This window comes from Stylophora pistillata, chromosome 14 (genome assembly GCF_964205215.1).
Source record: "Stylophora pistillata chromosome 14, jaStyPist1.2, whole genome shotgun sequence".
Classification (NCBI taxonomy): domain Eukaryota; kingdom Metazoa; phylum Cnidaria; class Anthozoa; order Scleractinia; family Pocilloporidae; genus Stylophora; species Stylophora pistillata.
In genome coordinates this window covers 631,683-697,500 of record NC_142532.1, presented here as the reverse complement: position 1 = coordinate 697,500, position 65,818 = coordinate 631,683, and the positions used below count along the sequence as shown (strand labels likewise).

At 42.4% G+C, this 65,818-nt stretch overlaps 5 protein-coding genes and 1 pseudogene across 5 annotated transcripts; 1 reads left to right on the top strand and 5 right to left on the bottom strand.

Annotated features, from left to right (window-relative positions):
* Positions 1 to 3,388: 3,388 nt before the first annotated feature.
* Positions 3,389 to 4,256, bottom strand: LOC148716049 (uncharacterized; annotated as a pseudogene).
* Positions 4,257 to 5,575: 1,319 nt separating this feature from the next.
* On the bottom strand, positions 5,576 to 6,571 carry LOC148716048 (uncharacterized). Its single transcript, XM_088744996.1, has 2 exons — positions 6,224 to 6,571; positions 5,576 to 5,949 (listed from the first exon to the last, which is right to left on the bottom strand). Exons 1-2 carry the CDS (start codon positions 6,444 to 6,446, stop codon positions 5,576 to 5,578), a joined length of 597 nt encoding a protein of 198 aa, XP_088601122.1. The 5' UTR covers positions 6,447 to 6,571.
* An 8,677-nt stretch (positions 6,572 to 15,248) lies between these two features.
* LOC148716047 (uncharacterized) lies at positions 15,249 to 15,800 on the top strand. The gene has a single exon (XM_088745670.1). The coding sequence runs from the start codon at positions 15,249 to 15,251 to the stop codon at positions 15,798 to 15,800; it is 552 nt and encodes a 183-aa protein (XP_088601796.1).
* Positions 15,801 to 17,104: 1,304 nt separating this feature from the next.
* Positions 17,105 to 21,178, bottom strand: LOC111338382 (uncharacterized). Its single transcript, XM_088744718.1, is given in 2 exon segments — positions 17,105 to 19,558; positions 20,433 to 21,178. Coding segments are annotated over 2 exon segments (1,917 nt in total). The 5' UTR covers positions 21,112 to 21,178; the 3' UTR covers positions 17,105 to 18,320.
* A 6,592-nt stretch (positions 21,179 to 27,770) lies between these two features.
* Positions 27,771 to 31,275, bottom strand: LOC111338358 (heat shock 70 kDa protein 12A). Its single transcript, XM_088745669.1, is given in 5 exon segments — positions 27,771 to 29,035; positions 29,038 to 29,106; positions 30,016 to 30,151; positions 30,557 to 30,781; positions 31,255 to 31,275. Coding segments are annotated over 5 exon segments (1,044 nt in total). The 3' UTR covers positions 27,771 to 28,442.
* A 22,314-nt stretch (positions 31,276 to 53,589) lies between these two features.
* LOC148716046 (uncharacterized) lies at positions 53,590 to 56,339 on the bottom strand. Its single transcript, XM_088744717.1, has 2 exons — positions 55,602 to 56,339; positions 53,590 to 55,046 (listed from the first exon to the last, which is right to left on the bottom strand). The coding sequence occupies exons 1-2, from the start codon at positions 56,200 to 56,202 to the stop codon at positions 53,590 to 53,592; spliced, it is 2,058 nt and encodes a 685-aa protein (XP_088600843.1). The 5' UTR covers positions 56,203 to 56,339.
* Positions 56,340 to 65,818: the final 9,479 nt, after the last annotated feature.

Sequence of the window (65,818 nt, the reverse complement as noted above, 5' to 3'; positions counted from 1 at the left end):
ATTTTAAATCTCAGCTTAAATTGTACTTAAATATTAAATTGTAACTAGGCATTTTATTTTCATTTAGACTTATTTTTTAGGAAGTTTTCACACAGGGGTAACCTCTTAACTTCCTTTTCTAGAAGCATCTTTTCCCTTTCCTCTTAGTGCATGTATAGTCTGCTTCTGGAATAAATAAAGTGTGTAAGTATGTAAGTATGACTAATCAGATTGACTAGAAGTAGGTTGTGCTGATTGCTACACGTAGTAGCTGACCGAAATAAAGAAAGGCTTGAATCTTTTAGGTATATTGATAGAAAGTTCTATATGAGGCCTTCAAAACATAGGGCTACTGAATTCAAAGTGAGGTGAGTCTTAAAGTTAAAACCTTGTTTCTTTGTGGATTGGCTTGGCAGTGGGTGGTGGGTGGTGATAATGCTTGGCTTGGCGCTAAAAGCGCTTCACACCTGGTTTAGTAATTTGAGGCAACACAGACATTCTCCATCATGAACACAAGAAAGAAATTGGTCCAGTTTTAATAACCAAGTGGTCAAAGCTGTGGGGGCTTATTTGAGTTTCTTTAGTGGCAAGGAGTATTGCCTCCTCTCTCTTAATCCATTGCAGCTAAATCCCAGATGGTTTCCAGATGGTAATTTGAGCTACCTATTACAGAACGAAGCCAGGAACTTTGAAAGTAAAATGTCCCCTCAAGATCACAACTCAATGATCCATAGCATCCGATGAGTTAGGGGCAAAAAGTGAGTATTTCCAACTTGAATTTACCTTTACCATAATTTTGAAATTTTTAAGAGAACACTGTCAATTTGGTGCCGTAATAAGTATTGGTGTGAGAGGAGTGTCAACTTTCTCTTAAAAGGTGGAGACAATTTAAGGATAAGATGGCTAAAAAGATGATTGACCAGGTTGGTATCACGCAATTTCCTCTTCTGTTTCGGCCAGAGTTGGGAGGACTGATCATTTTGACAGACCTTAAAAAAATTGTCTTAATGGGAGGTTCTACGGTTGGTATTTCTTTGACTATATAACAAGGGTGTGCACTGCAATAGAATAGAACAGAAAAGCCAAACCCTTGGTGTCATACATGCATTTTAACTCAGGAAATGAAAAGACAGGGAAACAGATAACCAACATGGATACCAGTTGGGCAAAGTTTCTCATGGATATGGCCTTGTTTCAAATCACCTTGGCTACGGTTTTCTTTTACCATGGTCACAAAATGACTCCATTCTGTCATACTGAAGATGGAAGGAGAGAGATATTTGATCCAGTGCTCTCCATGATTGTACCTGATGAAGTTAAGGAGAAACTGGGTCCAGAAAAGGATTGGGGCCTTGGTAACACACCAAAAGCACATCTTTATGTTTTACGATGTTCACAAAACAGTCATGAGTTTGCACGATTCTCAGAAAAAGGACTCCAAGGATTATTCAGTAACAGGAATATTTTCAGAGATTCAGGCAACTTAAACTTGTGCAGACTTGTACGTGCTTCCCTTGACCGTCCCTTGTAAATGTGAAGGATTTGATGATGCAACTCCAGCAAAGGAACAATGTGGATAATCACATGCAGCTGGCAGAATTTCCTGTTGGATTAATTAACAATGCTCTTCAAAAGCATTGCAAGTTAGTAAGTTGTCGTATGTTTACTATCTTCCATTGTTTCATTTCTATATTTCATGGGCAATGAAGCTAACTTTTTAATTCCCCTTACAGAACAAATTTTCACATAGCCTCTAAATATGTCTTCATCGCATGAAAGTAGGTGAAGTATGATAGCAGGAGAAAGCGTGCTATGTTGGGTTCAAGTGAGATCCTGAGTTCAGGTGAGATGAAATGATGTACAACAAATTAAGTGTGCCAGTTAATATTCTGAATTGAACTTAGATTTGCAACTTAAACAGTACAATCAGGAATGGATTCCATTTTGAAATGAACATTTAAGAAAAACTGAAACAGCTATGCAAATTTCTGCCAACAAATTGATTTTAACTTAAATCAATACAATTGACAACGAACTTGTACTTGCAACATAAAGTACATTTGTTACTTGGTTTCTTTCTTTCAATCTCTCAAGATCAATTTTTTTATATTTTGTAGAGTAAATTAGGCTGTGTTCATACTTGGTGCTCGATCACGGTGCCTGAGGACAATTCTTGATGGGCACTTATGTGAACACAGCTTTTTTTTCAAGCACCCACGTAAGGATTCGGGCAGCATACCTGTGCTCGATGGCCTTTAAAGAGTAGACCATTCCCTGCGCTGATCTCTTCTCTGTAGCTCCAGTAGTCTACAAGAAGTGGGTGGCAATCTTTCTTTAATCCAGGCCATCCATTTGCTACCACGTACATCAGAAAGCCGGAAATAGTGTCTTCTGCAGTTGTGCGTCTGAAATCTCCAACTCTCGTAGAATCAGCGGGGATATCCTCTGTGAGCATGTGAACTGGGATGATATCTTCCTCGTCTTCTCCTTCTTTAGGTGTTGGCTGAGGAGACACTCTGGACAATGCGCCAGCTTGGACATTATCTTTCCCTTTCAGGTATTCGATGTATTCAGGTATTCTATTGCTGAGACTGGGACAGTCTCAGCAATAGCCTCTGAAGGCGTGGTGAGTTACACACTATGGATTTCTTCCACACGCTGACCAATGGCTTGTGATCTGTTTGCACCGTCGCTGTGTATCCATACACATAATAAAAAACGGGTTGAACGGGTTTGTAGCCTTCCTTTAACTGGATACGATAAGGTCCACCTGGCAAAGTTCTTAGGCCTTGAAACAGATTGGAGTATTCCTGCAGTAAGTAATCCTTAGTTGTGGGCGATGAATATGTCTTTCCATTAATAGTTATCTTCTCTTTAGTACTCCTTTGGATCACTGTTACCACTGGATCAGTGCATTTCTGAACTCTCGGAATTACTGGGCCATTAGTTTGAGAGACCTTTCTGTTCTAGCTTGGACACCAGGTTTCTGGATTTCAGGGAAATTGACGTATTCCATGATTAACGCTTGCTTTCTGCCTGGGATCATATGACCTTTGCTATCTGTGACTTTGCACAAAACTCTGAATATCTTGTTACTATGGTAAAGGAAAACGATGCAGGAACCAAGGTTTTCCACTGGACTGTCATTGTAGCCTTTAAGATTAACGGTTGCATGGTTTGCCCAACCTTAAGTCGTTTCCGAAGAGTGGTTTAGCCTTGCACAACGGCAGAATGTTATAACTTGCTCCGGTATCAACTTCGCGGTCAATCTGGAAGATTTGTGATGAAAATGCCTGGCTGAGCCATAGCGGGCGGATGTGAGGTTCTGATTTTAGATGATTGAGACTTTCTACTGTTACTGTCTTGAGGTGATGAATAGGCGCGTTGAAGTAAACTGGCTCGTATTCATTCAGTATGCAGTCCACGCACTCAGAAGCTGTTGTAGACTGGACTTGTTACTCATTGACACGTGCGTCTTTACTCTTTGATTTGCAGACGAAACCCGGTAATGCCCTACCTTCCCACACTTGAAGCACTTTGCCTTCTTTGCGAGACACTCACTTTTGAGATGTGACGGTTTCGCTCCACAGTAGAGGCAAGTTTCCCAGTCACCTTCCTTGTTTCTGATCATTGGAAGCTGGTTTTTATGGCTGCTGTCTGTTCCGGTTGGCTCTTGATTACCTTTTTCCTTGGAGTTTATGAACTTCCATTTGTAGTGGTTCGCCTTTGAATTCCGGTCGCATGTAACCAACTTGGTGTGCTGTGACGTCCTAATTCTGAGCGATTTCTATTGCCTCTTCTAGAGTCAATTCTGAACCTTTTTCAATGCATTTGTAATAGGCTTCTTTGGAGCGTAGTCCAATAACTATTGCATCCCGAAGTAGTCGATCGCGGCCTTCCGGAGGATATTCACACTGGTCGCACAGAATAGTGGCTTTGTCGATGTACTCTGCAAGGCTAAGATCACCTTGCTCCAAGTGGCAGAAGTTTGATGCAGCTGCAAGAGAATTGCTGATTATGGGCCGGGTCGCACTAGAGCCAATTCTGTTTATTTCCAATTTTTGGCGAGGAAAAAATTGGCAGAAATTTCGCAAGGGCCAAATTCTGGCGGTGGTCGCATTGGACCAACATGTTTGAGCCAAACCTTTTCTGACTGACACGTCTCGTACTTTACTTTCTTTTTTTCCTCTGCTTTCATTAGTGTTGTTGTTTCCACCGCTGTTACTGCTTTCCACACTTGGAATCGAAGCGAGCGAAGGAGACTGACTTGCTTCCATGTTTGCAAGGGACGGAGATTGTCTTGCCGCAGTCTCTTCGCTACTGAATTGGTGCCGGTAGCCGGATCCAGGCTAGGGGTCATAGGCATTTCCCAAACATTGGCGCTCGTATTCTGCGTTTCCATTGCAAAAACCAGAGAAAGAATGGTTAGATGGACCGGGAAAAAATAATTTTGTCCCGAAATCGTACGAGCTAACCTGCACTAGCCGAACAACGTAATTTTTCCCGCCGTAACTTGATCCAAGTGTTTTGAAGAAAAATGACAGCTCAATCGTTAAACAAACAAAATTGATTGCTTTGCCAAAGTTTAGAAGCCTCCGAGGCAGCACTTCGGCTTCTTTGAATATTGGCGAAAATTTGGCAATCCGCAAAAAATTGGCGAGTTTTTAAACAGGGGGTCGCACTGATTTTACGCCTCTTGGCCATGGTGACGGATTTATTACTTATGCAAACAAAATCGGCTGAAATTCGCTCTAGTGCGACCTGGCCCGATGAATCGAAATGAATTGAAATGAATTGAAATGAAATGAAATGAATTGAAATGAATTAAAATGAATTGCTGAAGATGCACCAAAGGAATCCACCGAAGAAGGCGGACTACTCGTAGTCTAAGGGGTTACCACTGGTTTTCTTTCCCGTTTTTTTTTCTTTTTTCGTGTATTAGGAAGGAAGGGCGGTTTTTGTTGACCACAGAGCGAAGTAGTGCAAATATACGGAAATAGGCTTTTCATGTCAAGTGACCGGTGATTCGTCGTGACACGTACATACACAGGTATTTATCCAGGCTTATTCGAGCGAGGAAGGCGCTAACTCAGTAACTCCTCTTCTGGTAATGTAACAGTGCTCGAGTTTTATACAGGGTTAAAAAAAGCCTTTATTCGGTTCTTTCTGAGTTCCCTGAAACTTCTGGCAGAATGTTCTCGAGAAAGCAAAGATGGATGGTAGGTTTTTTCGGAAATTTAGTTATGAGTTTAATTTTAAAACAAACAAACCTTCGCCATGCACGGTCTTCATTGAACTTAGTGTTCAGCAAAGGTTCTTTTAAACCTCTTTTAGGTATCATATACTGGTTTGAAAGTGTAAAGTGATCCGAGAAATGATATTGTTCCTCCAGTTGATATATCCAAACTTGGGCGTTCGCTAAAATCGCCATAGGCTCAGCACCTTGAAATGAACTCAAGCAATTTGCTTGTGCCTACTTTAAGTCGCTGGATGTTGCGATCATAACACATTATATGAGCTTAAGTCAGGCGTTATCCTGTTCATGGGAGATAACTTGTTGATAAAACTGCAAGTATATGAAATGAACAAATGTTTTTCATATTTTAATTTGGATATAACAACAAAGTTGAAAGTACTTGTGTGCGATGAAATTCATAACTCGTTGTGAGTTGGGTACAACATCGCTTCCAACACCTGCTTCTTCGACATTTTCTGACCTTCCTGCCCGTTGTAGACCAGCGGATATAACAGGCTCCACCGCCTTACGCTTTACTCCACTAACTACCCGTTCGTGGCTTCCTGCCTGGGTATCCTGTGTGTCTAGATCCGTTCTTTCTAAAGTTCCAGTAACTCCCAGCTCCTCAACACAAGCCTGGGTACCTTGAGAGGCTATAGTTACCGTCCTTGATGTCTCTCGTTTAGGATGAGGGTCTGGGATGGTCTCACAATTCATCCACATTCGAAGTTTAACTGTAAGGAGAAAATGTGACATTAATTGAAGCGACTAGCCATTTACAACAAAGCCAAAAGAGACTATTAATATGAGTGGTCGTCCGGCTGTAATCAGGTAACTATGACAAATTGACATCGTTTTCCGCTTAAAAAATATACGAGGCCGTTTCTGTCAAAATTAATGAACAATGCGTGCTGTAAGGGTAACCCTGATACGATGCGTAAGTGGCTATGTTAGAGGAAAAAAATACTCTTTAAATAAAAGATAATGGGAAAAAATCAACAAACTGACCTCCACCTACGGACTTGGGTCGGCCACCCAATTGTAATTGATCTTTGATGTCTTGGGCTTGATCTCGAAACTCGTGCCTCAAGCGCTGTACTTCTTGGGCTGTAGATTCTACTTTCCCTCCAAGCTGATCTTTGATATCTTGGGCTTCATCTCGTACTTGTTGACCTAAGCGTCGTACCTCTTGGGTCGTGGTTTTTACTTCTCCTCCGAGCTGATCTTTCATACTTTGAGCTTCTTCTCGAACTTCTTGTCCTAACCGCTGTCACTCTTGGGCTATAGATTCTACTTTCTCTCCAAGCTGATCTTTGATTCCCTGGGCTTCATCTCGAGCTTCTTGTCTTAAATACAGAACTTCTTGGGTTGAAGCTTTTAATTCTCGTTCAGTTCCTTCGACTTCTTTCTCCAAATGTTTCATTGAAGATTCGACCTTTTTCATGATTTCTTTTACTTCTGTATCATTCTGATACCAGCGCTGCAATTCCTCCACATGTCTCATGTCGTCTTCAGTGAGAGGATCTTTTAAAAATGTAGCAAAAGCATTCTGCCATTTTTTTGCCTTTGCAGGGCTGATCTGACCCGCTATTCTCACCAGAGCCTCGCTTATTTCTCTCCAAAGATCTGAAAACTTGTCATCTATGATTTCCATGTTCTTGTTCACATGATCATATATCGAATTGCGGTAGTATTTAATTCTCGCTAGATCGGCTCCAAAGCTGTGGTCTGTACTTGCAGGTAAACAATCCCAGCCCGTGGTAGGAGGGGTGAGGCCGCATATCGTCCTCAGCAACCGGAAAAGGAGAGTTATATCAAAGTCTGTTGACTTTCCATACACCCCCGGGAAAGGGTACAGGCAGTCCCACTGTGGTTTAGTGAGCTTTGCTACCTTTAGCAACTTCTTTGTGGCTGAATTCTGAAGTATTGTGGGAAGATCACTCGGTGGACATCTGATGTCAAAAACCTCACTCAAGAGCACAGTACCTCCACTTATTAAAAGCCGGGCCATCCGTTGAAAATTATCTGTTCCTTTCGAAGAACGAAGCACCGCATCTGGATCCAGGGTGGCTGCCATTTTTAAAGAGGACAAACTGTGTAAGAGATAAACGGAGTTAACGGTAAATCTCACTTCCCTGCTTAAATTGGATGGGTGGATGATTAATTAGAGAGAATAAAAACGGATTCTTCTCAATGATACTTGGAAATTTTCTATCCACGTTATGTGGGTATGGTTTTATTGGCAAGGAACTGCTGTTCAACAACTCTGATGTGTTTTTTTTAAGCCTGTAAGAATATGAATTCTTACAAGAGTACCTGAAGTACTCTGACCTTAGTCCCTTTAGCAACAGCGAAATATATATATATAGAGTCGAACGAGTGACTTGAAATCTCATGTCCCACATCCTTAATCATTTAAATCAAAATAAAAGTTTGTTCACGCAAAAAGTTTAAAATTCTTTTACTTTTTGAGCTGTTCAGTTTTTGACAGCGCTTTGGACAACTTTTATACGCCTTAGCAAAACTGACAGGGAAGTGTTATATCCATCTCGACAAAATATGTAAATAATAAACGTTTGGGAAGTAAAGCACTAATACAGCTATATCTCCGTTTCACTTCGTAATAAAAATTCTACATTAAAGGACGTGAGTTTATTACTCAGTTACAGGAGAATTGAATATGCTTGCTCAACCTAAGGGAAACTAGGCGCGCTAGAATGTGTAGTACCTTGCGTGACACAAGAAAGAAAGCACTTAGTAGTCACGACACGGTTGATAACCACCCACTTAGTTTACTCACTATCATTTACACGAGTAGGTACACAATTTTCATATCATCATTCTCTCCGGAGGTAAAAGTGTATGATGTATCACTTATCAAAAGCAAAGGTTTTGTTTATTCGCGTGAGCGGGATAATGATAATGAGTAAATATCACGATGCACCGGCCGCTCTGATCATTCTATGTGGAGAAATAAATCGAAATTTTCATCGAACAGGAACCGAACGAGGCTCCAAATATTAGTAATATACTGAATGAGCTGGTCAATCATCTGTATCACTAAATAGTAAAGTATCTTTTGTAATCTCTGAATATATCTTTAAAATATACATCTATATATTACTGTAAACTCTTAAGTACATTATCATATTATCATATTAAGTACATTATCATAACAATAAAATAGTTATATTTTTGTCTGTGGTTTGCAAATTCTAAGAAAATATCACATTACAGGCCACCTTAAAGCTATTTTATTGCTTCTTTAGCCTCAAGCGTGGTTTTACCTTGAAGAACACAGTCCAAAACTAAGTTTTGAAAGTGTTGAGAACAAAAGCTACACTTCTCTACATCACCATCTTTAGGTAGACCACAGTAGCAAAAGTCACGGGTAAAACGCCTCTTAGGTATATATACATTTGAAGTGTGTTTGTTCACAGTTTCGTCACACCCATTTTCTCGTAACCAGAATAATGAAATGTACTCATGCTTAAAAACCTGATTCCATCTGTTGTTAAACTGGGTATTGCTAGTAAATTTGGCAAGAGTAACATGCTTTGCCTCCCTTCCCTCCATTGTATTAAGTCCCAAACCCAAACCTAGTGTTTCCTGGAGTTGCTGGGCATGCACAGGCACTATGTGGCCAATTGTCCAGGAAGTAGGGGTACTTTTAAGAAAGAGTGCAGTAGCTCTGAAATAGTCGGAACAAACCTGATTGAGACTTTGAACTTGCTCACTTGACAGTGAGACCCTACTAAAAAGAGAGACTGAATCTCTTAGATTCAAACCTGTGTAGGCAAAAACATGTAACTTGAAAGTGTGAACATTCTGATCTTCATCAGTTTTCAGACTTTCAACAATATACATGAAATTGTGACAAAAAAGACGCGACTCTTTACCTGTAAATCGATATTCCAAGGGTCTATTCTTTGTTCTGTCATCTGCAAACCACTTCCTGATCTTTTTTGCTAAACGTGTTGCTTTCACATTGAATCTAATGGCATGATAATACTTACCAAAACAGCTGTTTGGAGAAACATCTAAAATAGACTCGCATTCACCAAGATGACTCCGTGACAAAGAATACATCAAGACAGATGAGTTCCATTGTTGCCAAGCATTATTCTTCAAATGAAGGGGTTCTGCTTTGGCCCTATCAATAAATTTACCAACCAAAGGAGGAAACTCTTGCCTAGATTTTTTCTGTGAGATGAAGGATGTTATTTTCTCACGCTTTGTAGCTGGTTTCAGAGTTGTTTTACTTACCCCTTCCTTCTTCTTTTCCACAGCAGCTGCCACTCTAATTCTTTGATTATAGCTCCATGGACCCCATTTGTCTTGTTTTTTTAAACCAAAATTTCCTTGAGTGTCGGTAATGTCACTTTTGTTGATGTCTGCAAATGGAGAAAAATAAGAGGCTGATATACTTAGTTCTCCTCCTAGAAAAGCCAAATATTTCATGTCATTAGGTAGCAGTTCAAATTGAAAGGACACAAACTTCTCCTTACCATCAATTTCTGCTGAAAACATTCCCCTCAATTTCAGTCATTTGCCTTTCAAGCAGTGCCACATATCTGCAAACAGGCTCACAGTCTTCAGAGCAATTGGCCCCAAGTAAGAGAAAGTTCTCTGCAGAGCTGCACACGCTGACCACAGTTTAGGAAACTAACTAACCAAGCCAATGCTTGGTCCTCCTTTCCAACGGGTGCACCATCCCCCCCTATGGCAACTTTAAAAGTTCCCTCTTGCTTCCCAAACCAGTTAGGCTTATCCTTCCTGCAATTGTTGGCACTGAGATAAAATTGTGCCATTTTCAACAATAGCTTTAAAAGGTCCATGTATTTCCCATTAACTATATCTTCTTCCTTGAGCCCTTGGCAAAGTGTTTCCCTTACATCATGTAAATCACCTGTGTCTATTTGATTAATTTTTTTAAGCGCCTCTTTATAAGAAAGAAGTCTTGGTACTGGAATGTTGCTCATGAATTCAATATGCTTTCTTTTAACCCCAGCATCATCTAAGCACATTGTTAACGATGTCCTTATTGAATTATCCTTCTGCTTGCTTGCAATGCCACCCCTGTACAAAATATTTACACTTCTAATAAAATTTGTTTGACTTTTCTCAAAAATATTAATCTTCTGTTTTACAATTTTAGGAATAACTTTCTATGTGAACTTAGCACATTTTATCATTGCATCACTCAATACTGACAATGGAGCACTTTCATTCAAAACTACCATGATGAGACCTGCATATGCTGGTGTCATATTCTCAGCAGTGGCTCCATGCAACATTTTTGCAGCATTTAATGTCTGCAGCCTCCTTCGTCTTGCACTACGGCCAGGGCCAGAGATCTTCCCATCATCTCCCAAAATTGTTGTAGAGCGGGTCCTCCTGTCCACAAGGTTGTCTGTAACAGAGATCTGAAGAAAACAGAAAATTTTTATCATGCAAATCTTCAATTTCACTTCAGTGCATAACTCCACAGCCAGAGTAAATCATATATCACTCTATTGATAAATTGTTCGCATGGAATAAACAAGCTTTCTCCAAGAATATAATTTTCAAAAGAGTATATACCGGTAATATATGAGTTGAAGGTACTGACCTTTTCTTTCACATTTTTGTTATCCTCATTGACCAATTTTGCCTAAAACACAATAACAACATGGGCCGAGTTTGGCTTAAGTCAAAGAAAAGCGGAGAATTTCATGAAAATTTTCAAAAGAATTGCTCGTTTCGGCGTATTTAGAGGTAAAAGGCACTTTAACTGCTTTCCGATTTATATTGTATTTCTCTTAACTACATCTGAAGATGTATGCGTGCAGGGATAGGAGAATCAAGTATTTGATATTCAATCTTGTTTACCTTTAATTCGAGTCGCTTTAATTTCCTTGCCTTTTTCGCAAACTCTTTATCACGGGCAAGGGCAGACAGACACCTCGGAAATACGTTTTTTAGGGCACGATACATTATTTTACTGGTCAGCGGACGCCTCAACGAAACCATGAAATGCCGATAACTTTTACAATGTTTTTCGCCCTGAGTCAGATCGACAGCGTAAAAAGTCAAAACTCAGAAAGAATACGGTAAACTTAGCTTTGAAACTCGGCTCACCTTTTGGATAGTTCTTATGCTCAATTATATAATTTGCCAAAGCCGAACTGAAGTTGCACACGATATGAAACTGTTGTTTACAAAAGCGGGCTCTTCGTCTAACGTACTTTTCCGATTATACATCTCACAGTGCTCCTCTTTTTAGTCGTTCGGGAATTCTACCGATAAAAATGCTTTACTTCAAATTGGTTGCCTCTCTGTTACATGACATCAAAAATCGCTGTGCTCCTCCCAATATTTCTGAACTATTTACTCACTCTGAACAGGTTCATTCCTACTCTACTCGTTTCTCAGTAGCTGGAAGCTTTTATATAAAACAGGCGAGAACAAATCATCAGTTGTTTTCCTTTTCTAGAGTTGGTGCGAAAATATGGAATGGCATCCCCCCTAAAATTCGTAAGCTAAAGAAAGCACCTTTTAAACGTGAGCTAACTCACTTGCGTGTGTGCGTGTGTGTGTGTGTGTGTGTATGTGTGAGAGCCTATACAGTGTCTGTTTAGGTAGCCCGCCTAGAATAGCTTTGCTAACTGCGGGCTACAAAAGCCTTTATTTCTTTCTTTCATTTAAAAAAAAAATAAAGTTTGTCCCTGGCGGCTCCGTGGCAACTAAGTTTTGTTTATAAAAGAGCTTATGCACCAAGGCTAAAAATGAGACGATTTTTGAATGGTTGAAGCGGTAATCCGAGGACGCTGCACTTTCAGTTTTGTAAAGCAGTGGCTTGAACCGTATAAGTCGGCATGTCAACGGCATTTCGGTCAGATTCGCCGAAAAGAAGACAAAACATGCCCGTGTACCACGGCCAACCTATCCCCACTAGTTACTGTATGTATCATAGTTGGCCTAAAAACCTACGACTGTGACATGCATAGGACTGAAGCCCCCAAAAGTACAAAGACTGGCTCAACTAGAGGAAGAATAAACCGAGGTATGCTTTAAGTACAAAATGTCCATGATAATGATAATAAAGAAGTTTTCCCTTTCCACCTTGGTTTGTAATTTTTTTTTTCTGAGAAGCTGTAATTTTATTTCTGAGCAATAGTTTTACTTTCCCAACAAGTATTTCTCATTACAATTATGAATAATTTGTAGTGTCTTTTTTTAAGCTGTTTTTCCCTCACTAATCATTTTATTTTATTTATATTTGCTTTTTCTTTTCTTTCTTTACTAACTTAATGCCATCTGCAACATAAAATGTACTGAGCTAACAGAATACTTCTGCTTTATTTAGCTCCCTGATTCACAAAGTAACATTACCATCTTGGTACTACTAGAAAACAAATTTTTAAGAAACAAAACTACTTAGGGTAAAATAATTATTATAATATAATTTAATCGATGTGAATAAAGCACTGCATTGTCTTTTCTCATATTGCAACAGCCTTGAATGAATCAACTATCTTCTAAACTTGATTTCTTATATTAGAAGCTGCCTGAATTATAAACAAAGAACTCTTATTGGGTGTTTATGGAGGTGTAAGAACATAATGATTATGATGATTAATCTTCCAAATTAGAAATGTCAGAGGGAAATTATCAGAAGTATTTTCTGAAGTGGAACAAATGAAGTTAAAAAATGTTCAGGAGAAAATTGATTACATTAAGTCAGCTGTCAATTCCCAGTTAACAGTAAGTCGTGAGGAGTAACCAAAAGCTTGTAATTAGCCTGTGTACTGCTGTGCCCATCTAGTCAAATAAAAATCAGGGATGGGATATTCCCAAACATGAACAATGATAGCACCATGCAGATGTCCTTTTCCCAACTTATTACAGGGAAGGGGAGCACTGGTATGGCTACGCTAGTTGTAGTCAATAAGAAATTCTCAACTAGTAATATCCATATATTTTGCCACCTTGAAAAAAAGTGGTTACAAGTCAATTAGGAATGTTTCATAATGATGTCCTCAGTGTGGGGATATGATGTAATATTACTGATGGGATCATAATTATCCTTACAGTGCTTCAGAGCATGTGATGTATATGATTCCTTAAGCACATGGAAACTATGTAAAGGTATGCAAAGCTAATCTAAAAAAAATGAATAGAGGAAAAAGAGTAGTTGATTATTTGCATAAATTAATGCAATGCACATGCAAGATAGTGGAATATACTTCAGGTAAACATACATGTGCCTGTAAAAGTTTCAAATGACTGAGTTATAAAAATATAATAATAATAATAATAATAATAATAATCATAATAAAAAAGTGGGTTTCATTGAAAATGCTTCGTGTAAAACAAATAGAGCTGTTTGGGAAATTAAAGTAGCAGTTGTAGTAACAGGTACAAGTAATGGAGATCTACAATCGATTAATATCAATAAAGACTTAATTCAAGATAAATTGTAAATGAACCAATCATGTTGGACGGTCTCAAATACAACCAAATCACAATCTCTTCGATTTCCACTCCCTTTGTAAACATCACCATTATATGAGCTTAAGTCAGGCGTTATCCTGTTCATGAGAGATAACTTGTTGATAAAACTGCAAGTATATGAAATGAACAAATGTTTTTCATATTTTAATTTGGATATAACAACAAAGTTGAAATGGTAAATTGGCAACCGTAACGATTACAAAAGCTGACGGTATGGACACCCGTTCTTAAAGGCACAGACAATCAGAAAGGTGGAATGAAGAAAAATCAGTCTAGAAAAGTAAAATTCTCAACCAAGCGAATGATTTCCAAAATGAAAAGGCACCGCACGTCGGCGCAAAGTGAGTGTGAATATTTTCACAACTCAATAATTACGTGTATCGCTTCATGCTAATAACACTTAAAAATCCAACCAGTCTTCAGACTCGCTGGAAAATTATCTTACAGAACTAATCTCTTGCTTTGTCTGGATAACTATCGCTGTTTTTGACAATTCTGAAGGCGAGGGCGACTGACGAACCACGATCGCACTAGGTAACGACGGCCAGCTAAAGTCAGCAAACAGCACAAAACTCCAAACAAAATGACTCCCCTGTACCGCTATTTGTTAAGACGTGGCTTTAGTATTAAAAATCCATTCAAAGGATCAACCATAATAAACAAGGAGAAGTATCAAGGATATTTTCCGACTTAACACCATGCAAAAGGCGGACGTTTTCATCGAACTCAGTCCACAAACACATGGAAGCACTTGGCAGCCTAATGTTGATGGCCACTGACCACTGTGACGTCACCAAAACGTATTTCCGCAGTGTCGGGCGGACACAAGAAGGGCATCTCGGTTCCGCTTAACCTCCAAATATTCATTCAAAGGAGAGCGATTTTTCTGTCCTTTCCTTGGCGGCATGTCGTCGCACTCTGTTGCCACGCGTCTTTATCCACATTCTGTTGACAAAGTGAAAGCCGCTCGCTTAGTAAACCTCAAAATGCTCGAAAGTCCAGCGATGATAGTCGTTGAAAAGTTCAGATATCAAGGAAACGAGACAAAAATAAAAAATTCTGAATCGGACAAGTCCTTACCAATGAACGCATGATTCCGTACCTTTGTCTCTTGCTTCTGGCCGTCTTGTCATTTTAAGGTTAAATCTTTTAAAGATGCCTCAAAAATACGCTTTGCTTTACGACGCCATGACAGTCTCCTCTTTCCAACCCAAGGAAAACCAAAAATAATTCTCCTACTATGCCATGTTTAGTATGAAATTAAAGCTCTTGAGTGGAACTAGAAGTTGGTTGCAAATTTACTGCGCTTTGATTGAACCATAATTCATAGAAAGCCTGCGAAGTTAACCATTTCCCAGCTTTGCGCCAGACCTCCGCACGGCCAACATGGCAGCGGAAAAGAAAACGGAAAAAAATATGGCCAAAAAATACACCAGAAATCCCCAGCGTGACTGATAACATGCTCCTCTGAAGATTAAGCGAGCCAGGGGAAGTAAAACCCCATGGGTAACATCGAAACTTGCTGAAATGAAACGAGATGAAGACTATCACCTCAGGAAAGCACGCTCCGCCAATAGTACTTACCCACTGGGGAATGTACAGAAAACTGCGGAATTACACCAATGACGAAGAAAAGAGTCTCAAGTCGAAATATTTTTGTCACATGATTGAAGACGCCAAGGTTGATTCCTATGAAATGTGGCGCGCAATAAAACAGGTACTCCCCGGTAGGAAAAAGTCGACTGTTTCTTCAATCTTTGGAAACGGGAAATGGCACACTGTAAATCTTTCCATCGCAAAGATTATGAACCAGTACTTTGTGTCAATTGGGAAAGTACTAGCAAAACCGTTTCAAAGCATTTCGACTGCTTTTACTTTCAACACCCCTTCTTCTGAATTTCAATTGGATAATGTTAATGTGAACTTCGTCCGTAATGCTCTTAAATCCTTAAAACCTAACAAAGCTGTTGGACTTGATAAGCTAAGTGCACGCATGTTGAAGGATGCTTCTGACGTCATCGTCCCAATACTAACTGGTTTGATCAATAAATCCTTCAGTGATGGAGTATTTCCTATAGTCTGGAAATGAGCAAAAGTCATTGCATTATTCAAAGATGGAGATAAGTCAATAAAGGATAACTATCGACCAATATCAATCTTACCAACTTTAAGCAAGATCATGGAGAGATCAGCACATTTTCAGTTAAGTTCCTTTTTGGAAGTAAATAGACTATTATCACAATCACAGTTTGGCTTCCGACTAAAGCGTTCAACTTCCACTGCCCTAATCGACTTTACAGACCAAGTCCTTGAAGGTATGGACAAAGGATGCGTGACGGGAACAGTGTTCCTGGACTTTCGCAAGGCGTTCGACACTGTCGATCATCTGCTCCTCACCAACAAACTCAAGTCACTTGGAGTAGCAGAAAAAAGCTTAGAATGGTTGCGCTCATATTTCTCTGGTCGAGTTCAAAAAACAATGTGTGTAAATGCATTGTCCCCCCCGCCCAGCTAAAGTCACTATGGGAGTGCCGCAGGGTAGCATTCTGGGGCCATTGTTATTCTTGGTATATATTGATGGAGTTCAATCTGAACTGCGGCACTCAAAGATGACGATGTTTGCTGATGACATGACATTTTGTTGTCATGAGAACTCGCCAACCAATTTGTAATCAAAGCTCAATGCAGACTTGGCAGCTATTACATCTTGGTTACATAATAATAAGCTGACACTAAATGTTACTAAGCTGAAGTTTATGTTCATTGGAGGACGTAACAGATTAAGTCAATTCAATGACATAGCCCTTGTAGCCAATAATGATCAACTAGAGAACGTTACCAGATTTAAGTATCTCGGAGTAATCATAAACCAGCATCTTACTTGGCCTGATCATATTGAACAGCTACAAAGTAAAATAGCAAAGAAATTAGGTGTGCTAAAAAAGAATCAAGCATCTTCTCCCAGTTTATGCAAGGAGGACCTATATGTGAACAATGGTCATTCCTGTTCTCGAATATGCAAGTATCGTATGGGGTGATTTAAAATAACAAAGTTTTGACGGATTCTATTCAAGTTCTTCAGAATAAAGCAGCTAAGCTAGTACTGGATCGAGCGACACATTTCTCTCCAATTCAAGCACTTCTTGATATGAACTGGATCAATCTATCATCCAGAAGATCAATGCAACGGTGTCTTTTTATGCATAAACTTATAAATGACAGTGAAAGAAACAGTATGATTACTCGAGGCACAGAGTATCATAGCCATAACACTCGCTCCAAGGAAATTATTAGATCTGTTAGATCAAACACGAACTGGGGTCTACTCAGATCTCTTAATAGTGCATTGACAGACTGGAATTCCCTTCCAGAAGACATGAAACGTCTACCCTATGATGCTTTTAAAATTTAATTGCTTAAATATTTTGAATTTTAATAGGTTCCGTTAGTGTGTCATCTCTTGCACATCGAAGTTATTATTTTCTGTCCACGTCATATTTTAGATATTTCATATTTCATATTTCAACCGTGAGTTTTTACTTATTAATTACGTGATTACTTATTTTATTCATTGTTCATTTTGAGGGCCTCACTGAAAACCGCTATGGCGAGCTGGGCTCCCTCTTTAAATATTTTTTATAAATAAATGAGTAAATAAAACAGACTGAATGAATCTAAATAGGGGAGGGCCAGGATCTTGTGAAATAAGGAAACAACGATAGAAGACGGCGCCCACTTGAGCGGAAATATATGAAAAGTTGGCAGATTTCCCATTTTCTCGTGGGTCTGTTCGGTCATGGGATAAGTTTCCGGAGAAACTGTGGTGTGATTTTTATATTTAATTGTATTATAAAATCAAAAATGTAGTAAATGTCGTTTCCGTTATTTCACAACTTATGAAATAAAGAGACATTTTTTGGAAAGAGCCTCAATCGTTATATCGTCAAGACACGTCTATCCTTACTGCCAGTAGGAACTTGTTGAGTCTTGTGGTCTGCAATTCATTTCCTCTCAATGTGGTCGTCTACAATGCCTTCTGGGATATCATTCTGTGCAGTAACGTTTGAAATGTCAAAATTTGGAATGGCTTCTAAAATGTCATCATCTGCCATTGTCATTATCTACAGTGGCTTTCGGAATGTTATCGTTTCCGGTGACTTCTAAAACGTGACTGTTCTTCAATGCGCAATGATCTCTGGAAAATTAGGATCTTTAAGAGGTCTATGTCGAATGTTTTCATCTACACTGAATTACTTAGTAAACACCTCTGCTATGATTTCATCAGGGTCATCTCCTGCAGTTAAGACCTTGGGACCATTCTCATCTTTCTTAACCTGATCAAGAAATGCTTCTTCTGGAATGTTACTTCCCTCAATGTAACATCCTTGAATTATTCTCTCAGGACTTTTCATCCTTGCAGCTCCTCCCTCTTGAATAGCTTCCTCAGACATCCTATCCTTGGAGAAATAGTCCTCTACACTGTCATTCTTTGAAGGTATCTTCCTCAGAATGTCATCGTTTACCATTCCTTCGCCATAACATCTTTTAAGGAGCTTACATTCCCCACGTCAAGCTCTTCAGGGATTTCTGAAATTTTAATCGCTGACATTTATAGACTTCCGATAGCAGCATCATCCAAAGAATCGTTATCTTCATAGACCTCTTCCTCAATCACCTCCACAGCCTCGTCATCTCTGTTCTCTCTTGCCATGTCAATTTCTAATGTATCATCAGCTGCAGTGAATCTTTCTTCCATAATCTCGTCAGCCATGTCATAATTCGAATTTTCAACGTCGCTCTCTAGGGAATCACTCTTTGTACTCATCTCTTCTGGAATTTCGTCTCTTTCAGATGCACCATCTGGGGTTTCTTTCTCTGCAGTGACTTCTACTCCAATGACTCCGTCATGAATGTCTTCCGAAAGATCCTCTTCACATGGGACATCTTCCTTTCCATTAGAATGCTCTTAACGCTTGTCCTCTATAATTATCTCTTCCGGAATATCTTCCTCTGAACCGAGTTCCTCTACAAGGTAATCATCTCGATTGATGACCTCTGAACCTCCATGCTCTATTATGATCTCTTCTGGAATATTTTCCTCTAAACTGACCTCCTCTACAAAGTAATCATCTCGATTGGTGACCTCTGAACCTCCATGCTCTACTACGATCTCTTCTGGAATATTTTCCTCTGAACTGAGTTCCTCTACAAAGCAATCATCTCGATTGGTGACCTCTGAACCTTCATGCTCTATTACGATCTCTTCTGGAATATCTTTCTCCGAACTGAGTTCCTCTACAAAGTAATGATCTCGATTGGTGACCTTTGGACTTCCATGCTCCATAATGATCTCCTCTGGAATGTCATCCCCCTCAAAGGCATCGTCTGTGGTTTCTTTCTCTGCAGTCACTTCTGCCGCAATGATTTCATCGTGCATGTCTTCCTCAAAATCCGCCTCATAGGGGATATCGTCTTCTCCATTAGAATCCTCTGAACTGTTGTGCTCTGTAACAAGCGTTTCCGTAATATCGTCCTCTGAACTGAATGCCTCTGAAAAGTATAAGCCCCCATTGGTGACCACAAGACTTCTATGCTCTCCAATGATCTCCTCTGGAATGTCTTCCTCTATAATGACTTCCAAACTGGTGCTATATGAGTACCAGGGCGATAAACGATCCCCTACGATACACTCCTCTAGAGGGGTATTACCTGAAGATGAAACCTTGAATAAGCAAGATTCTGTGGGGACGTCATCTTTGGTTTCGTTTTCTGAACACACTCCACAGGACATTGGCCCTTCCGCAAGGTTGTGTGGACTTCTCTTGAAAATCCTCGTCTTTCGCTTAACTAAGAGCACAGGAGATAACTCAATAAAGTCTTCTTAAAAGTGCACTTCTGCAGGTGTATTACGTGCATGTTTACTTAGAAATTAATCAGTTTCAATTTATTGGAGTAAAATCATTCTGCGCATTGAAACTTGCTGGCTGAGGTGAGATCTCATCAAAGAATAAACGATGGCGCAAGACAAACAAAGCTTGAAGAGGATAACCATGGCTGACTGCATTCAGAAATCAGATTAAAATGGAAAGGAAATTTCGTTGTCTCAGAGCTCGAGTAATAAAGAAGGCTAACTTAACCAAAAAATAAAACAAACAAAACCTTGTAGCATGTTTGCCGCAATGTAATGTTACATACATACATGATACATACATATGTTAATTGACCACTCCCCATGGGGGCTTTTCAGGGCCAATTCCCACCCATCAAACACCCCCAGGGGAGGACATCCATCACACAGTAATCTCGTGCGTGGGAAATTAACGTCTCCTACTTCTAACCCTGCAGGAGACAGGACCTCCATTTATTCGTCCCTATCCGAGAAGACTAGTGTATCTAACCATTTCTTGATATTATAGAAGGGTAGCATATTCTTCTCACTTGTTTTAAGACCTTGAGTGTTGGTCCGGCCGGGGCTCGAACCCTCGACCTTCCGCACAACAGTCCAGCGCTCTATCCATTGAGCTAACTTGGAGGCGGTAATAATTATTCCTGGCGCCTTACAGATTTTCAAACGAACAAACATGCTTTGACAGAAAAATCAATTTGGTATCACCCACAAACTGCACCCAGAATAAGTTCTAACGTAGAAACCTTATGTGTTCTCCTGGAGCATAAGTGATAAACGGGGTACGAAAAATTGCAGTTGTACTCTGGAACTGACCTTTAATAAACTGAGACCTGCTGAATGTGGTATTGAGATTCCTCAACTCTTTTTTCAACTCTCCAAGCTGATCATTCATGTTCCCAACTGCTTTACTAAGGTTTTCCATTTTTTCTTTGATCGCCTGATTCGCTGGCGTCTCCCCTTCAGACACTCTTTGTAGCTGCTCAGTTATATGAAGAGTGGTTTCTTGTAATTCTTCTACATATTTCTTTACTTCCAGATCCCGTCTATACCAGTCGAGCAGTTCCTGTACATATCTTTCATCCTCTGTTGTGAGGGGATCCTTAAGAAATTTATTAATGGCTACCTGCCAGTCATGCTTCTTTGAAGGATGGATTTGGCCTGCAATTCTCACGAGGGTTTCACTGATTTCACGCCACAAGAATAAAAACTGAGAGTCATCCTTTATCTCCATATTCTGCCTCACGTGACCGTACACCGAGTTACGATAATACTTAACTCTTGCTAAATCTGCCTCTAAACAGTGGTCTGTACTTGCCGGTGGAGCATCCCAGCCTGTAGCAGGAGGGGTTAGGCTGCATATCGACCTCAGTAATTTAAAGAGGAGAGTGATATCAAACTCTTTTGACTCGCCGTACACCCCTGGGGAGGGGGTAGAGACAATCCCACTGTGGCTTAGTGAGCTTTGCTTTTTTGAGGTCCTTGACTGTAACATGATTTTTTAATATTGTCGGAAGAGAAGCTGGTGGACATCTGCTGTCAAAAACATCTCTCAACAGTGCGCTACCACCACATATTAAAAGGCGCGCGACACGTTGAAAATTTTCTTTCTCACTAGTCGAGCGAAGGTCTTCATAAGGGCTTGATGCTGTAGCCATCTTATAAGTTGAACTTTCATCCCATTATTAAGGAAACATGCGTCGTTGGAATAACTCAGCAGCCTGAGAATAACGTAAATTACTTTTAGAAGTTGACCATTTTGTTCTGCACAATGCGCACCTGTACTTTTAAGTCATGGAGTGCGAAGAAATAATGCAGGGGAATGGAAAGAGCTTCTTAAATTACTGACGGACAACGTAAGGGTTGTCTGTGGATGCGCAAATCGTCTCATACTTATACACCGCCCTTTCCTTATTTTTTTTGTCTAGAGGTTTGTATTTGAAATAAGACGAAGTTAACACTAGAGGTGAGTTTTTTCGGATTCGTAGATGATCCAGGATTTATCAATTTTAGGATTACTGGATTCGTAGGCGTGAACATTGAAAGGATAACTGGTATTCTCGGCTGTTTACACACGTTGATATATCTAAGAACACTCAAAAAAATTTTTTTTCCACTCGCTGGCTATGTTACAAATGCGTTATTAAGCAGGCCTCAGGTCGAGATCGATGAATATTGGCCGGGTTCCTTTTTGACCGAACAGGCTACAGCAGAAAGCTTTGCTTTAATTTGAATCAGGAATGACTTGTTTTGATGTTTTCGAGCGCTGGTCCTGTTTTTTATTTGCCCCTTCGCTGAAAAGCTCCACGTAAGTAGTAGAAGCGTTAGGCGAGCTCACCGAGGTTTCGATCATTGTGCTTCCTGTGAATTATATTTTTTTTTAAATAAATACTTAGTAAATATAAAGCGAAAGCAACACATGTAACACGATTTTAAATTTAAGGGGTTTTCCAAGTTGCGATTACTGATAACAAATAAAAAAATAGGTCCGGCGTCATCGAGGATACTCTGTCTACTCTCTCAGTATAGTACGGGTTATTTCCCGTAACCTTAACTATTGTTGTTTAATTACTTCCTTTTGTTCAAAGGTCTGCCATTTCACTGACAAAAAGAGCATAACGTCGATGTTTTGTAAACAAAAATATCGTCCTGGTAACCACAAGCTGACGTCAAAGACTCAAATGTTGACTAATGGAAGCACCCTTTAATTTACACACGGTTCGAAGCACTACCAACTGCATTTTAAAACGCGTGGGGTATGACTTGCTGCGCTTTTACACAGAACGAGTAACAAGGAATTTATTTAGTACAGCAGTGGTTTCGTGAGACACATGTAATGGCACTAAATTAAGACATACAGCAGCTGTTTTGTAAACTTGTTGGTATTTTTTTAATATTTCAGTGACTACCGAGACCTTAGAACTTGTGATTTTCAAACAATAAGTTGTGTCGTCTATGCAAATGAGTTAATGTTTCTTGCTCATTGCATGATGAACGACCGCGAACCAGGACACTGAAAATTTTCCAAACAAAGATGAATAATCGTCGATTAGACACGACATCCTTTCCAGGATCCCCGTTGTCCTCATGTGTTCAGATTGATAAGCAAAATGGGCGTATATAGAACACAATCTTTAATTTGGAGGCTTGTAAATAAATTATCAAGTCCGATTAGACACTGTGTTGAATAGTTTAGAACACGAATTTAATTTTTAAATTCAAATTTTTGTAATTTGTTCTCGATTTTTATGTTTCTATAACCTCCACTTTTTAGTTGCCTTATTTGCTCAAAATGCATCATCATTTAGGTCGCACTTGTGAGTACTTATTACGACGGAAGTAATTTTTGAAGCATTTTGGTCTTCAGTTTGTTTGTCACGAAGTCCTACACTATAATGGGTAGAGTACAGCTGTAGTGCCACCTTCCAAGGACAGAGCACGAATTAAACAGGCGAGTATAAAACAAGCATGAACCTTTTTAGTAATAGATCGTAAGGAAATTTTGTAGAAGTTCTCGCGGCAAAGCAGTGGCACGTCAAAGTACAAAGTTCTTAGATTCAGACGCTTGGAAGCTTCGGCACAGCGAGGTTGTTTCGGCTATTCCCCCCCCCTTCCTTACCCCCTCCCACCCCTACGTCTCAACACAACTATGAGCCTTGATCTGATACAATCTATTTTCTATACTGAACGATCGTAGTATTAATTTGTAAAGAGGGTAACATTATGCTCTTAGGGTCGCGTAAAGGCGGAAATGCAAATTACTTTCTATACCTGAACGTGTTAAACTGACTTGCAACAAAGTCGAATGAAATTACATTTCATTACGGTTTATTTGTCCCTGGTGTGTTTCTTGTGATTGGTTATAGCTTTTGAGGGGCATAGTGTTGACAAACGCTCTCAAAATGACAACTTTAGAAACATGAATACACGGATAATAGTCTGTTATTAGATCTGTGCTGACAATGTGCAACTTAGCCCACAACAACTGCGAACTGTTACTAACTTTATGACGAAATGCTATGAATAACTAATGAAAGCTATATTTTCAACATACCTCTGGCTATCTGAAGAAATTTCTTGCAGTGAGGGGGAAGTGTCCTGTGTCGCTGAGGACGGAACCTTGGTGAGGCGGAATAAGTCAATTTTGTGGATCAGTGAACCGGCTGAAAGAAGCGTTCGACCGCTAATTCGTTCCCAGATCACATTGTACCAAAATGTTTCGTTCTATTAATCCATTTTTTTCAGGATGTTATCATTGGTCTCGGAAATCATGTGGTGTTTCCGTCATGAGGCTGCGATCGAGCCTGAAAACTTTGGATTTAGCAGCTTGAAAGACAGAGAAAATGATGTTTTCTCATTATTTCATCAGAGATCTATGGAATCTGCCTCAGCTGGACCGCCCATAGCGAAAATCTACGTTGACATTTTAGCTGGTCAAGAAAATATGTTTCGAAATCGTAAGAGTGCATCTTGTCGACAATTCTCCTCTGAAAAATTGAAGTCGAGGGAAGGGAAGATGTGAAAAACTCTCCTCTGTCTCATCGATTTGCTTTCAACTTCCCCAAAGTTACGCGCGTTGACTCCGCGCCTTCTTTGTGGAAAAATTCCTTATTTAGCTGAGACGTTTCAGAGTTCTCATAAATGTGATACGCTCATCGGCCGTCAAATCACAATCCTGATATTTAGGGAAAATCAAAACTTGCAACAACGGAAAAATATACGATTGCCACCATGATTTTACGTTCAATTCCTATCAGAGAACGGTGTGGGCTCAAGTTTTCCAAGCTTGAAAACTTAGGTTTTGTTTCAATTTTTGTGTTACAAATCTAGTATTAGTAAGGAGGAAACACTTAAAACTGTCGCAAATCCGGAAACAATGTCTTGTACAGATAACTGGTCAATTTGATATCTGTTGCAGAGACGGAAAAGACTATCATAATTTACATTCTTACATTTTTTTACATACTTCAAGATCTTTATGCCATTCGATAAATCAAATTTATTAGGGAAAGATGGTTCCATTTCAAGAGCGATGTTCCTTGATCTTCCTAATATAGGCAAGAGAAACAATTTAATGAACTAAGTGTAAAGTGTCTCCTCCTTTAATATTGTAGTCATCAGAACCAAGACCATCTTTAAGTTCTTTACCAGCAAGGATGAGAACTTGCCGCAATCTGGGGGATTCCCTCTTGGTCTTGAACTTTTTGTTTTCACAACCTCGATCAAGTCTGATGGTTTCGCTCTTAAACTGATAGTTGTACCTGTAGGAGTCTTAACATAGATTCTCAGGCCACCACGAAGTTTTAAAAACACGTGTAAACTCGCTTCTTCAATAATATCATGTGTAGTCACCCAGAGTAAAGCCATCTTTCTGAGGTTTTTACCAGCAAAGATGAGACCTTGTTGATCCGGTGAGATTCCTTCTTTTTTTTTCATTTTTGTCATCCGCCCCGTTGAAATCTCGATCGAATCTGATGGGTCCACTTCTAAAGAGACAGTCTTACCAGTAAGAGTCTTACATAGACTTCCATGCCGCTACGAAGTCTTGAAATCAAGGATGTCGATTCTGAGCCCATTGAGATAATGTTGCTACTTGTCATACCAAGTGGACCATGATCTGAAAGCAAATATTAAAAGAAACTGTATCGGATTGGTTCAAAGATTAGAGCTGATATAGCAGGTAATATCATATGAGACGCCTTAACCCGTCTAAATTGACCGAGTGATTGATAATAGAATCGAAAGCTTTATCAATAACAAATATATTTAAGCTGTCTTCGTAAGTTATTTTTCGCTTTAGTTCCTCCCGGTAAGAATTGGACAGAAGACATGTTATTTAGCACGTTTACAGATTATCCTATGATTTCCAGAACATTCTTAAGTAGTCCTTTAGGAGAGTTCTAGTGGTTTCGACATGAGTATGTGACGTCTATTTAAAGAAACTCGACTTGTTTACCGTAAATTCTGGAAAATTCTATGATGTAATGTTACTAAAAATAGTCGCGTTGTAAATCTGTAGAATCTTCTAGAAAGATTGTGGGGAACTATATAAGTAGGTGCAGTAGGTTGTTGCGTTTAGAGGAAAAAGAAGAAAAAGAAGAGAAAAAGATAAAGGAAATAAAGAAGTTAGTGAAAACAATTCATTTCAAGGTTTATCACGAAACCAAGAATTTTTCCAAAATTATGAGGAGAGGGTAACCTAATTGAGTGCCCGGGACACACAGATCGGTATAGAGTTCATTTCTGAAAATCGATGTCCATATATTTCTCTGCTGGAAATTCAAAGAACACTATTAATTTTCTGAACCCGTATATAGGCTCGATTCTATATTTACTTCTTCGTGCTGGCCCAAGATAAAGAAATTGGATCACTTTCCGCGAGCTTTCATCTAAAGACTGGTGCGAGCTTAAAGTTAAATCTAAAAAAAAGGAAGGTACAATTACTTCCGACCATCAAAAGGTTCGACTTAAGCACGCAAGCGACTGCGAAAGCCTTATGCACTGATCAGCATATTCACCAAAAACATTAATAGGAAGTGATCCTACCGAAACTCATAAAATGACGTCATTTTCTGAGTAAAGATGTCAAAAGGTCGTGATGTCGCCACAGCTTCGCCCCCTCTTTCCTCAATCCCCAACTCTCCACGAAATAAAGACAGCGGAACTATCAGGCCTGACTTTTAAATTTCTTGAATAAAATTTGTAAATAGGTATAAGGGGCATAAAAAAACATAAAAAACAAACCTCTGTTGACGTGTTCAAAGGCTTGACAAAAACAAAGTCCCATTTACTCGATTAAAGACAGCTCTCTGAAGCACTTTGTTAGTGCTTACCTGAACCCTGCACAAAGAAAGTTCGTGCAGCCATGTAATCCTCTATCTGAATACTTGTTGTCATTTTCAGCTCAGTCAAGCCAAACTCCTTAAGAACGTGTTTTGTCACAAGATATTTCTGTGCTATGTCATTCAGGTGACCTGTGCCATAGTCATACCACAGGGTGTCCAGTATCTCCAGTGAAGTACATAGTAATGTTAATATCAAACTTCCTCTCTGAGAATCCAGGACCAGAACTTTGCACACTTCTATCAGATTTATTGATAACATGGACTTACCTAGAGCACAATCGTTACTTTCGAGGCCTTTGAATTAATTATCAAGTCCGTTCAAACGGAAATACAAATGACTTTCTATACCTATACGATTAAAACTTGCCACAAAGTCGAATAAAGTTGTTTGCAACAATTTTCTGTGTTTTTTTTGTCTATGGTGTGTTTCTTAGGGCGATTTTCACAGTGAATGGGCGTAGTTTTGACAAACGATTTTAAAACTTAGAAATTTGAAAACATGAACTCGTAGACAATAGTCCACGATTAGATCTGTATCGCCAACGTGCTACTCAACATTGCATAGCTGCAAACTGTTACTAATTCAAGACAAAACCTTATGAATAACTTATGAAAACTGTATTTTAAACATGCCTCTGGTTATCTGAAGAAATTTCTTGCAGTTCGGTGGATATGTATCGCGTCGCTGATGACGAAACCTTGGCGAGGCGGAATAAGCCAATTTTATGGATCAGTGGACTGTATGTTGTCAAACTTGAAAGCAGCGTTTGAGCGCTAGTTCATTTCCAGATCACTCTTGAAGTAAAGGAACAGAAAGTTATGAAAATCTCCTCATTTTTTTTAACTTCTGCAAATTTTACGCGTTGAATTCGCGCCATCCTTGTAAATAATTTCGTACGTTAGCTGGGACGCTAGCTTGACGAGTGTACCTGTCTATCTGAGTTCCTTCTCCCTGCTAAGAAATGGCCTTAATTGTTATACGCTCGCCGCCTGTCAGATCACAATCCTGACATACAACGAAAACGAAAGCCTGGATAACAAGGACTCCAATACCAAGTTCACGGAAACTCAGCGTAGGGCCTAGCCCCTAAGCAATTTACTAATGATGGTTCAAGTCCCTAGAAAAACGAAATATCGCAAATTATTCGAAAAAGGCAAAGTTTCAAAATTCTCCCATAACTTCACATCAATTTCCTCTCAAAAATAACTTCGCTCTTAAAAAGTGTTAAGAAGTTTCTGTTTTTTTCTGGAACAAAGGGAATTGAATGTTAATCGGGTCCTTCCTTGTCAGCCGTAGTTTTCCAAAAAAAATGTCTACAGCTTTATTGAAATAAAATCACTTGAAGCTCTATGTACACGTAGTTTTTGGTGATATTGAGAGCGAGCGAGACCAGTAATACAGGCGACTGAACAGACACCGTCTGGCTAACTTATGTCGACGATGTGATATCGATCAAGCTGGGTTGTCCAGGAAGATCTTGGCACCTGTCGCCTCCATCTGTCTTGATGCTGACCACGACGTATTTTTATTAGTTGTGTAATCTAAATTACCATCTTTTTTACATATAGGTTAACATATCTTCGATTTTTATGTCCGTAATCGTCTCTGTTTTGGTCATCTTAATTATTCGAAATGTTTTGGTTGGTTACTAGCGTAGGTTGATCTGAATGTCTACTAGTGCTTGCTTTTTTGTTTTCGTTTTTCAGTGTTCTTTTGTTTGTTTTAGCTTTCCTTGCTTTTTTCGTTCTTTAACATCATTTCCTATGTTAATGTATTTGACATAACGGAGATGTAGTGACTCTGGTTACTTCGTTACATTTGCTTTGACAGATGATCGTTAAAACCTGAGGTTAGAAAACTCAAGCGTAGATAGAAACATGTAGCTTTTCAGTAATTTTAGTAGCTGCCGTCGAAGTTGTAACCGCAAAAAAGGAGCCTGTTTAAAAAAAGGTTTATGAGATTCAACGCGCTTGGTGCCTCCTACTCTTTGTAGTTGGTCCAGGTATTTCCCCCTGAAGTTCCAACTAGTTGTTTTGTCTGGATTCTTGCAAACAGGACGGCACCTAGCACAATAGCTATATCGCCATACCAAGGATACACCACATTGCACCTGCTGGAAAACTCTTTCTTAAATCCTTCCTGAAGAAGCAGAGAATTTGCAAATTCTCCCACAAGGAGCATCACAGTGACTTTCAAAAGCCTTGGCTCGTCGAGGAGCGCCTTCAAGTGAGCTTTTATGGCTCCCAACACCGGCTGAAACAGCTTCCTCATAACTATTGAATTTAAGCACAGATTTTCATTGTTACGAATTTTGATTTCTCCATCCGCATGGCGTTTTAGAGTCATTTTAACATCATCATTGATCAAGTCAAAAAAACTGCATGGCAGGCGAATTGTTGTTGCTTGCTGCTCGACGATCCGGCGGCCCCACTTCTTTATTTCAAAATCGTTCATCAAGCTTGTCTAATCGGAAGGATACTGTTCGCGATATTTATTGAGTTTCTGCACACCAAATATTTTGTCCAAAAGGCTTTTAAACTCTTGATTCACTTTAATGCCCCCATAGGGTCCCCTGTGCCTTTGTATAGTACATTTATGGTACCATCATCTTGCTTTTCATGTACCGTCACATCAAAAGTGCCCCCTGAGAATGAAACGAAATTTGGAGAATTGACTCAAAAAGTAATTTCATCGAGTTTGTGAACTAAATATTCGCAGACAAGGTTTCGTTATCTTGTGAATAACAGGGTGGTAAGGATTCCATAGGAAATATCCCTTATCCATGCAAAGTGATTTCGTTGAACATGTTTACTAACGTTTCCTTTGTACGTCTGCTAATGCGAGCGAACCAGACGCTCAAAAATTACATCGAATTTAACTGAAACGTGTTTTTGTTGCATGGTATCATAAATATAACATTCCATGTTTTCGACGGATAGTTATTACTGTTACAACTATCTGTCGACAATATGCCATTTGCGTGCTCCCATTTACAACAACTCTTTCTTTTTGCCCTGGGTAGCCACTGCAGCTGGTACGATTTTAAAACAACTCTTTCTTTTTGCCCTGGGTAGCCACTGCAGCTGGTACGATTTTAAAACAACTCTTTCTTTTTGCCCTGGGTAGCCACTGCAGCTGGTACGATTTTCTTTTTGCCCTGGGTAGCCACTGCAGCTGGTACGATTTTCTTACTGAGGAGTCTCTTCCTATGTTTTGTTGAAACTATTGACATTCATCGTTGCTTTCGCGTTTGAAACATAAGCACTCGTGCTTAGAACTACGAGAAATATACAAACAAGTCCTATACAGTTAAATCAACTGCTTAAATATTTTATCTACTACTGTATTTAGTTTGTATATTCTCCCCTAATTGGTGTCCCCAAATTAGTAGGGGATTTGTTCCCTGGCTAGACGGTTTTTGACACTTTAATAAAGTTTCTACTACTACTACTACTTAAATATTTGTTCGGATTTACGTGAATTTAGATACTCTTTCAAGGAACATTCAGCTAATTGTAAACTATGGAAATCCATATTCTAAGAAAGCAGTTACCTCCTATGTTGACAACAATATAATGTGCACCACGCAGCCTCTCTAGATCTTCAGCATCCGTGTAGTACAATGCTGCAGCTTCAGATTCGACGGCAATTAACAACTTCTCTGGACTGTTACATGATCCAAGCCCAGCCTGCAAAATTATATGTCACATATGTTTAACTTTTGCGATGCTTCAACGAATATTTGGAGAAGTCTAACATCTCTCAGTCGATCATATCTTGAAATTTAAGTTTATCAATAAAGCGGTGTGCTTTATGAACAAGTTATTTGATCACTATTATTTTTGTTTAACCTAGAACTTTTTTTTTCATTGATATTAGACTCCCTATGCTTGTATATCTGCTAAAATGAGTTTTTACAGAATACCAGGAGAGACCATGGGGTTCAAAACACTAACAGATCGATGGATGAAAGGATCTCTTGGGAATAGACAGTACCGTGATCCAACCCTAACTGTTATCACTTTGCATCAAACTTCATCATGTGTCCCCAATTTCCTAGAACATGGCTTATTTCATTTCATCGCATCAAATACCTCATACGCTGCTTCCTGCATAAACTGCCTTGCTTTCAGAGTCCATATGGCGGGTACAGTCAGAACCCACTGAATCTCCTCCGCTCCATAAACTTCATCTCCAGTACGTTCCCGAATTCCCTCAAGTGCCTCTTCTTTGAGAAACCGGATACAATGTGCAAACAGTTGCTTTGCTTTCAAGAGTTTTCCATTTTCTGCGGCAATCTTGGTGTCCGGGTCTGCGTCCTAAAAATAATAAGGAAGAAACTATGAGATATCCATTAACCTAGAAAGTGTCTATCTTAAACATCCACAAATTATATTGTTATGCCAGGTCGGCTACTTTTGCGATGGAATAAAACTGCATCTCTGGGTGAAAGATGAGTGCTTATGAGTAGATTGCTCTACCCGGCTATGATACTCCAATCTTTAACCAGATCAATTTTAGAAATTTAACTCCTAGAAACCTGGAATAATTTTACCTTCGAATGTTATTACAATAATCATTCTTAATAAGAGACATGCCCAATATTCCACGTCGAAAAGACTACCGGAAAGACTAGAATAAACTAACAAACGGATAAATAGAAAAATAAACAAGACCTTTAAAGAAAATTATTTAAATATATTGAAAATATCAGATAATGATAATAAAAATAATGACTGTAAATAAAGTAACAATAATTGATAAATGTAATATACTTGAAAAGGCTTCTTACTGCGTCATTTTGTAAAATCATTTTAAAATCTCGTTCGAACATCATTATACATAAACAAGTAAGTACGTATGATGCACGAGGTCAGTGGTTCGAGTCCCGTACAGGCCTGATTTTTTTTCAGCTCTGCTTTTCGCTATTGCTTAAATAGCGCTATCTACTGCGAGGATCGTGCATTATACGTATCTAATACCGCAGTTCAAAATATATGAACTTCATATATTTCATTGTATCTTATTTATCACTTTCACGGGTTTATTAAGAATCAACTTAACGGCCTGCTCCCAGTTGGCTTTTTAGCTCAATTGGTAGAGCGCTGCACCAGTATCGCAGAGATCAGTGGTTCAAGTCCCGTACAGGCCTGATTTTTTTTTTCAGGTCTGATTTTCGCTATTGCTTAAATAGCGCTATCTACTGCGAGGATCGTGCATCATACGTATCTAATACCGTAGTTCAAAATATATGAGCTTCATATATTTCATTGTATCTTATAAACAAGTAAGGTACATTATAACATCAAACTGGTAATCGAACTTCTCACTTGATGTCCACCATTTTGGAAACATGTAACACAGGGAACCCGATGGGTTTTCATACGATGGGTTTTCGTACGATGGATTTTCCGGCATGTGTTTTCGTACGATGGGTTTGGGTTAAATGGGTTTTCGTACGATGGGTTCCTGCTTTCGATGAGTCCGCATACAATTTCGATTCCTTTGATGACATTGAGTTTGCATTTGATTACTTTGGAACTTCGATTAAAGGATTTGACAGTCTGTTTGACGGAGATGACTATCGATTTGATTACTTCGACATTTTGAATACCAAGTTTGAGCAACAGATTAGACACATTAAATACACACCAACTCAGTTGCGGGTAACTGGGTCTTTATTGCCTAAGACCATACGCGATGCTCCCCATGACAGGGAGGTAAATAGAAAAATAAAAAAAATATTTTTACAGATTGCACTAAGTACAAACAACATTAGTCTCTTGCTGATCGCAAAGAGAATGCTTACAAATATGCCAGCTGTTCGCTTATACCCGCCGGGCGTGGCGTAGAATTTTCGCTGCGGTATTTAATTGTGATAAACAAGTCTATCACCCACTTTGTTCGATGAATTGTGTCACATATTTGACTCCATAAAATGAAATCGCTGAGACCAACAACAACGGTGAACAGTGAACCTCACTACTTAACAATCATCTTCATGAAGCGTGATACGGTTTGTACTCTGGCCGGCTTGTCTCCAGGCCCCAAACCTCCTCCCCTCCCTCCCCTCCCCGACCCGACTCTAGCCTGGAGGATGATCATGGCCCATTTTTGATATGACTGATGTAACGCAAACATTGCAATGTATTTTTCCTTAATCTAAATGCGGCGCTAATTTAGCTTTGTAACGATATGAAAATAGTTTCTCTAACCTCAATCAATATAACGAGAGATATGAATTTTCATGTTTCTGCGCTTTCCACGAAATAACGTTGCCATTCATGAACTCTAAAGATGTCTAAAAGAAAAAACCAATCCTTTTAATGCAGCTATTTCAATGAATTTTTTTCTACAGGCAAGTAAAACTTTTTAGCTTTTATATGGTACCGACATCATTTCTCTAGCCTTGACTTTCCAACGAGAGATATGAATTTTTAAGCATCAACTATACAGTCATGTAGTTTCCCGCATTTTTATTGAGATCATGCATCCTATTTTCATAGTAAGGAACTTAAAAAAGAAAAAAGAAAAAAGAGAAAAAAGGAACCAACGATGGTTATCCAAATAGATCTAGGGCAATGATGGTACCTCTCTTCCTTTACGGCCACCTCCAGCGCCCTACCACTGGACCACTAATATCCCTCAGCTTCTAGGCGGAAACTTTTAATAAATAAAGGTAATGCGAATTCTGGTACCAATGAGAATGTGATTGCAGACTGGCTCCGGTTGTTCAAGGGGCGGATAACGCTATCCAACGGATAAATCGCTATCCAGCGGATAGGTGTTACCAAAACGCACTGCGCTATCCACCGGATAGAGATATATCCAGTGTACAGCGTTATCCATCCTTCGAACAAGTGGGGCCAGATGGACAGATTTTTCCGAGATAATTTTTTTTTATTGTGCTTCAATCGTCAATGAAAAAGTTTTAAATGCAGCTACCGGAATGCATTTTTCCTACATGTAGCAGTATGTTAGCTTTGTAATACTACCAACAAATGATTTCTTTAGCCCAAATATAACTAGAGATATGTGTCCAAGTTTCAACTTGATCCCGTAAGGTCGAAAAGTCATCGAAATTTGACAGAGAATGTATGAGAAAACTCGACCTTTGACCTAACCCTAACCTAAGACCGTACGTATTGGCTTCCTGTTTTTCTAGATCTGTTTGTAATTTTATGGTGCTTCCGGCGCGGAAGTTTATGTCCTGCAGCAGTTTTTTAGACACACGCTTTGAGTCTTAATATCTATCTACATCTACGCTAAAAGGAACACATTTGTAAATAGATAAATACGGTCGGTAGATTCATTTTTCAATGTAATCCGGGAAATCGATCTTACTATCGATCTCAGTGTTTACTTCCTGTCCAAGACCGTACATATTGGCTTCCTGTTTGCTCGGAGTTTCAAAAATGAAGTCAAAATAAGATGCACAACGGAACAAAACCCAAAAATAAATCTTCATTTGAAAGGAAAAGAAGGGAGCAGACCTGGGTTTCAAAGAAATAAGCAGACACACAAGAAATATCACGGCAAAAATCCAGAGGAACCGGACCGGGGGAGAATCTGACTTCCGGTGGCAATCGAGCGTTTGCTTCTGTTTCGAGACCGTGTTTCCTTACCAGCTAAGAGCGCATTTGCTTCCTTCCGCATATTTGAACTCGTTTCTTGTCATCGCACGCGATACAAGAATTATACGTGATAGCTGAACGGCTGTTTTTACCTTGCATGCTTAATTACTGTCGAGTAGTGCAAATAACCGTGTTCTCGACTACGAGAGATCGTACGCTCCGAGTGAAGTCAATACGCAGCGTGATCAAGAGTTGATATTGCCAAGTGCGCTCCGAGGGACGGCAAGAGGATCTCCACATGCCCCAGAGAAGCAAACGGACAAAGAGATCGAGGGGCGAAAGTACGTCTGCGACTCAAAGAAGCCAATTAAGGACCTACCTCCTCCGCCGCCTATTTCCTGGAGACAAAAGCCACAGTAGCGACAAGGTTAGGGTTCAGCCTCGTCTTTCTTCTTGTACAATTCATTGTAATGGTAATGTGGTGTCTTTAGTTCGCTCGTCGTTAAAATAGATGGTGAACGTTACAGAGAGTAAAGATCTATAGACCACTTGCAATGATGATATAAAATTCATTAAGACAGTATGTACAATGTTACTTAGCCAAGTTGTATTTAAACCCGATTCTATTCAAATGGCAATTTTTTAAACGTTCGGTATAAATTATATCCGTGGTAATTGGCTTGTTTGTGCCCATCTTAACCTCTTGGATGACTCTTTGACTTTGGGCACTGTGTTTCCTTATGAACCCTTCCCCCCTCCCTTCCCCCGTAGCGATTCCATTTTTGAATTGTTTTGAAAGTTTTCGAACTTCAAACTGCTGCGCAGCAGCACACAGCAAGGGCATCTTGTGCTTAAGGGAGAAGTGGAGGCACGAGCAAAAACTGAAATCAAACCCATTTCAATTTGAAATCGTTATTCTATTTTATTTATTATTATTATTATTACATATCAAAGACAGGGATCTGGAAGTAGAGAAGGGTCGAGCAAGACTTCCTTAAACTCATCAGTTATAGATTATTTTTATAGTAAATTATTCTCATTCTTTTGCGTTGAACTTTTGAAGACTTTGCATTTCCTTTGTCAAGAGACTTAAAATTACTGTTATCATTGTTATCACTATAATCATTTTTATTAACATAATTATTATCATCTTTATTATTATCGAAAAGCTCGAGAAGTAAACGTAGACGAGGTGTGTTTTCCTTAGCTTCTGAAGGACATTTTAATGTGTTTTTCGATTTTTAGGGTTTTTATCAAACTTTTGTACATATTTTTGGGGATTTTAAATAAAGTGGAGGATTTCTTAATCATTAAAAGAAATTATTATCATTATTTTCAATGGCTTTCACTTTTGATTTCCTGGACCAACTGCTTTGATTTACTACCAAATCTAATTTGACAACTGGAGACAGGTGGAACATCAAAATATGATTTAGTTCGATCTCAAACAGCACTCATGTCTTCTCTCTTACAGCAGCGGCCGTGCCACTCGTCGCGATAGTGACAAGGAGGAGGGACCAGATGATGATGTCATGAGAGAAGCAAAGTACACTTACCATTTGAAATCATTTTTCTTATGCGCAATACCATTGATACAAAGCGCCATTCGACAACAGTGGAGCGAATTTGGCGGTAATGACGCGTTTTAGAAGAACTGTTCGCTGTTGACACCATTAGACACCCGGTCAGGGTGTCTAATTGTGTCAACAGCGATCAGGGCCGGGTTGTTCAAAAGTAGGTTAAGATAACCCAGGGTTAGTGTGAAATTTGATTTCAAATCTGAAAGCTTTAAAAGATTCCTTCAGTTTGATTCTATCGGCTTACAATTTTATGATTAAATGTCCTAAAGTAAATTGGGAAAATTATCCCACAGCGGCTTTTTATCAGAGAAATATAGAAACCTGGGTTAAGATTGAACCCTGGGTCAGCGCCAATCGGCATTCGAGCAACTGGACCCAGAACCTGTTTAGTCCCAGCAAAGCCCGCGTGGTTCTTATGAGAAGAGCCAATCTGGATGATGAAACAATGTTGTAGCAAAATATGTCTGTAACTAGAAAAGAAATGTTTTCTATTCATCTGGTACTTCTATAAAACATAAACAGAACCATCCAGTTTCCCCACTGTATTCATAGCTCCCATTCCTGTATCAAAGCCAGCTAATAAAACAATTTACTCCTAGGTGTAAACTTCTAAACTGTACAATCAGGTACATTGTTTGAAGTACACACTGTATTGTACGGTATCATTATTTAATAGCGTTTTGATTAATTGCAGATAATCTTATTTTAAGAACCTATGAAGAACCTGTTATGCCTAAGTTGTCGTTAAATACCCCAAAACATTAGAGCCTAATTAGCCAGACATGAAAACAAAAAAATAAAAAATTAAAATAAAATAATAATGATAATAATAGTGAATGAAAAATAGCTTCTTACACGCGGATTTTTACTGTAGTTGCAATGTTTGGCATCTATTAAAGGAAAATAATCTTCCGACACCAACAAAAATTGGAAAAAAAGGAGCCTAGAGAATTAAGCTCTCTTCCATCGACTGTTGACATTTGGGTAGTGTTTCTTTCAGGCAACGACTCCTAACCCAACAAGTTCTAAAACTCATGGCAGCTGTACAATGACTCCAAAGTGGAAAGGCAATAAAATGAGTTTGTGTTTGTAGGGTTGGAAATAACGGCCGGTCAACGGACAATGTCCGGTGAAGATTTGGTACTGACCGGACAAATCCTTGGTTTGCCGGACATCTTGTCCGGTCCTTTACCGACTCGTTCAAAGAGATTTTAATTTTTAACTGTTTGCTAATCACAAGGGACAGTCAGTCATCAAGTCCTGTCGCGACCGCAAATCGTCGTGTCTTCCGTTATTTGATTTACTTTATTTAAGTGTTCCCAGTTGGTAGAGGGTTTTACCTTTGGCTAGATACCATCATTTACTCCTAAATAAAGTGATTGATTGTTTGATCGATTGAATGATCGGAAAGCACCCTCGCGAAGAATAATCTTGTTGCATCGAGAATACTCCAGGTAGCATTTGTTGCAAAGTGCAAAAAGCGAGCAAAAGGCCCAAAACCTGGAGAATCCGACCACTCTTTTACTCTAAAAAAATTCACAACTGTAACTTTAAAATCAAAGGCTCTGTGAGCCAACTCGTGAACTGGATAAGCCAATGTAGTTTGTGTCGTCAATAGAAATGGGTGTTTGATTTCCATAGTAAGGTATGACTCGTTAGACTGGTAAATGAGTATTATGAGGATGTGAAACTAAATTAGGCCTCAAAGACAGAAAATATGGCCTGATTAGGATTTGGTGCAAGACAATCACTGCTCCAGAATTTACTGTAAAGGTTTGTGGAATGAAAGTTCAAAAGGGTGTTGTTTTGTTTATCATAAAACTATTGTTCCAATATTGATCCCAGTATTTACTTTCGATGCAAGCATAGGGATAGGCATGTCGAAAATCTTATGCGCTGGATGGAACGCACGGACATAAGGATAAGCATATATGCATAAGATTATCAAACGTTGCCTTCTTTTATGCTTATACTTTCTAGTTAAGACTTGGTTGGCATAAGCGTAAGGATAAACATAAGCGAAAGACTTTCAGGCAATCAGCAACCACTACACTGCTTATACCAACCATGTCCCTATTTAACATAACATCGACTGAGTGCCTGTGCTCATGTTTATGTCGCAGCTGAGCCCACCTGCACATTAGCTTGTTATGTTTATGCCTATGCTTGTGTTGCAACTGAGTACTGCCCTTGAGGCCTGTTTCACACTTCTGAGATAATTATTAGCAAGAGGATGAAAAAAAAAGGAAAAGGATGTTCACACCCTCTAAATTTTGTTTTTCGGAATTCCTATTGTTACTCAGTGGATGCTCAAAACAAGGATTTTTTCCTTATTTTGAGAGTCAATTCCTTGAAATGTAAGGATCAAGATTTCTGCTTTTAAGAATTTTATACTCTCCAATGAAAGTTCCTCAGTTTAAGAATACCACCATTAAAAATAAGCTTTACATTCCTTGTTTTAAGAATTACAACTTTGGATTCTCATGTTAAGGGTATTTCCACTATTGAATAAATATCTCAAATCCTTGCTTTTAGCAAGTATTCATGCTATGTAGAAAGGTTCTTCTTCCAACTAGATTTATGATAAATGCTTGCTAGAATTTCAGAAATATCTGTGGAATTGTGCTTGTCAAATTCCCAAAGAAATATAACTAAACATAATTTGAAAAACTTTTTTACATTAATTTTTCATTCAACACACTCAATATCTGTGATTCTTCACCAAACAAGACCACAGTTTTGAGTTTTCCTAGTTTACCCTAAATAGAAAGCATTAGGAATATCCTTGTTACATCTAATTCACAAAATTTTTAATTTTGTAATTTTTACTTACAATCATGTGATTATTATGCAAAAAATTACCGAACAAGAGCAAAGAATCTCAAAGTAAATATAAACCACTTGTTGACAGAAGTAATTTTTTTCATACACCAGCAAGGATATTCATCCTTGTAAAGGGATTGTTGTTGTGACTGTCAACCTATTATTGTTTTAATCTCCAATATGACTCAAAAGAAAAGTTGCTATATCAATTTCTTAAAGGGCCACTATGATCAAAATTTCGCATTGCCTTTTCTTTTCACTTCTGGAAACTAGAAGTAAGAAACACTTACCCTACCAAGTTTAATCGCAAAATTCTCACGGGAAGTATGATTATTTCAATCTTGTTTTTCGTTTCTGGTCGCCCGCCATTACTCAATTCAAAAATGGCCGAGTGTGGCAAAAAGAGTTGGCACTAGTTGGAGCCCTTCGGAAGTGACATCATATGCGCAGCTCGACCTAAACGACGTGGCTAAATTTGTATGCCATTTGGAAGAAGAATTCGAGGAAGAATACATCTTATAAAACGCCTAGAATTTCCACTGTGGAATCTCTCACAACACGCGAAGCATGATGCGAAAGTGCGCATATGACGTCACAGGCCAACTCATGTGTAAAACCGCTTTTCAGTTCAGTCGCTGGCTCTCGGTTGCGAGCTGAGTAATGGCGGACGGGTTTTTCGTGAATTTCGGCCAGCTATATCAAGGCGTATTTCGCTTCCATCGACCTAAAAACTATCGCATAGTACAATTCTAACCATATAAACTTGATTCGCGCTAAAAAATGTCAAAACCAGAGACAAAAATTTTCGTCGTAGTGGCACTTTAAATAATATGTCCTAGGTGTAAAGCCTCTACGACAAGCATTTAGGTACAGGCAAATCTGTAGCAAGATTTTTGACAAAGAGAAAGAGTAATCTTTAGTATGATTCAAAGGAAAGCCTACTATACCTATTCCTTGAGAAATTTGTGTTTGTCATGAAGCTGCTATATACTGTTTATTTAAGTATTGGTAAATCTGCATAAAGATTTTTATTGAATAGTTAAAATTTCAGCATATGAAGTTAACATGTAGCTGTGCCATTTCTTGAAGAATTGGTGTTAGGTATAAAGGCATGTCACTTTGCTGTTAATTTGATATACATCAAATGAAGTGAGGTGTAACCTAAGTCTTGCTTCATATTTAAACTTGCTGCTGTGCATGTATCTTAAGTTCAAAATAATTTGGAACATTTTAAAGAATGCACAATTTGGGTTTATTATGACAGATTAAAAGTTGTTGTTGTTTGTAGTATGGCCTGGCTAACCTGTGTCACATGGCTTGCACAAAATATTGATAGAAAGAACCACTTCCTGGAGTTAAGATACTTGTCTGAAGGACATAGGGATGATGTATTATTTAACAATCTTTGAGAAGTAAGTGCTCTCTTCTGAGATCTTTACACTCATTTTGAAAAAAATAGGTCTTAGTATGAGAAACTTTAGTCACCTTAAAGTAAGGACTCTGTTATCAAATCTCTTATCAGTTTTAGGTCGTAATTTGTCACTCACTGTCAGTGCATATTCCTTGTTTTGAGAACTGAAAATTACACTCATTTGAGTGATATCAATCCTCATCTTTAGAACTTCCTGTTCCTCTCTCCAGGACGCATTTTTAAGAAAAAATCCTTAATGCAAGGTATCTGGAAACACACAAACTTAACACTGCACTTATAACATACGCGTACACAGTGCGAGTTACACAATTGAAGAAACAGGATATCGATTGATTGAACTTATGCTTGAGCTTCTTTCACTGCAGTTCCCACTTGTGAACCCCTTTCCAACGTTGAAACAGCTCCAGGAATACCAAACAAGCCTCAAACAAGTTAATTTACGAGCAGTTGGCCGTAAGCAACACTTCAAAATCGGACTATCGGCGACCAGCGACTCGAGTCGTTTGAGCCCGCGGTTGAAATTACTAAAAGATCGGCGTTTTAAATGTAAAACCTATATTTAGATAAAGTTTCAAACTTTGTGTGGAGGTGTTTGGGTGGCCTTACGGTAAAAGGCAAGGCGGCAGTTGACTTCTCAGGGTGGCTGTAGGTGGTTCATGTCCGCCATTCTCATGTACATTTTGCGTTTTGCTTAAACTCCTTTCTTTGTTTTCTTTTTTTTATTTTTCGGTCACAATAATCATTTTAATCAGAGAATGTTTAGAAATACATTTGATAATAAAAATTAACGGTAAAAAACTACGACGTTTCGAAGTCTGCATGACCTCATTATCAAGTAAAATGTTAAAACTGATGTAAAATTGAGCTCAGAGATTATATACAAATAAAATCGGCCGACACAGTAAGACATCAGCTGAAAGATCTTGGCCGGAAAATCGGAACTGACCTACAACCAGTTTTCACGAGTCGTAAGATCGAGGGAAAGCTCAAGATACAAGAAGAGAAGCCCGCTTTAATTAACCACCAATGCGTTGTTTACACTTTTAAATGTGATTCGTGCGATGCGGATTATATCGGTTATACCACACGCCATCTTCATCAACGCATAGAAGAACATAAAGCCTCTGTCATTGGCAAGCATCTGAAAGAAGCCCACAGTGTAACGTCCACTAGCCTAGAGGAAATGTTTTCCGTTCTCAAGAAATGCCGCGGGAAAATGGACTGCCTAATTCACGAAATGTTATTCATTCGCGAACAAAAACCAAAGCTAAACACGCAGTCTGACTCAATACGTGCAAAAGTATTTATTTAAACATATACTGCACGATCTGACACGCTAAACACCAATAACAATGAACGCTCATTATTCTAATGAAGTTATCACATTTTATTTGTATATAATCTCTGAGCTACAATTTTACATCAGTTTTAACATTTTACTTGATAATGAGGTCATGCAGACTTCGAAACGTCGTAGTTTTTTTACCGTTAATTTTTATTATCAAATAATCATTTTCTTGGATGTATACATTTAAAAATAGAAGAATTGATGCCATAAATGAAATATACGCTGCAAGAGATAAATGGGTAGTCGGAGATTGGGTAAACTTTAATTAATTCACAAATGAAAAACGTATATTCTTTTGCTCTTTCAAGATTATCATTGGCTTCTTTTTCACCCCAACACTATTCTTATCGCGTTCTTAGCGTAGTGTTCAACCGAGACACGAAGAGTATACAAATCGATGGTTTATTTTCCTTCAGTGTCGAATGTTGAAACTACATGTAAATAAAATACGGAAAACGATGAAACGAAAACAGAAAACAGAAAATACGACAAGGCGAAAACAATAAAATAACGGAACGATGAAAACGATGGATGGTGCTGCGATGAATGATAAACTGAGAAACTGCGATGATAAATTAAGGTGAAACCTACCGAAACTAAAAAACGCAACACACAAGCTGTAAACCGAACGGGCCTGGGAAATAAAACTGACCGAGTGGGTCCCAGGTCCCACTGACAAAAAAGGCGGCAAAACCCGTAACAATTCTTAGCAACAAAGGTTGCCATTTCGTTTGTTTATCACTCGCCAAAAACTATCAAATGCATTCAAAAGCCTAAAACAGAAAAAAGTTTACAGGAATCGACCAATCGAGCGAGCGAGCGCCACTCATCACATCATACCTACAACTCACTCTTGCGCACGCACAATTCACGAATTAAAAAGGGCTCTGAGTGTAACATTTAATTATAAGTGATTTTGCCAGATGTAAAGTAAAACGGACAATTGCGGTTGTACTTTGCGTAACCTTTCCACGTACTCAATGCAAGGCTGTTATTTTTTAGTTGTAAAAGGATTACTGTGCAATCTGAGTTCACTATTGCAGGAGCTCGGACTATTCAATTTGACCGGCCAAAAACGGGTAGTGTCTGAGCAAAAGCATGTTTGACCGGACAACGTGACCGGTGAGTGCCCGTTAGCTATTTGCAGCCTTGGTTTCTGTGGCATTAGTACTGTAGTGTATCGTGGACACTTTCCAAAGTCCAACAACTGTTTTTGCGTTTTTTTTCTTATATCCTTACAAGATATTCCTTTGACCTGCCTGATATTGAGGCAAACTTTTCTTAAATTAATATAATTACATTGGAAATAAAATGAAAATAAAGACAAAAATACATGAGAAAAGAGTTGAAGGAGAATGAAAGATTTGAATTGTAAAGGAGAAAAAGACCTATATAGAGTTTCTAAGTTTCCAAACAATAATGCAGAACTGGTTGAGTTTGGTTCACGCTAGCTGCACTGTCACATAAAGCTCCATATAGCAATCTTTAGTTTACATAAAATCAAAAAAGCCCTTTTTTATTTTATTCTATTTTGAAGTATTTCAAACCGCAAGGCAGCCAATTCAAGGCAGTACAAAAATTTAATGATAATGCGAATGAGCACCCATGCACTCTGAGGCACCTGTGCAAACGAAGGGTGGAGGCATGTTCGCACCCATGCCACTTCTACGTAACGCATGCCAACGCACCCAAAATGGAACCACAGTTGCACTAGACCCAAGGGACCTCGGGAATAGACGCGCAACTCCGGGAAATCACGGGCGCCGTAGTGGCATGCGTGCGAATGAGCCCCCATGCACTCTGTGGTACCTGTGCAAACGAAGGGGGTTGAGGCTCGTTCTCACGCACGCCACTTCTACGTAACGCATGCCAACGCGGCCAAAATGGAGTCCCAGGTTCACTAGACCCAAGGGACCTCGGGAATAGACGCGCAACTCCGGGAAATCACCGACGCCTGTGTTGCATGCGTGCAAAGTCCGAGCAGTCGTGCTTGGGAGGCATTTTCTGGCACACCAAGACTATTTCTAACCTACCTTAACTCTATTTCAAAATAACCCAAACTCTATTTATAGCTTTGAGCCCAGTTTTAAGCGTCACGTAAGCCAGAATTGAAATAAAGAGCAATAACCTACCATGCAAATAGTCTACGCCTTGCAAAGTTGTTAAGGTATAGAGTTTCCATACGAATGAATCCATAACAAATGAACAGAGTCACGGAGTTAGACAAAATCAACACCAAAGGGCTCCTTACAGCATGAAAAAGGATAAAAACATTCCAAAACTTTAGTTAAAAGAGTCTTTACAACTATAAAATGAAGTGTTAGAGACCCGTATGTAAGCGATGACGTGTAAATTGGAGCGGGTGCCTGGGTCTAGCGAGGTCAAGTTTTGGAAATAGCAGGCTTTGTGAAAGCAAATAAAGGGCCATTAGATTGCATGTGATTGTCGAGTGTAGGGCCGCCTGGTCACAGAATGGCATCATTAAGCCTTAACGTCAGTAATCCTTATGTATCATTCAAAGAATCGAGTGGTATATTATACCTGTTTGAGGCAGGTGTTTGGGGCCAGGTCGGAGGAGCGTCTGAAAGCAACTCTCTTTGTCCAATGCAGAAAACAAGCATGGCAAAGGGAGTTAGAGGTTAGATAGAGACGAGGGATAGGTTTTTGGTATTGGAATAGCGGGTTGCTTTTAGACTTAAAATAAGATTGTATAGGATAGAAGGGCTAGCTGTGCTCGCAAAATGATATCGGAGTTATGCAAATGAGCTGGGAGCACATGGTCCGATGTTGTTTTGCGTTTGTTGGTCAAAAGAAAACGGTTTCATTGCAAATAAAATGGGCCAATACCTAGAGCATGGAGCCGTAACCTGATGTCCGGTGGCCGTGGCCGTGGGCTGGCTTAGGCTCTTGCTGAGGCCGAAAAAACAGAAGTACGATGGCATTGCATAGTCCGCCATTTTGTTTGTTTTCTTCTACAAGAGAATAGTGAGATGGCTAATTGTTTTTGTTTTTATTTGGCAGAAACACATTCTGGCCAGCTAAGGTACACGAAAAATGAGGAAAAAGAAAAGAAAAAGGAAGAAAAGGAAGTAAAAAAAAAACTTTAGTCGCGCACTGGCCCTGTATCGAACTCTTCACCTGCCATGACAGCCGCGCGCACGTTAAGGAGAATTAGTTACAGTCCGGAGTTCGATACCGGAGTTCCCCATTGTCTTTGTCTTTTCTTTTTCTTCCTTTTTCTTCTCTTTTTTCTTTTTCCTCCTTTTTAATGACCATTGACGTTGAAAATACTTTCGGCAGAGCAATTTTCGATTTTTAATAGGTCATGGCAAAGGCTGACAAAAAGGTTCAACTTTGATAAAGTGTGGACACGGTTTTACACCCCAAAATTAAAATTTCATTTGAAAACAACTGTGATAAAATGTCAAATCAAACAAGAAACATATGAAATACATATATATGAACTGCGGTTATGAAACGTATATGTGCACGATCCTTCGCAGTAAAGCACTATTTAAGCAATAGTGAAAATCAGACCTGACAAAAAAAATTCAGGCCTGTATGGGATTCGAACCACTGACCTCTGCGATGCTAGTGCAGCGCTCTACCAATTGAGCTAACAAGCCAACTGGGAGCAGGCCATCAAATTAATTCGACAAAAACCCGTAGATGATAAATCAAACAACAAACATATGAAATACATATATATGAACTGCGGTTATGAAACGTATATGTGCACGATCCTTCGCAGTAAAGCACTATTTAAGCAATAGTGAAAATCAGACCTGAAAAAAAAATTCAGGCCTGTACGGCCTCAAATGTCGCAAAATGTCATTTGCAAGTCTACTCACTGCTGTAAGACTAAAGTCCAGAGAAATATATTATAATTTTTTCTTAATTTATAAATTAGGCGCACAAATGGTTTTTGTGAAATAGACAGGCACTCATTTCATCGACTGTAACTCGATAAGCCTCTTTTTTTTACCTTTCAAATTTGGCAGGCAATTACTACAGGAGCTATTTTATGGTATCTGTGAGTAAGTATCATTTGAATTCATCAAAACGCATGAGATTTATAGCGCGTAAAAAGAAAGAGGAATGGATAAAAAATGTCAAACCTTATTTATCATTTTAATCGAAAGTACTTTGAAAGCAAATAACATCGGTGTAAGCTTAAAAACAAACCAAAAAAACTGATTCTTTTAGGGAATTTTAAAGTTAAAAAAAAAAGTTCCGCATAGCCTAATTATTTGACCAGTCAAACAGGAAAATTCTTTGAAAATTCTCCAATGGATCATTTTTACAGCATGCGTTACGTAAAAGTGGCAAACGTAAGTGCAGGCCTCACCCCTTGGTTTGCATAGGTGCCTGAGTGTCCGATGGAACTCACTCTCACGCATCCCACTCCGGCGCCCCTGATTTCCCGGAGTTCCGCGTCTATTCCCGAAGTCCATTGGGTCTAGTGAACCTGGGAAACCATTTTCGCCGTGTTTTCATGCGTTCCGTACAAGTGGCATGCGTGAGTACAAGCCTCACCCCGTGGTTTTCACAGCTGCCTCGAAGTGCATGGGGACTCAGTCTCAGGCATGCCACTCCGGCGCCCGTGACTTCCCGGAGTTGCGCCTCTATTCCCTAAATCCCTCGAGTCTAGTGAACCTGGGATTCCATTTTGGCCGCGTTGTAATGCGTTTCGTAGAAGTGGCATGCGTGAGTACAAGGCTCACCCCTTGCTTTGCACATGTAGCTGTAACGCAGGTGGGACTGACTCTCACGCATGCCACTCCGGCGTCCGTTATTTCCCGGAGTTGCGCGTTTATTCCCGAACTCCCTTGGGTCTAGTCAACCTGGAATTCCATTTAGACCGCGTTGTCATGCGTTTCCTAGAAGTGGCATGCGTGCGTGAAAGGCTCACCCCTTACTTTGCACTTGCTCCTCAGAGTGCGTTGGGACTGACTCTCACGCATGCCACTCAGGCGTCCATGATTTCCCGGACTTGCGCGTCTATTCCCAAGCTCCCTTGGGTCTAGTGAACCTGGGATTCCATTTTGGCTGCGTTGTCATGCGTTTTCTAGAAGTGGCAAGCGTGCGTGCAAGCCTCACCCCTTGCTTTGCACATGTGCCTTTAACGCAGGTGGCTTTGACTCTCACGCATGCCACTCCGGCGTCCGTGATTTCCCGGAATTGCAGGTCTAATCCCAAACTCCCTTGGGTCTAGTAAACCTGGCATTCCATTTTGGCCGCGTTGTCATGCGTTTCCTAGAAGTGGCATGCGTGCGTGCAAGGCTCACCCCTTGCTTTGCACTTGTACCTCAGAGTGCGTTGGGACTGACTCTCACGCATGCCACTCCGGCGTCCATGATTTCCCGGAGTTGCGCGTCTATTCCCGAACTGCCTTGGGTCTAGTGAACCTGGGATTCCATTTTGGTCGCATTGTCAGGCGTTTCCTAGAGGTGGCATGCGTGCGTACAAGGCTCACTCCTTGCTTTGCATATGTGCCCTTAGCGCAGGTGGGACTGGCTCTCACGCGAGCCACTCCAGCGTCCGTGATATCCCAGAATTGCGCGTCTAATCCCAAACTCCCTTGGCTCTAGTGAACCTAAGATCCCATTTTGGCCGCGTTGTCATGCGTTTCCTAGAAGTGGCATGCGTGCGTGCAAGGCTCATCCCTTGCTTTGCACTTGTGCCTCAGAGTGCGTAGGGACTGACTCTCACGCATGCCACTCCAGCGTCTATGATATCCCGAAGTTGCACGTCTATTCCCAAACTTCTTTGGGTCTAGTGAACCTGGGATTCCAGTTTGGCCGCGTTCTCATGCGTTTCGTGGAAGTGGCATACGTAAATACAACGCTCACCCCTTCTTTCGCACATGTGCCATGTGCCTCATAGTGCACAGTCTCTCACTCTCACGCATGCCACTCCGACGCCACTGATTTACCAGAGTTGCGCGTCTACTCCCGAGGTCCCTTGGGTCTAGTCAACCTGGGATTCCATTTTGGCCGCGTTCTCATGCGTTTCGCGAAAGTGGCATGCCTAAGTGCAACGCTCACTCCTTGTTTGGCACTTGTGTCATGTGCCTCATACTGCGATGGGACGCACTCTCACGCATGCCACTCCGACGCCCCTGATTTGCCGGAGTTGCGCGTGTATTCCCGAAATCCCTTGGGTCTAGGAAACCTGGAATTCCATTTTGACTGCGTTCTCATGCGTTAAGTGGAAATGGCATGTGTGAATGCAACGCTGATCCCTTCTTTCGCACATGTGCCTCATAGTGCGCTGGGACGCACTCCCACGCATGCCGATCCGACGCCACTGACTTGCCGGAGTTGCGCGTCTATTCCCGAAGTCCCATGGGTCTAGTGAACCCGGGATTCCATTTTGACCGCGTTCTCATGCGTTTCGTGGAAGTGGCAGGCGTGAGTACAAGGCTCACCCCCTTCTGTTGCACAGCCTCTCACTCTCACGCATGCCACTCCGGCGCCCGTGGTCTCCCGGAGTTGCGCGTTTATTCCCCAACTCCAACTCTTCTGGGTCTAGTACACCTGGGATTCCATTTTGACCGCGTTGTCATGTGTTTCGTGGAAGTGGCACACGTGAGTACAAGGCTCACCCCCTTCTTTTGCATTGCCTCTCACTCTCACGCATGACACTGCGGCGCCCGTGATTTCCCAGAGTTGCGCGTCTATTCCACAATTCCCCTTGGTCTAGTGCACCTGGCATTCCATTTTGTCCGCGTTGTCATGCGTTTCGTGGAAGTGGCACGAGTGAATACAAGGCTAACCCCCTTCTTTTGCGCAGCCTCTCACTCTCACGCATGCCACTCCGGCGCCCGTGATTTCCCGGATTGGCGCGTCTATTCCCCAACTCCAACTCCCCTGGGTCTAGTGCAGCTAAGATTCCATTTTGGCCGCGTTGTCATGTGTTTCCTGGAAGTGGCACGAGTAAGTAGAAGGCTTACCCCCTTCTTTTGTATAGCCTCTCACTCTCACGCATGCCACTGCGGCGCCCGTGATCTCCCGGAGTTGCACATCTATTCCCCAATTCCCCTGGTTCTAATGCACCTGGGATTCCATTTTGGCCAGGTTGTCATGCGTTTTGTGGAAGTGCCAGGCGTAAGTACAAGGCTCACCCCCTTCTTCAGCACAGCCTCTCACTCTCACGCATGCCATTCCGGCGCCTGTAATTTCCCGGAGTTGCGCGTCTCTTCCCCAACTCCAACTATTCTGGATCTAGTGCACCTGGGAATCCATTTTAGTCGCGTTGTCACGTGTTTCGTGGAAGTGGCACGCGTAAGTACAAGGCTCACCCCTTCCTTTTGCACAGCCTCTCACTCTCACCCATGCCACTCCGGCGTCCATGACTTCCAGGAGTTGCGCGTCTATTCCCCAACTCCCATGGGTCTATCTAGTGCACATGAGATTCCATTTTGGCCGCGTTGTGATGTGTTTCGTGGAAGTGGCACGCGTAAGTACAAGGCTCACCCAGTCCTTTTACACAGCCTCTCACTCTCACGCATGCCACTCCGTCACCCGTGATTTCCCGGAGTTGCGCGTCTATTCCCGAACTCCTGTGGGTACACCTAGTGCACTTGGGATTCCATTTTGGCCGCGTTGTTAAGTGTTTCGTGGAAGTGGCATGCGCGAGTACAGGGCTCACCCCCTTCTTTAGCAGATGTGCCTCAGAGTGCACAGCCTCTCACGCTCACGCATGCCACTCCGGCGCCCGTGATTTCCCGGAGTTGTGCGTCTATTGGCCAAATCCCCTGGGTCTATCTAGTGCACCTGTGATTCCATTTTGGCCGCGTTGTCTTTCGCTTCGTGGAAGTGGCACGCGTGAGTACAAGTATCTCCCCATCCTTTTGCACAGCCTCTCACTCTCGCGCATGCCTCTCTGGCGCCTGTGATATCCAGTAGTTGCGCGTCTATTCCCCAACTCCCCTGAGTCCATATAGTGCACCTAGGATTCCATTTTGGCCGCATTGTCATGTGTTTCGTGAAAGTGGCATGCGTGAGTACAAGGATCGCCCCCTTCTTTAGCACATGTGCCTCATAGCGCACAACCTCTCACTCTCAGGCTGGCCACTCCGGCACCCGTGATCTCCAGGAGGTGCGCGCCTATTCCCCAATTCCCCTGGGTCTCTCTAGTGCACCTGGATTCCATTTTGGCCGCGTTGTCATGTGTTTCGTAGAAAAGGCACGCGTGAGTACAAGGCTCACCCCCTTCTTTAGCACAGCCTCCCACTCTCACGCATGCCACTCCGGCGCCCGTGATTTCCTGCAGTTGCGCGTCTATTCCCCAATTCCCCTGGGTCTAGTGCACCTGGGATTCCATTTTGGCCGCGTTGTCATGCGTTTCGTGGAAGTGGCATGCGTGAGTACAAGACTCGCCCCCTCCTTTTGCCCAGCCTCTCACTCTCACCCATGCCACTCCGGCGGCCGTGATTTCCAGGAGTTGCGCGTCTATTCCCCAACTGCCATGGGTCTATCTAGTGCACCTGGTATTCCATTTTGACAGCGTTTTCATGTGCTTCGTGGAAGTGGCACGTGTGAGTACAAGTCTCCTCCCCTACTTTTGCACAGCCTCTCACTCTCACGCATGCCACTACATCGCGCGTGATATCCCGGAGTTGCACGTCTATTGCCCGATTTTCCTGGGTCTAGTGCACCTGGGATTCCGTTTTGGCTGCGTTATCATGCGTTTCGTGGAATGGCACGCGTGAGTATAATGCTCACCCACTCCTTTTGCACAGGCTCTCAATCACACGCATGCTTCTCCGGCGAACGTGATTTCCAGGAGTTGCGCGTCTATTCCCCAACTCCCCTGGGTCCATATAGTGCACCTGGGATTTTATTTTGGCCGCGTTGTCATGTTTTTCGTGGAAGTGGCTTGCGTGAGTACAAGGCTCACCCCCTTCTTTAGCACATGTGCCTCACAGTGCACAGCCTCTCACTCTCACGCTTGCAACACCGACGCCCGTGATTTCCAAGAGGTGCGCGTCTATTCCCCAACTCCCGTGGGTCTATCTAGTGCACCTGGGATTCCATTTTGATCGCGTTGTCATGTGTTTCGTGGGAGTGGCACGCGTGAGTACAAGGCTCACCCCCTTCTTTTGCACAGCCTCTCAATCTCACGCATGCTACTCCGTCGCCCGTGATTTGCCGGAGTTACGCGTCTATTGCCCGATTCCCCTAGGTCTAGTGCACCTGGGATTCCATTTTGGCCGCGTTGGCATGCGTTTCGTAAAAATTGGCATGCGTGAGTACAAGAATCACCCCCTTCCTTGGAACATGTGCCTCATAGTGCACAGTCTCTCACTCTCACGCTTGCCTCTCCGGCGCCCGTGATTTCAAGGAGTTGCGCGTCTATTCCCCAGCTCCCCTGGGTTTATATAGTGCACCTGGGATTCCACTTTAGTCGCGCTGTCTTGTCTTTCGTGGAAGTGGCACGCGTGAGTACAAGGCTCACCCCTTGTTTTGCAGAGCCTCTCACTCTCACGCATGCCACTCCGGCGCCCGTGATTTCCCGGAGTTGCGCGTCTATTGCCCAATTCCCCTGTGTCTAGTGCACCTGGGATTCCATTTTGGCCGCCTTGTCATGCGTTTCGTAAAAGTGGCACGCGAAAGTACAAGGGTCATCCCCTCCTTCTGCACAGCGTCTCACTCTCACGTATGCTTCTGCGGCGCCCGTGATTTCCAGGAGTTGCATGTGTATTCTTCAACTCCCCTGGGTCCATCTAGTGCATCTGGGACTCCATTTGGGACGCGTTGTCATGTGTTTCGTGGAAGTGGCATGCGTGAGTACTTGGCTCACCCCTTTCTTTAGCACATTTGGCTCATAGTGCATAGCCTCTCACTCTTACCCTGGCCACTCCCGCGCCCGTGATTTCCAGGAGGTGCACGTGTATTCCCCAACTTCCCTGGGTCTATCTAGTGCACCTAAGATTGCATTTTGGCCGCGTTACCATGTGTTCCGTGGAAGTGGTACGCGTGAGTACAAGGCTCACCCCCTCCTTTTGCACACCCTCTCACTCTCACCCATGCCACTCCGGCGCCCGTCATTTCCAAGAGTTCGAGTCTATTCCCCAACTCCCCTGGATCTATCTAGTGCACCTGGGATTCCATTTTGGCTGCGTTGTCATGCGTTTCCTGGAAGTGGCACGCGTGAGTACAGGGCTCACCCTCTCCTTTTTCTTAGCTTCGTACTCTCATGGATGCCTCTCCAGCGCCCGTGATTTCCAGGAGTTGCGCGTCTATTCCCAAACTCCCCTGGCTCTATCTAGTGCACCTGGGTCTAGTGTACCTTAGGTGCACTAGACCCAGGGGAATTGGGCAATAGACGCGCAACTTCGGGAAATCACGGGCGACGGAGTGGCATGTGTGAGAGTAAGAGCCTGTGCAAAAGGAGGGGGTGAGCCTTGTAGTCACGCGTGCCACTTCCACGAAACACATAACAACGCGGCCAAAATGTAATCCCAGGTGCACTAGATAGACCCAGGGGAGTTCGGGAATAGAAGCGCAACTCCTGGAAATCACGGGCGCCGGAGTGGCATGGGTGAGAGTGAGAGGCTGTGCAAAAGAAGGGGGTGAGACTTGTACTCACGCGTGCCACTTGCACGAAACACATGACAACGCGGCCCAAATTAAATCCCAGGTGCACTAGACCCAGTGGAGTTGGGGAATACACGCGCAACTCCGGGAAATCACGGGCGACGGAGTGGCATGCCTGAGAGTGAGAGGCTGTGCAAAAGGAGGGGGTGAGACCTCTACTCACGTAGACCTCTACTCACGTAGACCTCTACTACAAGGCTGACCCTTTCCTTTAAGACATGTGCCTCATAGTGCACAGCCTCTCACTCTCACGCTTGCCACTCCGGCGCCTGTGATTTCCAGGAGTTGCACGTCTATTGCCCAACTCCCCTGGGTCCATCTAGTGCACCTGAGATTCCATTTTGGCCGCGTTATCATGTGTTTCGTTGAAGTGGCACGCGTTAGTACAAGGCTCACCCCTTCGTTTTGCACAGGCTCTTACTCTCACGCATGCCACTCCGTCGCCCGTAATTTTCTGGAGTTTCGCGTCTATTTCCCGATTCCCCTGGGTCTAGTGCACTTAGGATTCCATTTTAGCCTCGTTGTCATGCGTTTCGTGGGTGGCACGCATGAGTAGAGGACTCAATCCCTCCTTCTGCACAGCCTCTCACTCTCACGCATGCCTCTCCGGCGCCCGTGACTTCCAGGAGTTCACGGTGGGGCCAAACCACCCCTCCAATGGGTCTTCAGGAGCCCGAGGCTACTTATGGGTAAATTTCAAAATGGTGAGAAATTAGAACTGTTGTACCTCAAATCCAAGATGGCCTCCAAAGTGGAGTTTGCCGAAACACTTCGACCTGCTTTGCAACGCGCTAAATCAGACTGCTTAAGTCAAGTTTCAAGTGGCGATGGAATAAAAAAAGTGAATGACTTCTTTGGAGAGCTTCATAGTGCCTTGGGAGTCTTGGAAGATAAATTCAGTCAGCGCTCAAGAGATCGCAATATCCAACGGCTGTTGCCTGCACGCGGAATGGTGGCCAGAGCCCTAAGAAAGATCCACGCAAAAATTATACGCCGGCTCAATTCAAGACCGAAACTGGCTAATCCATGGCGTGGAGAGTTTACAGTGGACATGCCAATGGAGGTATTTTTAGGTATCTCAAAAGATATCCTGGACCGAACAAATTTTGGCCATGAATTTAGTGAAACGAACACCCAACAGTTTTACAAAATCAACGATTTTCGAAAGGCCCTATATTTGTTCAAGAGGATGGACATTGACGGTGCTGAAGCAGAGCGGGAAAACATCTTAAAAAAGCCACTAAATAGTGAAATGGAGAGGTGTGAGGTTATTGTTTCGGATGAGAAGCCACTGGAATTGAGATTTCACAAGAAAAACGAAGTTCTGACCGTGAAATTTCACTATGGATACTGGAACATGAGCGGTGTACCACAGCACTAGAGAAATCCTTATTGATATACATTTCATTACAAAAAAAAATTTTCATTTTTAATAATATCATGTAATTATTGTTTGATATTTTCAAAATAATTTCAGTTAATAATCTTAGCATATTAGCTAGCTAGTCATATGGCTTATCAATATTTGTGGACTCTATGTTTTGAATACATCTATTGAACTGAAGAACTACTACAATATTAACACTGTATTAAAAATATTAATGATTAAAATTATTTACATTATTAAACAACTGTTGTGTAAATGTGCTGGCAGGCAAGTGAAACACTTAACTGGATGGATAGGTTTCCTCACTGCCTGTGGTAGTTCTGCATGACAACAAATACTAGTTTTAATTAAAGTTAACTTAAATGACAAAAAAACCACATTATTTAAGGAACTGCTTGAGTTCATTGTTAAGTTTTCCAGCAACAACACTTTGTTTAACTAGCTGCATCATATTGCTTGTGCAAATTGTGCAACCATCGTCATGTGCATTTGACTTTGAAAGACCACAATAACAAAACCTGTTATCATGGTCCTTCACCCTCTTAGGGATGTAGGAGTCACAAGCATTCTTTTTCTCTTGCCGGTAAGAAACACTAAAAGGATCCATCTCTCTAAGCCACAAGAGACAAACAAATTCATGGCGGAACACAATCCACCACCTCATGCTTTTTTTGACATTACAAGTATTTTCAACATACTTTGCCAGCTTGATGTGCTTGGCCTCTCGACCCTGCATGGAGTTAAGGCCAAGTCCAAACCCAAGTTTCTCCAACAGCTGGCCAGTGTGATATGGGATGGCATATCCCAGTGTCCACACAGTGGGATTCACACCACCTAATAGCAGGCGATTTGCTGTGAAGTAGTGCTGGCCCAAGATCTTCAAATGCTCGACTTGCTGCTTGTTTACATCTACCCTGGAGTAGATGGCAGCAGCATCCCTGATTTTCACACCAGTAAATGCCAATGTGTGTAGTTTCACCACAGACCCACTTGATAGATTGTTTATCTTCAGTAGTTCCTGAATAAGGTAAGTGAAGTTCCATGAAAACCTCTTTGATTCCAATCCAGTGAATCTGTAAGAGAAAGAAATTCCCTTTTTTCTCTTCTCGCTGAACCACCTGTTGAAACTGTTGTAAAGCCTTCCACACTTTGCAGTTCCCCTCACACAATTCAGAAATGCTACCACTGGTGATGTGTTTGGAAGATCTGACACTGCTGTTGCTGTCTTGAGTTTAGCTTGGTCAGTGTACTGCATGGCAAGTGTCAGGAGGGCTGAAAACCATTGCTGCCAGGCATTGTTGGTGTTGTGGAGGGGCTCTGCCTTGACCAAATCCACAAATTTGCCCAGTGGGGGAACAAATTCTTGCCTAGATTTTTCCTTAGCAATGAACTTGGTGACCTCTGCTCTTTGTTTTCCCTCAGGATCCTTAAGTTTAGCTTTAAACTTCTCAACCTTCTCTGCAACTTCAATTCTCTTCTTGTAATCCCATGGTTGCCAGGTTTCTTTAGGTCCACCAATTGAGCCACCTATGGTCACTTTATTAGTCTGGTTCACATTGGCAAAGGGAGAAAAGTAGATAGCACAGTTATTAAGCTCTCCAGACATTGATGAAACCCATTTCATGTCACTTGGGATCAGCTGAAATCTAAATTCAACTACATGGCCTTGGTCAGTGGTTAATTTAGCCCCCTCCATGAGCTCCATTTCTTGGACCAAGTGCTTTGTATACTGCTTCATTAGTGGAGTATCTTCAGCAGAATTAGCACCCATAAGGAGGTGGTTGTCATTGCAGCTCTGCACCCTGTTTAGGAGGTTCAGAATGCTCACAAGGTATGCTATAAATGAAAACAAAAACATTTCATCAGACAAAATAGGTGTAGTTTAAAAGGTGACAAATTATTAAACAGTATTGAACACTACCATATTTGTAATAATTAGGAAATAGTTAATATCATAATGATCAAAAGTAGTTATTCAATATATATTTTCCAGAGCTTGAATGTCATATTTAATAACAAGTATATTTGAAAAATTACAAAAAAATTAGTTCAAAGAGGGGACTCAGATGCACTGAGTGATTTACTGTGAAACTAAGGAAACCATGAACACCAGAAGTATTTATGGAATGTCATAGTGTTACAAGGAAAGAGCCAATCAGGTGTTAGAAAACTGAACCGTAAACAGCAACATTGGTAATTAGTTTGTGGTTTTGAGGTTGGCTTGCCTGAACTTTAATGTAATAAGTCACCATGTAATCAACATTCCTGAAACATTTCAGGTGTTCATGGTTTTCTGAATTTGACAGTTGAGTAACATTATCATGTCTTATGGCTAAATTAATGATACAATATCAGTCTAGTACCCTCAGTCTGGAGATAATAATAATCTACCTGTTGCTGTATCATCCTTCCCAAAGGGAGCACCATCTGCACCAATTGCTACATGCAAAACTCCTTTCTCTCCATTGAACCAGTGTAGGCAGGGGGTTTTACTGTCCAGAAACAAGTACAGATCTGCAAGCTTCAGAAGAAAAGGCTTCAATGGTCTGTATACACCAGACGTTGATTCTAGTGAATATTTACCAGCCAAATCATCCAAGGATAGCACTTCACCAATTTCTATGCTTCTGACAAAACTCATCAGTGTTTTGTAGGGCAAAATGTTTGGAACTTCGCATCCTGTCATAAATTCTGTCTTCATGTTTTTCTTTTTCTTTTCAGTTTCTCTTACAACATCTGAACTGCTCCTAATACTTGTGTACTTTCTCTTGCTTATGAGGCCCCCTTCATAAAGCACACGTAAGCTTCTCACTTTATTCTCCTTGCTGTGTTCATAATCTTTAATTTTGCCTCTGATAATACTTGGCATGATCTCTTGCATGCAAATATTTGAATTCTTGATGTAATTGGTCATCTCAGGTTTTGATGCAGTGCATATTAATGTGGTCCACATACCATCAAGCACTGGTTTGTTGTCTCTGGGAAATTTCATCTTTGCTCGAGCACAAGTATGGATGGGACCTAGTGCAGCCAGGGTCCTCTTTCTACGTCTGAAAAACTGTTTCCTAGAAAGATTGAGCTTTTCACTGTTTGCTCCATGAATTTCACTTGAGATAGTGGGCCCCCTGTCATCATTTTTCTTTTTGGCATGATCACCACCATCATCCTCCACATTTTCCAATTCAGCAATCTGTGTATAAATATGTAAATTAATTAATTCAAGCAAATAAATGAATAGTTCAAAATAAAAATAACAGTGATAAATAAGTGTGATTGAAAAGGTAACCGTAAGTAGTGTGCCAAGTCTGTAGATAAGATCATAGCCTCAACTCTCCTTACCCGAAGAGGTAAACAATAAGACTTTAATTGTGCATGATAAATTTATAAACTTTTTTTACTTTAATTTGTCACCGACTCACTGTAAATTCTATGATCTGCTAGTTTCGTATAATTTGAGGGCGAACTTGGGCTTATTTGATGAATTCAAGCAATCAAAACAGCCTATTTATGTTACTGAATCTTATGATCGCTATCATTGCAGTCAGACGAGCAATGATCAGAAATAACTAAAATGAACCAACCTTTCGCTTTCTTCTTCGAATACGCTCTTCAGTTTTGTGAAGTTTCGACTTCAAAGCTTCAAGTTCCGTGGTTTTTTCATCTAGTTGTGACCTCAGACTGCTTATTTTCCCGTCACATTCAATTAGAGCTTGCGTTCTCTCCTTCTTTAGGCGGTTGTATGCGGCAAGCGGGAAGCGTTGTTTTCGCCCACTCGAGCTTAACCTAAGGACCCATGGAAATTTTTTTTTTCATTGGGACAAAATCCATAAATATGTACATATTTAATAAGAATAGACATCGAACAAACTTCGTATGACTTTCGATTTTAATGAAAGTATTTACATTCAGAGAAAATCATAATATAACGGCACTACCTCGAACACTCTTCAGCCGAATATTCTCCGACAGTTTCGACTCCAATCATAGTCAATTTCTCCGTAAAGTTTTCAATAAATTACCCTCAATGCATATCAACAGGAAGCTACTGAACTGGAAAATCTGAAAAAAGGCGCCTTAATCGGCTGTATTGTACCCAGGCTACAAAAAGCTTGGTTAAAACCGACCGAATTTGCCTAGGATCCATATTCTCGAACGCCCAGAAGCCTTTGCGCACACAAACGCCGCCATCTTGAAAAAAAAAACCCACGCACTAATGACCCCTTGGAGGGGTGGTCTGGCCCCGGCGTGGTTGCACCTCTATTCCCCAGCTCCCCTAGGTCCATCTAGTGCACCTGGGATACCATTTTAGCGGCATTGTCATGTGTTTCGTGGAAGTGGCATGCGTGAGTACAAGGCTCACCCCCTCCTTTAGCAGATGTGCCTCATAGTGCACAGCCTATCACTCTCACGCTGGCTACTCCGGCGCCCGTTATCTCCAGGTGGTGCGCGTCTATTCCCCAACTCCCCTGAATCTATCTAGTGCACCTCATATTCCATTTTCGCCGCGTTTTCATGTGTTTCGTGAAAGTGGCACGCGTGAGTACAAGGCTCACCCTCTTCTTTTCCACAGCCTCTCACTCTCACGCATGCCACTCTGATGACTGTTATTTCCCGGAGTTGCGCGTCTATTCCCCAATTCCCCTGAGTCTAGTGCACCTGGGATTCCATTTTGGCCGCCTGGTTATACGTTTCGTGGAAGTGGCATGCGTGAGTACAAGTCTCACCCCCTTCTTTTGCACAGCCTCTCACTCTCACCTCTGCCACTTTGGCGCCCGTGATTTCCAGGAAGTTTGCGTCTATTCCCCAACTCCCCTGGGTCTCTCTAGTGCACCTGGGATTTCATTTTGGCCGCGTTGTCATGTGTTTCGTGCAATTGGCACGCATGAGTACAAGACTCACCCCCTTCTTTTAAGCAGCTTCTCACTCTCACGCATGCCACTTTTTCGCCCCTGATTTCCCGGAGTTCCGCGTCTATTGCCCAATTCCCCTGGGTCTAGTGCACCTGGGATTCCATTTTGGCCGCCTGGTTATACGTTTCGTGGAAGTGGCATGCGTGAGTACAAGTCTCACCCCCTTCTTTTGCACAGCCTCTCACTCTCACCTTTGCCACTTTGGCGCCCGTGATTTCCAGGAAGTTTGCGTCTATTCCCCAACTCCCCTGGGTCTCTCTAGTGCACCTGGGATTTCATTTTGGCCGCGTTGTCATGTGTTTCGTGCAATTGGCACGCGTGAGTACAAGACTCACCCCCTTCTTTTAAACAGCTTCTCACTCTCACGCATGCCACTCCTTCGCCCCTGATTTCCCGGAGTTGCGCGTCTATTGCCGAATTCGCCTGGGTCTAGTGCACCTGGGATTCCATTTTGGTCGCGTTGTCATGGGTTTCGTGAAAGTGGCACGCGTGAGTACAAGTCTCACCCTCTCCTTTTGCACAGCCTCTCACTTTGACGCATGCCTCTTCGGCGCCCGTTATTTCCAGCAGTTGCGCGTCTCTTCCTTCCAGCGTCTCACTCTCACGTATGCTTCTGCGGCGCCCGTGATTTCCAGGAGTTGCATGTGTATTCTTCAACTCCCCTGGGTCCATCTAGTGCATCTGGGGCTCCATTTGGGACGCGTTGTCATGTGTTTCGTGGAAGTGGCATGCGTGAGTACAAGTCTCACCCCCTTCTTTTGCACAGCCTCTCACTCTCACCCATGCCACTCCGGCGCCCGTGATTTCCAGGAGTTGCGCTTCTATTCCCGAACTCCCCTGGGTCTATCTAGTGCACCTGGGATTACATTTTGGCCGCGTTGTTATGTGTTTCGTGGAAGTGGCACGCGTGACTACAAGGCTCACCCCCTCCTTTTGCACAGGCTCTTACTCTCACACATGCCACTCCGTCGCCCGTGATTTCCCGAAGTTGCGCGTCTATTGCCCAATTCCCCTGGGTCTAGTGCACCTAAGGTACACTAGACCCAGGTGCACTAGATAGAGCCAGGGGAGTTTGGGAATAGACGCGCAACTCCTGGAAATCACGGGCGCTGGAGAGGCATCCATGAGAGTACGAAGCTAAGAAAAAGGAGAGGGTGAGCCCTGTACTCACGCGTGCCACTTCCAGGAAACGCATGACAACGCAGCCAAAATGGAATCCCAGGTGCACTAGATAGATCCAGGGGAGTTGGGGAATAGACTCGAACTCTTGGAAATGACGGGCGCCGGAGTGGCATGGGTGAGAGTGAGAGGGTGTGCAAAAGGAGGGGGTGAGCCTTGTACTCACGCGTACCACTTCCACGGAACACATGACAACGCGGCCAAAATGCAATCTTAGGTGCACTAGATAGACCCAGGGAAGTTGGGGAATACACGTGCACCTCCTGGAAATCACGGGCGCGGGAGTGGCCAGGGTAAGAGTGAGAGGCTATGCACTATGAGCCAAATGTGCTAAAGAAAGGGGTGAGCCAAGTACTCACGCATGCCACTTCCACGAAACACATGACAACGCGTCCCAAATGGAGTCCCAGATGCACTAGATGGACCCAGGGGAGTTGAAGAATACACATGCAACTCCTGGAAATCACGGGCGCCGCAGAAGCATACGTGAGAGTGAGACGCTGTGCAGAAGGAGGGGATGACCCTTGTACTTTCGCGTGCCACTTTTACGAAACGCATGACAAGGCGGCCAAAATGGAATCCCAGGTGCACTAGACACAGGGCAATTGGGCAATAGACGCGCAACTCCGGGAAATCACGGGCGCCGGAGTGGCATGCGTGAGAGTGAGAGGCTCTGCAACACAAGGGGTGAGCCTTGTACTCACGCGTGCCACTTCCACGAAAGACAAGACAGCGCGACTAAAGTGGAATCCCAGGTGCACTATATAAACCCAGGGGAGCTGGGGAATAGACGCGCAACTCCTTGAAATCACGGGCGCCGGAGAGGCAAGCGTGAGAGTGAGAGACTGTGCACTATGAGGCACATGTTCCAAGGAAGGGGGTGATTCTTGTACTCACGCATGCCAATTTTTACGAAACGCATGCCAACGCGGCCAAAATGGAATCCCAGGTGCACTAGACCCAGGGGAATCGGGCAATAGACGCGTAATTCCGGCAAATCACGGGCGACGGAGTAGCATGCGTGAGATTGAGAGGCTGTGCAAAAGAAGGGGGTGAGCCTTGTACTCACGCGTGCCACTTCCACGAAACACATGACAACGCGATCAAAATGGAATCTCAGGTGCACTAGATAGACCCACGGGAGTTGGGGAATAGACGCGCACCTCTTGGAAATCACGGGCGTCGGTGTTGCAAGCGTGAGAGTGAGAGGCTGTGCACTGTGAGGCACATGTGCTAAAGAAGGGGGTGAGCCTTGTACTCACGCAAGCCACTTCCACGTAAAACATGACAACGCGGCCAAAATAAAATCCCAGGTGCACTATATGGACCCGGGGGAGTTGGGGAATAGACGCGCAACTCCTGGAAATCACGTTCGCCGGAGAAGCATGCGTGTGATTGAGAGCCTGTGCAAAAGGAGTGGGTGAGCATTATACTCACGCGTGCCATTCCACGAAACGCATGATAACGCAGCCAAAACGGAATCCCAGGTGCACTAGACCCAGGAAAATCGGGCAATAGACGTGCAACTCCGGGATATCACGGGCGATGTAGTGGCATGCGTGAGAGTGAGAGGCTGTGCAAAAGTAGGGGAGGAGACTTGTACTCACACGTGCCACTTCCACGAAGCACATGAAAACGCTGTCAAAATGGAATACCAGGTGCACTAGATAGACCCATGGGAGTTGGGGAATAGAAGCGCAACTCCTGGAAATCACGGCCGCCGGAGTGGCATGGGTGAGAGTGAGAGGCTGGGCAAAAGGAGGGGGCGAGTCTTGTACTGACGCATGCCACTTCCACGAAACGCATGACAACGCGGCCAAAATAGAATCCCAGGTGCACTAGACCCAGGGGAATTGGGGAATAGACGCGCAACTGCAGGAAATCACGGGCGCCGGAGTGGCATGCGTGAGAGTGGGAGGCTGTGCTAAAGAAGGGGGTGAGCCTTGTACTCACGCGTGCCTTTTCTACGAAACCCATGACAACGCGGCCAAAATGGAATCCAGGTGCACTAGAGAGACCCAGGGGAGTTGGGGAATAGGCGCGCACCTCCTGGAGATCACGGGTGCCGGAGTGGCCAGCCTGAGAGTGAGAGGTTGTGCGCTATGAGGCACATGTGCTAAAGAAGGGGGCGATCCTTGTACTCACGCATGCCACTTTCACGAAACACATGACAATGCGGCCAAAATGGAATCCTAGGTGCACTATATGGACTCAGGGGAGTTGGGGAATAGACGCGCAACTACTGGATATCACAGGCGCCAGAGAGGCATGCGCGAGAGTGAGAGGCTGTGCAAAAGGATGGGGAGATACTTGTACTCACGCGTGCCACTTCCACGAAGCGAAAGACAACGCGGCCAAAATGGAATCACAGGTGCACTAGATAGACCCAGGGGATTTGGCCAATAGACGCACAACTCCGGGAAATCACGGGCGCCGGAGTGGCATGCGTGAGCGTGAGAGGTTGTGCACTCTGAGGCACATCTGCTAAAGAAGGGGGTGAGCCCTGTACTCGCGCATGCCACTTCCACGAAACACTTAACAACGCGGCCAAAATGGAATCCCAAGTGCACTAGGTGTACCCACAGGAGTTCGGGAATAGACGCGCAACTCCGGGAAATCACGGGTGACGGAGTGGCATGCGTGAGAGTGAGAGGCTGTGTAAAAGGACTGGGTGAGCCTTGTACTTACGCGTGCCACTTCCACGAAACACATCACAACGCGGCCAAAATGGAATCTCATGTGCACTAGATAGACCCATGGGAGTTGGGGAATAGACGCGCAACTCCTGGAAGTCATGGACGCCGGAGTGGCATGGGTGAGAGTGAGAGGCTGTGCAAAAGGAAGGGGTGAGCCTTGTACTTACGCGTGCCACTTCCACGAAACACGTGACAACGCGGCTAAAATGGATTCCCAGGTGCACTAGATCCAGAATAGTTGGAGTTGGGGAAGAGACGCGCAACTCCGGGAAATTACAGGCGCCGGAATGGCATGCGTGAGAGTGAGAGGCTGTGCAGAAGAAGGGGGTGAGCCTTGTACTTACGCCTGGCACTTCCACAAAACGCATGACAACCTGGCCAAAATGGAATCCCAGGTGCATTAGAACCAGGGGAATTGGGGAATAGATGTGCAACTCCGGGAGATCACGGGCGCCGCAGTGGCATGCGTGAGAGTGAGAGGCTATACAAAAGAAGGGGGTAAGCCTTCTACTTACGCGTGCCACTTCCAGGAAACACATGACAACGCGGCCAAAATGGAATCTTAGCTGCACTAGACCCAGGGGAGTTGGAGTTGGGGAATAGACGCGCTAATCCGGGAAATCACGGGCGCCGGAGTGGCATGCGTGAGAGTGAGAGGCTGCGCAAAAGAAGGGGGTTAGCCTTGTATTCACTCGTGCCACTTCCACGAAACGCATGACAACGCGGACAAAATGGAATGCCAGGTGCACTAGACCAAGGGGAATTGTGGAATAGACGCGCAACTCTGGGAAATCACGGGCGCCGCAGTGTCATGCGTGAGAGTGAGAGGCAATGCAAAAGAAGGGGGTGAGCCTTGTACTCACGTGTGCCACTTCCACGAAACACATGACAACGCGGTCAAAATGGAATCCCAGGTGTACTAGACCCAGAAGAGTTGGAGCTGGGGAATAAACGCGCAACTCCGGGAGACCACGGGCGCCGGAGTGGCATGCGTGAGAGTGAGAGGCTGTGCAACAGAAGGGGGTGAGCCTTGTACTCACGCCTGCCACTTCCACGAAACGTATGAGAACGCGGTCAAAATGGAATCCCAGGTTCACTAGACCCATGGGACTTCGGGAATAGACGCGCAACTCCGGCAAGTCAGTGGCGTCGGATCGGCATGCGTGGGAGTGCGTCCCAGCGCACTATGAGGCACATGTGCGAAAGAAGGGGTCAGCGTTGCATTCACACATGCCATTTCCACGTAACGCATGAGAACGCAGTCAAAATGGAATTCCAGGTTTCCTAGACCCAAGGGATTTCGGGAATAGACGCGCAACTCCGGCAAATCAGGGACGTCGGAGTGGCATGCGTGAGAGTGCGTCCCATCGCAGTATGAGGCACATGACACAAGTGCCAAACAAGGAGTGAGCGTTGCACTTAGGCATGCCACTTTCGCGAAACGCATGAGAACGCGGCCAAAATGGAATCCCAGGTTGACTAGACCCAAGGGACCTCGGGAGTAGACGCGCAACTCTGGTAAATCAGTGGCGTCGGAGTGGCATGCGTGAGAGTGAGAGACTGTGCACTATGAGGCACATGGCACATGTGCGAAAGAAGGGGTGAGCGTTGTATTTACGTATGCCACTTCCACGAAACGCATGAGAACGCGGCCAAACTGGAATCCCAGGTTCACTAGACCCAAAGAAGTTTGGGAATAGACGTGCAACTTCGGGATATCATAGACGCTGGAGTGGCATGCGTGAGAGTCAGTCCCTACGCACTCTGAGGCACAAGTGCAAAGCAAGGGATGAGCCTTGCACGCACGCATGCCACTTCTAGGAAACGCATGACAACGCGGCCAAAATGGGATCTTAGGTTCACTAGAGCCAAGGGAGTTTGGGATTAGACGCGCAATTCTGGGATATCACGGACGCTGGAGTGGCTCGCGTGAGAGCCAGTCCCACCTGCGCTAAGGGCACATATGCAAAGCAAGGAGTGAGCCTTGTACGCACGCATGCCACCTCTAGGAAACGCCTGACAATGCGACCAAAATGGAATCCCAGGTTCACTAGACCCAAGGCAGTTCGGGAATAGACGCGCAACTCCGGGAAATCATGGACGCCGGAGTGGCATGCGTGAGAGTCAGTCCCAACGCACTCTGAGGTACAAGTGCAAAGCAAGGGGTGAGCCTTGCACGCACGCATGCCACTTCTAGGAAACGCATGACAACGCGGCCAAAATGGAATGCCAGGTTTACTAGACCCAAGGGAGTTTGGGATTAGACCTGCAATTCCGGGAAATCACGGACGCCGGAGTGGCATGCGTGAGAGTCAAAGCCACCTGCGTTAAAGGCACATGTGCAAAGCAAGGGGTGAGGCTTGCACGCACGCTTGCCACTTCTAGAAAACGCATGACAACGCAGCCAAAATGGAATCCCAGGTTCACTAGACCCAAGGGAGCTTGGGAATAGACGCGCAAGTCCGGGAAATCATGGACGCCTGAGTGGCATGCGTGAGAGTCAGTCCCAACGCACTCTGAGGAGCAAGTGCAAAGTAAGGGGTGAGCCTTTCACGCACGCATGCCACTTCTAGGAAACGCATGACAACGCGGTCTAAATGGAATTCCAGGTTGACTAGACCCAAGGGAGTTCGGGAATAAACGCGCAACTCCGGGAAATAACGGACGCCGGAGTGGCATGCGTGAGAGTCAGTCCCACCTGCGTTACAGCTACATGTGCAAAGCAAGGGGTGAGCCTTGTACTCACGCATGCCACTTCTACGAAACGCATTACAACGCGGCCAAAATGGAATCCCAGGTTCACTAGACTCGAGGGATTTAGGGAATAGAGGCGCAACTCCGGGAAGTCACGGGCGCCGGAGTGGCATGCCTGAGACTGAGTCCCCATGCACTTCGAGGCAGCTGTGAAAACCACGGGGTGAGGCTTGTACTCACGCATGCCACTTGTACGGAACGCATGAAAACACGGCGAAAATGGTTTCCCAGGTTCACTAGACCCAATGGACTTCGGGAATAGACGCGGAACTCCGGGAAATCAGGGGCGCCGGAGTGGGATGCGTGAGAGTGAGTTCCATCGGACACTCAGGCACCTATGCAAACCAAGGGGTGAGGCCTGCACTTACGTTTGCCACTTTTACGTAACGCATGCTGTAAAAATGATCCATTGGAGAATTTTCAAAGAATTTTCCTGTTTGACTGGTCAAATAATTAGGCTATGCGGAACTTTTTTTTTTAACTTTAAAATTCCCTAAAAGAATCAGTTTTTTTGGTTTGTTTTTAAGCTTACACCGATGTTATTTGCTTTCAAAGTACTTTCGATTAAAATGATAAATAAGGTTTGACATTTTTTATCCATTCCTCTTTCTTTTTACGCGCTATAAATCTCATGCGTTTTGATGAATTCAAATGATACTTACTCACAGATACCATAAAATAGCTCCTGTAGTAATTGCCTGCCAAATTTGAAAGGTAAAAAAAAGAGGCTTATCGAGTTACAGTCGATGAAATGAGTGCCTGTCTATTTCACAAAAACCATTTGTGCGCCTAATTTATAAATTAAGAAAAAATTATAATATATTTCTCTGGACTTTAGTCTTACAGCAGTGAGTAGACTTGCAAATGACATTTTGCGACATTTGAGGCCGTACAGGCCTGAATTTTTTTTTCAGGTCTGATTTTCACTATTGCTTAAATAGTGCTTTACTGCGAAGGATCGTGCACATATACGTTTCATAACCGCAGTTCATATATATGTATTTCATATGTTTGTTGTTTGATTTATCATCTACGGGTTTTTGTCGAATTAATTTGATGGCCTGCTCCC

Bases quoted from the DNA above. Each gene is read 5' to 3' on its own strand.
- LOC148716047 (XM_088745670.1), top strand. From the start codon at position 15,249: ATGAAGACTATCACCTCAGGAAAGCACGCTCCGCCAATAGTACTTACC.
- LOC148716048 (XM_088744996.1), bottom strand. From the start codon at position 6,446: ATGAAAGATCAGCTCGGAGGAGAAGTAAAAACCACGACCCAAGAGGTA. The intron at 5,950-6,223 runs GTCAGTTTGTTG...TTCTCCTTACAG, and splicing joins ACCCAAGTCCGTAGGTGGAG to TTAAACTTCGAATGTGGATG.
- LOC148716046 (XM_088744717.1), bottom strand. From the start codon at position 56,202: ATGAAATTTCCCAGAGACAACAAACCAGTGCTTGATGGTATGTGGACC. The intron at 55,047-55,601 runs GTAGATTATTAT...TTTCATTTATAG, and splicing joins GAAGGATGATACAGCAACAG to CATACCTTGTGAGCATTCTG.